The sequence below is a fragment of the Schistocerca gregaria genome, chromosome 1 (assembly GCF_023897955.1).
Source record: "Schistocerca gregaria isolate iqSchGreg1 chromosome 1, iqSchGreg1.2, whole genome shotgun sequence".
Taxonomy (NCBI): Eukaryota; Metazoa; Arthropoda; class Insecta; order Orthoptera; family Acrididae; genus Schistocerca; species Schistocerca gregaria.
The window spans coordinates 525,366,187-525,429,862 of NC_064920.1; the positions used below are offsets into that span (position 1 = coordinate 525,366,187).

General features: G+C 40.9%; 1 protein-coding gene and 1 pseudogene across 1 annotated transcript; one reads left to right on the top strand and one right to left on the bottom strand.

The window, feature by feature from the left end:
* The first annotated feature begins 17,755 nt into the window (after positions 1–17,755).
* LOC126357968 (odorant receptor 43a-like) lies at positions 17,756–57,806 on the top strand. Its single transcript, XM_050007510.1, is given in 8 exon segments — positions 17,756–18,073; positions 24,332–24,481; positions 26,028–26,235; positions 26,323–26,503; positions 47,312–47,411; positions 50,587–50,700; positions 55,315–55,470; positions 57,747–57,806. Coding segments are annotated over 8 exon segments (1,287 nt in total).
* LOC126290715 (5S ribosomal RNA) lies at positions 36,932–37,048 on the bottom strand (annotated as a pseudogene).
* Positions 57,807–63,676: the final 5,870 nt, after the last annotated feature.

The following is a 63,676-nucleotide window of genomic DNA, read 5'->3' on the forward strand; positions in this document are numbered from 1 at the left end:
ATCCTTCACTGTAGTGTAGAAAGTCAGACTGGGATGAATACAGTGGATTCCATTTTGTTGGAGTATTTAGAGAATTAGATGGAAGAAGTTTTCCCAACGTGGTACTGCTTAGCCATCAGGGCGTCTTACAGATTACAGAGACTCATTATGGGGCTGACGAGCAGTTCTGTCCATCTATCCATACACTGTTTCAATACAATAAAGTAAAATTTCTCCACAAAATGATGTAATTAGAAATATTTGAAACCAAATATGTATTTCGTAAAAACTGGCAGGTGACACCATTAGAAAAAAGAAAGAAAATCTAAACGTTACACAAACTCTCTTACAGACGGATGCTGAAAATTACATAGGATGACATGAAAATGAAAGTATCTGGGAGGAATTTACAATATTTAGAATACTGACCAGAAATAACGGCAGGATACACGAGATGTTTATGAGATTATAGAAAAGTCCATGTAAATATATGAAGTCGGAAAGGAAAAATACTGGAGACGAGATTGCAATACGTGGAAAAAATAAAACTGAAGGAAAGAAGGAACATAAAGATTTATCGACCGATCGACAAGTAGGTCGTTGGAGACGGAGCATAAGCTCAGATTATGGCATGATAGAAAAGGAAATCGGCCGTGTCTTTTTCAATGAAATCATTCCGAAATTTGGTTTAAGCGATTTAATGAAAAAAATGGAAATTCTCTTTACGATTGCACGCTGGCAGGGCCATCATCTTTCTGTAAGTGTCCAGAGTGTTACAACTGTGCCAGCTATATCACGCGTTCCTTCTTTTGTGCTACAGTTTTTCGGTGCCAACGATTATGTAATATCTACGTTCACTCACAGATGACGTTGCTGTCGGAGCATTTCAGAAAAAGAAACGCACAGACCTGTTATGAATTGGCTTGTACATTTAACGAATAAGCGTTACGCAAGCATCTTCCGTCGTTGTAGTCACTAGTACAGTCGGTCAACAAGCCGGAATCCCAGACGCTGTTTCCTCTCAAGTGCCTATTACGCAACAATAACAGCCCATCTTGGGGAACTAATATATGTTTGCACAGGAAACATTTTTAGGTGCCGAAATATGGCATTCATTATTCAGTACTGTCTGAAATATCAGACATTCCTAAGAAAGTGAAACCCATTATTTACTGATGTGCTAGTGTGTTGAATAGCTGTGTTTCGGTAGCGTCATCTGAAGTGAAGCAAAGAATTTCCGGTAAACACAGGGTACTCCAAGTAGCCAGGAACGATGCAACAACAAAGTGGAGGCATTTTCCTCGCATCTTCAAGGTCTCACGGAACACGCGATCCGGGACTAATACTTTAACCGAAGCAGGCGACGCCACAGTCTGCTCCATCGCCGCAATAGGACCGTAGACTGCTGCTGGTGGAACAGCATCACGCAATAACCCGAGGTTTGAATATGCTCAGCTTCTTTCAACCTCTTTAACTTAATTTCGCTTTAACAGTTTCTACAGTATTCTGTTCATTTCATTTATTCCAAAATACCGTCTTCCTTCTTAGTCACTGATGGAGCTGCATCAAAAGACTTAAGAGACAGTATACTTCCTGACCAGGTAACATCGGATTTTACTTTATTACATTGCCTATATCATCGTCATATTGTGAGGATTGTGCTACAACACAGTTGTACGGAAGCAGCGAGACATCGCCTTGTTCTGAATAATGCATGCTGCACTGACTACTAAAATTTTAAATCTTTCCTCTTATATGTAAGTCTTTTCAGATAATGAATAACAATGAATCCTATAAATTTCAACTATTCACATCCACCGTAATACGTTCTACGTGTATAGTTATCATGTGTTTTTTCTTTATTCCCTGGAATAAAGTTTCTTAATAATCTGATCATCAGCGATGAATAGTTACTTCACACATGTGCTTAGATAGTGCTTCCTCATTTCCCTTACATTGTCTGCATATATTCGGCACCTTGTTATTAAACTTTCTCTACCGATATTTTCTAATTCACAACGTTGGGCTTACGTTACACTGTTACGTGAAACGGTGGCGATATAAGACGTCTGTGGGCTACGGAAGAAGAGAAACGCTTTACATGCCAACAGTTGGTCTACAAATGGGAAGAATTGTATGCATCGGCATTCCTGCATAATGATGGCACAGAAACTAGCAAATGCCTGTAATTGTCCTTTAAGAGAGTCCATGGCATAGCTGGAGACTTGACATAATCATTTTTCTTCAGCAGCCACACCAAGAAACACATCAGTTGTCGGTTTTAGTTTGAAACACAAATGTAGGTATACTGCCGGCTTTAAAGTTGGTAACACCAGGAAGCATAGCAGCAAAAGAAATTTTCCTCCTGTTGCATAAAAGAATATATGATTAAGTTCACAGATGTATTCAGGGTTGAAATTTGATATAAAGAGCTTCCACATCAGGAAGCAAATTGGGCTGTAACTCTGCTGGGCATCAAGTCGAACTGTGCTTGGACCATACACTTGGGGACATATCCCACAAAGCTTAAATTCTGTGTTAGATACATGAAACTTAAGGGCTGCTGAATGTAAACGTAACAATGTCTCGGCAACGCTTTATCACATGCTTACAGCGAGTGTGGAGAACGGGATAACCAGGCAACACTCAATACCGACTCTATGATGTAGGCAAGAACAGCACAGACAACATGTAGCCTCGTGTTGTGACGTCCAGGAGACCTCTGAGGCAGAGCACAGCCTCCGGCCTTAGCTCGTCAGAAAAGTGACGCTTGCTATCGAAACTGTCGCCTACAAGAAACAGATGTGATCTGTTCTGTATCCAAAACATTCGCTCCTCTTAAAGTCCCCACACTCGGACACACCCACACTGATGCTATGCGCAGAGCCGGAATTCGTCCGAAATGATGACGTGGAGCCACCCTTGCGGTCACTGCTGTCGTTCTGTGGCCCAATGTCCATTCGCGTCTGCAGCAGTAACGGTCACCACACTGACAGTCCGTGGTGTTATAGACGTCTTCGAGGTACCTCTGTGGATACTTGTCTTGCTTCCAAAATATCCATTTCCTGACGTAAGGTACGTGATTTAGCGGTATGAAACCTCATAGCCGAGCGAGCAGTCACTACGACTCTTGTCTCGGGCGCTCGTCGCTTGGGAGTTTGAGATCCTTTCGAAACCCTTCGATTCCATATTCAAGCGACAGCCATGAAGTACCGACCAACGAGAGTGGCTATGTCGTAGAACGGTAAGCAGCAGTCGCGATGAGCTACCAGCTTTCTGTCTTCGGATTCCCACAAATGACGACGTTTCTTCTTCTTTTTTTGAGTCATCAGTCTTTTGACTGGCTTGACGCGGCCTGCAATGAATTCCTCTCCTGTGTCAACTGTTTCATCTCACAGTAGTACTAGCAACGTATGTCCTCAATTATTTGCTACATGTGTTCCAGTCTCTGTCGTCCTCTAGACTTTTTACCCTCTGCAGCCCCCTCTAGTACCACGCAATTATTCCTTGACGTCTTAAAAGATGTGTATTTCATATATTCCTGACCTCGGCGATTCTCCATAGAACCTCCTCATTCCTTACTCTATCTGTCCACCTAAGTTTCAACATTGCTCTGTACTACCTCGTCTTAAATGCTTCAGTCCTCTTCTATTCTGCTTTCTCACAGTCCCATATTCACTACCACACAATGGAGTGATGCAAACGTAAATTCTCAGAAATTTCTCGCCAAATTATGACATATGTTTGATACTAATAGACTTTTCTTGCCCGGAAATGCCCTTTTTACCAGGAATGGTTTGTTTTTTATGTTCTTCTTGACTCAGTTGTCATTGATTATTTTGATGACTGCAAGCGAAACTCCGTAACGTCATCTACTTCGTGATAACAATCCCGATGTTAAATTTGTCGTTGTTCTCAATTCTGCTACGTCTCATTAATTTCATCTTACTTCAATTTACCCTCAGTCTTTATTCTGTACACAATAGACTGTCCATTAGATTCAACGTATTCTGTAATTATTCTTCACTTTGACTGACGATTGTAATCTCATCAGTGAATCTTATCGTCCATACTCTTTCACATCGATTGTTAATCCCACTCTTGAATCTTTCTTTTATTCAGTCGGCGATTCTTCGATGTACAAATTGAACAGTAGCGGTGAAAGACCACATTCCCATCTTACACTTTTTTTATTCGCAGCACCGCTCTTGTCTTCCATTGCTATTATTCCCTCCAAGTTCTTCAACATATTGTGTATTACCCGTCACTTCCCGTAGCTCATCCCTATTTTCTTCAGAATTTTGGAGGTCTTGAACCATTCTGTACTGTCATCCCCAGCTTCCTTTCCCATTCTTCTGTATATTATTCTTGTCAACAGCTTGCAGGCAATATTTCTAGCACTTCTCTGGCCTTGCTATCTTCGAAACTGTGTGGACGATACGCTTTCGATCCCGACGGAGGTTCGAGCCCTCCCTCGGGCATGGGTGTGTATGTTTGTCCTTAGGATAATTTAGGTTAAGTAGTGTGTAAGAATAGGGACTTCTGATCTTAACAGTTAAGTTCCATAAGATTTCACACACGTTTCAACATTTGATACGTTTTCGGAACTCTAGAGGTTCGTCGCCAGTTTCATGCACCACTTTAGCGAGAATAGCCGATTTGTTGCCTCTACCTCCATCCCTTCAGCCTAACTTTATCTTCCGTCATTTTACGAGATTAATTTAATGTATTTCCCTGTTTCATACTTGTCGACTCCTGTTTCTCCTTCTACGCGAGACGTAAGACTATTTTCTCCCAAACGACAAACATCCAGATGCGGTTCCCACTGCGCAACCTTTCCTTTTAAGCAGAGTGTGAGGCTGCTATGCAATCCTAATCATTTGCTTGTTCCACTCCTGTTAGATTACTGCTGTAGATTAAGGGATCCTTAACAGACAGGACTGATGGAGGATGTCGTAAAAGTTCAAAGAAGGGCAACTAGTTTCCTGTACTATCGCGAAATAGGGGAGAAAATGTCTACGGTATGATAAGCGAGTTGGGATGGCATAAAGTAAAACAAAGGCGTTTTTCGTTGGGGCGAGATCTTTTCGCGAAATTTCTATTACCAACTTTCTCCTCTGAGTATGAAAATATTTTGCTGTCGCCAATTTACAAAATGGTTCAAATGGCTCTGAGGGCTATGGGACTTAACATCTGAAGTCATCAGTCCCCTAGAACTTAGAACTACTTAAACTTAACTATCCTAAGGACATCAGACACATCCATACACGAGGCAGGATTCGAACCTGTGACCGTAGTGCTCGGGCGGTTCCAGACTGAAGCGCCTAGAACCGCTCGGCCACACCGGCCGGCGCCAATTTACACACGGAGAAATGATCATCGTAATAAAAAAAGAGGAATCAGAGCTCATACAGAAATATTGCTATGTTCATGTTTCCCACGAGCTGTTAGGGTGTGGAACGGGGGAAAAATAGTGTGAACGAGACACTCGGCCTGGCACTTAAGTGTGAATTGCAGAGAAGTCTAGGTTTCCGATCCAGCATTTTGACACAGTATTTAAGTTCAGAATCTTTCACTGTAACCAAGAAACTCTAATAAGAATTCCAATAAAAAGTCAGTTTTGCAGTTTATCTTAATCATATCATTATGGTACAGATATCTGATTTCAGTTCGAGAAAGTATGAAAATTTTACGGAGAGTACTGTGCTTGTTCAGGTCGAAGGGCATCAGGCCACTGTCGATTACGAACAGGTAGGTAGATGAGCGAATTGAGTTAATAGTTTAGTTTGTTAAAAGCGAAAGGCAAGGTAGAAAATTACGGGAGAAGGGGAACGGACAGGGAAGAAATAAGAATTTTGATACTGACTGCGTACTGAACCGCACTCCTCTTATTGAATAATAATTTATATAATAGCGAAGTTATTAATTGCAGCTATTTTCGGATTTATAATTTTTAAGGAAAAGGGTAGAATCTGCTGCAAATTATTGTGAAGAAAACGCTATACATAGTGCAATATACAAAAATAATGGGGGAAATTGTACTAGTGTTGTCAACAGACATTATTAGCCACTACAGAGGAAGCTGGACGAGTTTCTGACCTGTTGAAAAGAATTTGGAAAGAATGGTTTAACGCATTGTGCCTTCTCTAGCGATGGATTTCTGATTTACAGTAAACATGGGACGTTGAGCAGCAGATACGTTATTTTCCCAGATCTTCCGCATTTTATCGACTGAGTATTAGAAAGCTGTCATGTAATGAACAAGTATATGGTTAGTGCTCAAATTTGTCTCTATATCGTGCGTCATTGAATATTCAGTACTGTTTCTTGTTCACTGTCGACATTTATTAGTATTACTGTTTTGTAACTGCCTTTACAGATGTCACTGTTACTTGACAACGTAATTACGAAACTAAAGGCTTATTACGGAGAGCTGGTATTTTAGGAAACCTTTCCGATCACTTGAAGGGTATAAATAAATGTCTTGGATGCTGGTGACATTAATTATTACGTTCCTATATGTTTCCGCAATGGGTAAAGATTACTGAGAAACGGTATAGCACAGAATTAAGGAGGTAAGTGGCGTTTACAACTGAGTGAACGATGTTTCACAACCGGTGTATGAGTGATCATTTACAGTCTTTCAGATTATTTTTTGTCGAACTTAAAACATTATCATCTACGTTTTGGGTTTAGTTAGATCAGGATAGAATATTTAGTTAGTTAGGTGATCCATAAATTATGTTTACAATAAAATACATGAAATGAAACGCGTTAACTGAGCAATATGGGCACGTATTTCATTGGAAAAGAACACTTTTGTGTATAGCTGTATACCCGTTGTATGCAGATTTGTATCCGATCATTTAGTTCTACAGGGTCAACTTCAGTCCCAGCGACAAAAATTCGTATCTCCCTCAAGGACATTTTGTATTTTTGTACAAGGGAACCGTGCCTTCCGGAGTTGCTCGTTATAGAGTAACAATGTAGTTATGATTTATTGGGATTGTTGACCCAGCTGTTTTTGTTTCTATAAAAATTCCTTCACAGCTCTGAAAAAGCTGTCAATAAGCACTCACTAAACAAAACTTAGGGCAATGCAAATCTTCTGTGATGCGGATGCCGTATTTATGGGACTAGCTCAGCTTGGTGTCGTTGTACCATTCTTCATTTGCAATCACTGAACCCGCAGACGACGTGGACATCAACCAACTCCCCGTTAGTAAACCCTCCGATACAGCGGTGTTTCACCGTAATGTAGAAATGACAGTGCCAGAAAAACAACCTCAGACAGGACCGAGAAATATTCAAGTTTGAGGAACGGGCATTCCTGGAAATAGATAATTTCGAAACAAGACACAGTGCAAACGTCAGCTTTTGCACTCGTTGTGGACATACTTTCAATGTAATACAGATACAAAGATAAACTGGGGAGAGAAATCAAACGAAATGCATCTCCTCAATATTGACCACTGGAGACCACTGTACCAACATACGTACTAAGAAAATATCCGTGAACAATCTTCTAAGTCTGTATGTGGAGTTCGAGGTCATTCTGTATTTGCATGTTTCCCTATGGCACGAAAAGATCTGTTAATGAGGAAGTCGGTAATGAAGGTAAACACGTGGAGCGGAGACAGGTTCCAAAACTTGTGATAGAGTAACCCGTCACAGCTTGAGCAACTACTTGCCCCACATGGGGTGGGGTTGCCTGTCAGTGGTAACATCAGACTTCATTCAGAGAAATTTATGAATATATAAACGTGATTTAAAAATATTAATAGATATTTAACTATGTAACTCACATGTGCTTAAATACAAATCTTTTATTGAGGTATTTTTAAAGATAAAAACAATATTTCCTTCTGATGTAAGCTTTAGGTGGCGAGTGTTTCTCTAGGAGAGTCATTTGAAAATGATATAGCAAAGGAAATAGGAGGGTGAGAACACACGAACAATTCCTTATAATAAATCCAAGAAATTGAGCGGTAGATGCTAATCCTGTAAATTTTGAAGCTTTGCTAGATCTCTGGAAGTATTGTATGGTCAGAGAGGGAGAAGGTGTTTGCAGCTTCGTTGGAATGGCGTTTACAGAGTGTATGGATGGGTCATTAAGGGAATGAGCCCTTTCAGTCGCAGCAGTGTTCGAATATCAGTAATAAGGGATGAAACGATTGGCTGGTAGGGTTCAAATGGAGAAGAGAAAGCGGAAGGGGAAGGAGCGGAATTAGTTTGTTCATGTAGGACTGTAGTTGCAGACAGTAGCCGGATGTCGAACATAAGTGGATTGCACAGTGTGCCCACAATGACTTCTAGCTTTAGTGAGGTGGCGCTGTGTGACCTGGAGACCACGTAAATCTCTGTTCCAAGCAATATCAGAAGCAACAAATCCTACAGTCCTCAACTAAGCTTGTTTCGCTACCGCTCTGGCCCTTAATAGACAGTTGTTTCACTTGTCTTTTATTTATCCACATCTTCATGCTGACATTCAAAGTAAATGCAATAGATACATAGTGAAACAATTCTTAATATCCATGAAAGACACTTCTTTCGGTCAGAAGGCATTTTGACGACCCACAGAATTTGTGATTCATCTTGCTTGGCACCAAAGGGTAATCAACTCAAGCTCAGTCTGTAAACACTGTAGACGTTTAATATCAGATGGTTCAAATGGCTCTGAGCACTATGGGACTTAACTTCTGAGATCATCACTCCCCTAGAACGTAGAACTACTTAAATCGAACTAACCTAAGGACATCACACACATCCACGCCCGAGGCAGGATTCGAACCTGTGACCGGATCGGTCGCGCGGTTCCAGACTGTAGCGCCCAGAACCGCTCGGCCACTCCGGCTGGCGGCTTCGAATCACACCTGATGATCGGCTCCTTTTAATTGTGGCAGTTTGCGTATTTGGAGATCCGTGTAAACGTTGGAAAGTCGGAAATGTAGGCACTGTACAAGGCAGTGCATACCAGAATTACCTGGATCACTCCTGTATGATTGTCCTGGTGAGAGGATTCAGTATTGACAACCATACTTCACGTGTGCGCCCAGTGAGGACGTTCTACAGCAGCTTCAAAGTTGAGCTTCGCATTTCATGACTCCTGACTACAGAGTCTCCGATCAGAAGCTGATACAGGCCGGAGTTACATCTAATAGGATCACGTCAAAGTGTTTTTTTGCTCTTGAGGACCAACACAGCATCCACAACAACTCTAAGTAGGTTCTGAAGCGTTAAGTATTCACACATAGAACCGAAACTGTTCATCTGTAAAGTTGGTTTTTTTCAATCAATCCTTAGTTGAGTCTCTATAAAGGAAGTCTTTCATATAATTGACTCACAGTTGATAGTAAGCTGACAGACTCTAGGTTGGAACGTAATTTCATTCAGAAATATCTGGCAGAGAATTATCTTTGTCCTCCGACAGATATACGTGGCCACCAAAAACTGTGTGTTGTGACAGTCTTTATTTTTTCTTAGTAAAGTTGCGCGCTACGTCTCACATTTTCTTAGAGTCATCTTTTGTGTCGTTATATGATAAAGGAAACTTTCGTTTCCCGCCTTACGTCATTTACTCTAGCGTTAGTTTCCAACAACCTTTTTCGGCTCCATCCCTTGCTAAATCTTATCCCTCATTTGAGACTTTCCTTGTACAATGGTTCTTCTCATCTGTTCTTTGGTATGGTATCCGTAGGGTCGTAATTTTTACATCATCTTTATTTATAGCAGTGAAATGATTGACTGCTTCGTGAATTATTTTACTGTCGGTGTCTGGCAGCTAAGTTATTCGACTGTTACTAACTATTATGTGCCTCAATTAGTCTGTCCTGTTACAGGAGACATGGATGGGATGAGTGTGTGTTCAAGGCGAACGCCACAGGTAGGTGGTTAGAAGAGAGTAGATGGATAATATTTGCTGAGAGAAATGGAAAGGTGTATCTGTTGATAACGATGCCTATCAAGTCGGGTGCACCACCAAGGATGCAGACAGTTGTTCCCCTCGTACACTAATTCGGGCACGTACTTTACTAAGGCAGGAGGGGACGGTCGCGTATTGTAATCGTTTTGGCTTCTCATCATATGTGACTTGAGTTGAAGTCATCAGCTACGATTCATTTTCCTCTGGTACTAAGCAGTCTAGACGTGCCTCCCTCCCGGAGATGTCCTCTCTAAATACTCTGAATACTGCATGTATAACAGATATTCAAACGTTGATCAGTCGGTTTTTGGTAACAATGTTATTTAGATAAATAATAATATGAATCTCCAGTTGCTGGGATGACGCACTTGTCTTTACTGTGGAAGAAATGCTTCCTCATAAACATACCTGTTTTTAATTGTGGTTTTCTTCACTATGACGTGGAAAACCTAGAAGACGTATTTAGTAACGAGATCATTAAAACATTATAGCTCCAGCGTGTGATCTTGAGCAGTAGTTCCCTCTCATTTTATACTGGAAATCGAACGTATAAAATACAATGCGTTCATAATCTTTCGTCTAAACACTCTTTAGATACTGACACTCTCATACAGTCTGGAACCGCGCGACCGCCATGGTCGCAGGTTCGAATCCTGCCTCGGGCATGGATGTGTGTGATGTCCTTAGGTTAGTTAGGCTTAAGTAGTTCTAAGTTCTAGGGGACTGATGACCTCAGAAATTAAGTCCCATAGCGCTCAGAACCATTTGAACCACCTTCATACGAAGGCAACTTGGCACAAACACACGCACACACACACACACACACACACACACACACACACACACACACACACACACACACACACACATATTTATGCCGTCACTCGGTCGACAAAATATGAAAATTAATCGACAGTATACGTAGAAGCTTCAGGAAGTTACACAGATTGTCACACGTTAACACCATTGTGCGAAAAGAGTGGAACAGAAACGAAAAAAGTAGATGCTCCGGGTTTCCTGCAGATATAGTAATGCTTCGGTGTAGATAACAGGCGCAAACAGTGAGCGACTGAAGTGACGCGCCAGCTGGAAACCTAGTCCAAGCTGATTATGCGGGAGAATGCGACACCTGCGGACGTGCACCAAGTGCAATGTCGCCTCCAGCCGTAGTGAAAAGGTACCAAAAATTTGACTAAGGCCGCACAGACATGGGTCATACTGATCGGGAATGGAGGCCATCGACGTTGACCACAGGCGACAGTAACTAGACAATATTTTATCACAGAACGTCGGGGGAAAAGAAACTTTGCAATGGTGAGGGTGTTCACGTATGGGTTCTCGAATAGTTCCATGACCATAGAGTAGATTTCTCTCATTGAGGAACTGAACGACTGATAGTGTGTTCCGACGATTGGTTAAGGAAAATAAGTGATCATGATGAAAAAGAGCGCCATTTATCGCGTCACTTTAGTGTGTAGTGCAGTATTGAATAAGATATTTGGCTTGCTATAGTTATGTGCAACTTAGTTTTCGAAGGTCCATCGTAGTAGTATATCAGAACAGAAAAACATTTTAAAAACTTTCAGCATGTACTGCTGCATGATGGAGCAATTAAATTACCTGTTACTCATTTAAATGGAACAACGACGTGTTTTAAATTAGTATTATTTTGGAAAATGCCATTTTGAATGATACTAAAATGGATCCCGGCTTGAAACTAGTCGTCAAGTAAATAAAACTGAAATTAGCGACTCTGGCTTTTTTTCGGTGTATTGAAATACATTAACTCACTGAAAACTAGCGCTATGAAGCTAACAGTGAATCTCATGCCAACATGCCGAAGGTATCTATACTTACAGATAATGTCGTAAGAGGTTTTTGGGTTAAAATGTTACTTGAAACAATACCTATCTGAGTACGATGTACATCATAACTTCAAGTTTATTATACTGGCCTGTCTACTTTTGTTGAAACTTCCGCTAATAACATGTAAAATTTGCGAATTCCTTTACAAGTTTGGATTAGATTAGATTAATTATTCATTCAAAAGACCCATAAAAGAGGGATTCTCCTGGGTGTGGAACATCTCAGATAAACACATTAATCCAAGTAATAAGAAAAACTTGAGTTTCATTAATTTTAATGATCCTCAGTCAATAAACAGTAAAATTATGAACATGAATTAAATTTAAACTTCTAATATTTAAAGTTTTAATACTTACATTTGATTGCATTAAATCCATCATTCAGACATTTGCTAGTTTCTTGGCTATTACAACCAAGTGTTGTCAAAAATTTAAGTAAATTATACATTTCAGTGATCCTCAGTTAAGAACAATCAGATTATGTACAAGATTTAAAATTAAACTTCCACTATTTACAGACTCAAGACTTGCATCTGCTTTCCATCCATCCATCATTCACTAGCCTGTTACAACCAAATATTGTCAAAAATTAAAGTATACTAAATTTTCATTAAAATGGTCTGCTGCACTTGTTGAGAAACTCATGGATGGAACAGAAGGAGATGGCCACCAACTTCTTTTCATAATGCAGGTGTTTAGATTTCTGGATTACCTTCTTCAATATTTTGCAGTAATTTTTATGACCTATAATGCTAGTATCAAAGGTGTCCGCACATATCAGAGTTTCCTTTTTGTCTCACATGATATCTATATCCCTTGTGTGATCCATGGTTTCTTATTATACTTCTGCTTAATTTGAGTTACCTTCAGTGGAAAACAATTTTCAAATGTGGTGCTAACTTTATTAATGAATGTTTTGTATTTCTCATTTGTGTCTTGGATGCTGTAAAGATCCATCCAATTAATTTCTTTGAGCAATCTCCTAAATTTCTCAGTTTTTAACTGTTTTATTGGCCTTCTGTACTCAGTTCTGATAGATGTTTTACCCTGAAAATTTTCAAACTTTAATGTTAGGTGTTGCATGTCATGGTCTGATAGCCCATTTATGTAATGTGTCTTAGTTGCCTAGAATTGTCTATAAATATATTACCAATGGCAGTCTTAGAACATTTGTGTATACTAGTTGGGAAATTTAGAGTAGAATTTAAATTGAACGTCAATGTAACTGATTTCAATAACTGTTCACTGACATTGTTTTTCAGGACATCTATATTAAAATCACCAGCAACAATTAGTTCTTTGCTTTTTTTTAATTTTAGATGAGATAATAAATCTTCAAGACCATTTACAAACAGATTGAAATTTCCTGAAGGTGCTCTGTATATGGCTAATATTATAAATAACCTACTATGAAATTGTATCTTTGTTTATTTACAATGTAGCATTACTGCAACCGTGCTTGAAACGATTAATGGCTTGCGTCATCCATTTTCCTAAAACACAGTTTTAAAAATCATAGCATATAGACGAACAACTTTGAATGATGCTGTATCACAGCTCACACATTTCAGCTGGTACTTCTACTGTTTGGTTTTCTTCCTCTGACATGGTCAATATTCACAATCAAAATCACCACTGTTCTCTTTTGAAATGGAATATACCGCCATCTGCTTTATGACGTATGGGACTGAAGCACCTTTAACCTGTCTCCAGATCGACTCTTTCATCAAAGGACTTCCCAACTATTCTGGTCCAAGACTCTTAAGATGGTTTATGTCTCGTATTATATCTTGACTTCAAATTCCCGCACAACCAGTTAAAAGTTCCCGATATTAACGCGCACCGTCTCAATTCCACGTTCATATATCAGTACGGCTATCCAGTCTCCTGTTTTTACGAAGTAGTCTGCTGTCCTAGCAAAATGCCGCAGATGTTATTAATGAGTCTGACAGGGCTCCCACGTTACATTAAAAACAAGTTTGAATCTTGGATTACATATGATCATAAGAGAAGTTTACACGAATACAAACAATATATAAACTTAAATTTATACATGTTATTGTCAATTTTATAACAACATAGATATATTCTGTGCAATGAAATGAGAAAACAAAATAATATTGAACACATGCAGCCAACACGTTAATTAAACACAATTTTACCTTACAATCCTCCTTCATAACATGTCTCGTCTCCATAGTGTCGTTTCTGCCTCTACATTTATGACAATTGTTGGCATATGATAATCCCGGAGCGGTTAGCTCTTTCACTGCCCACTGTCTGCCGTTGTGCCCCATTAAAAATATAGTTGGCGTCGTTTACTTGCAGAATGGCCACAAATAAGTTTCGGATACGAGACAGACTCTCGCACGAGGTGCGAACTCTAGGAGACATATGTGGAGGTCAGAAGCAAAGTAATATACGTGCAATTCAGGTATTTTTGAGCTAAATGGCTTTGAAGTTCACATGGATTTTAGAAAATCAGTTTCGATGCCACAACATTGTAACTTTGCAGAGATATACCATATAATTTACGTGTTCTGTAGACAAAAGATGACACAAATTATTACCACCATTCTGGGTGAACAAAGGGCGTAAAATCACTTATATTATTTTGATATGAAAAAGGTTTAGCGGAAAAGTAATACAGGTGCACGTGAACACATTAATAATTTCATTATGCAGTAACTGTTACACTTTTGAAAATTTAAAAAAAACATAGGGAAAGATTTTAGTTGTAGACACTGTCCAGAATGTCACTATCAACATAATTTAAATCTTCCGTTCCTGTTGTTACTTCCTTATGCCTACCAACACACTCTTGTTCATCACGACGACGTTCTGCCTCTCCATGTCACCCTGCCCCTCCTCGTCGTCCTCGACATCCTGAGCTGCTTTTACTGGAAGATTGTTGCTCATACATCACATTATCAATGAAAGCGTGGGGAATAAGCGGAATGAAGCATTTCAGCTCTTGCAGATTCTTCTACTTTACAAACGTTATGGGTACCTGACTACTGTCCAGTGAACTCGGTGTAAACTGTGGGGGTCTCCCACGAAGTGGTTTGGAGAAATCAGCTGTATAAAATTCAACATCCTCATTGAAAGAAATCTAAAAATGCATTATGAAAGGACATTCTTTTTTTACGTGAAACCATATAATTGATTGCCAGGCAAACGCATTCCCTTCGGTATCTCCTGGAATGGATGACTTGGTCAAGAGTTTCATGTTACCGATAGCTACAAAATCTTCCTTATTCATTTTGCTAACTGTGAATTGTTTGCTGGACCTTTTAACGACGTATACCAGATCCCGAGGCAGACACACATATGTTTCATTCGTCTTGCGTTTCTCAATAAGGCCATAATGTTGATCACCCTCGTGCCCAGGTTCTAAGAACCTGTGATGGACTGCTTCAGTGTGTGTGTGTGAGAAACGATATGCATCCAGTATTTGACATTATTTACATTGAGGTTTTGCCAAGAACTATAATCTGATTAAGATATGAAGTGCTTAGCATTACAATCCAAAGATTTTACAGATTTCAACAAACAAGAACCGATTTCCTGTGAAGGTCTGAAGCAGTGCTTTCATTCCACTTATACATTTGGCCTTGCCAGACACTATATTGTGAATGTCAATATTATAAGTCCACAATTGACGAAAATAGTAAACTTTGTTAGTAGAAAGGCGTCGACATGGCAAAGTTTTCTGTAAATCAAAACACGTCACCGCAACTTTATTCTGGTTTGATGCTCTTTCTTTGTCAGATTTCTATTCTTGTCGTGCACGTTCGGCCTTGCGGTGATGGAGCATCTGATCTCGCTGCACTTCTTTTGCTTCATCACTATAAAGGTCACAGTTGCGTAACAAATTGTTATACTTGTCACATTCGTTGCGTGTGTCAGCACTAGAACGATGAAAACCCAAACTGAAACGGGCGTTGAAAACATGCCGGTATGTCCATTGTTTCACAGGGTCTTGATTTCTCTCCACATACATCTATCCGTAAAGTTGGTATATTACGGAAATATTGAGGCATTCAGGCAGGTATTTTTGTTAGAGTTCTAAATCCTGCTGTAATGTGGGATGTATGTGGGATATGACTGAATATATTCGTCAACAACCTGTACTTGACTAGCAGGTATTTTGCTTGCTGGTGTACTCTTCCCCTCTTATCCTTTGGTGATACTCCGCTGAAGAATTTATTGGACATGACTCTAACATTTGATATATCAAATGTCTTTAGAAGAAACTGTTTACAAACGCATACACCATTAATTTTGATAACAGTAGTAAGTTTCATTTTTGTGACATTTCTGCTTCTTCGCTTTCCTTCTTTCTGTTCAACACAGCCTCCAAGAACAACAGTTTGTAAATTCTATGATCCAAGTGCCTAATATGCACTGAATAGCTCTTCATTCATTCTTTCAGAAAAATTGCTGTTACATTGCTATCGACGCTTGTGATTGAATGGCCTTACACATTTCGCTTGATGTTCTAATCCTCTATGTCCAACATAGGATTATCCAGCATTTCACAGCCGTTTTGTGACCCCTCGCCTATCGCTAGCTGGATTTCGTAAGCGTTTTCTTCCCCTTCTATTAGAACTCTCATCAGTTAGTGAAAGTACCATTAGCAGAAGATGAGGTTTCTTGTGACATAGAAGATTATGCTGACAAAATAGTTCTAGAACGCAACATATCTGAAGATTCAGATGATGCTGATTTTACTAGTGCTTCATCATCACTATCACTACGATCACAATCAGATGACCTGAAGTCGCTATCATCGGTAGATAGATGCGAAGAATAGTAACTGTACTTATCTACAATAAAACAAAAACCATGGCGTCATTTTCATCTGGTACTTAATAACACAGTAACGCATATAATATCACAATTTAGCGTACATCGCAAGCTGATGAAATTATCACTACTTGCTAGGAAAAGTACGCTTTTTCCGTATAACCGCACAGTACTTTGCTTCAGTCTGGAACCGCTCTGCATCTACGGTCGCAGGTTCGAATCCTTCCTCGGGTACTGATGAGTGTGATGTCATTAGGTTAGTTAGATTTACGTAGTTCTAAGTTCAAGGGGACTGATGTTAAGTCCCATAATGCTCAGAGACATTTTCGAAACGCACACTATTTAGGAGAAGTATGCGTTTCCTGCATTGAATGCGCAAATGTGCACAGTACATCACGAAACATTGTCCAAAATCGAATCATAAACTCACACATTACCACACCAAAGAAACTTGCATCACTGTACCGATTTTCCTAAATATTCACAATCTATCTACCAAATAACTTCACTCTATAAGACACTAGATTCGTATAATGAAATCAACAACAACTCACCTTCGTTCAAATATGGCAAATAAATCCACGAACAGGAAAAAGGAGCAACTCAACGAACGTAAACAATGCACTTGTATTACTTTTGTAAAACCTCAGAGCCGAAGTAGAAGATATATTCGGACACCAGAGTGCAGCTCTGAATGGAGCGTCACGTATATTACTTTTCCTCACAACATAATTAGTGTTCTGGAACATATATGGGCGATTATCTCATTTTCTTCAAAAATGTCACTTATATCGCTTTGCTTCTGACTCCCTCATATTGGCATTGCAAATAGAAATTCCACATAGTGATTTTAACTAGCAGGAGACATGAATGAGGTTCCTTACTTTGAAGTACTTTAGTTTATAAATAAAATTATACACAACCGACCAGTTACAATGGATAAAGAAGTCTTTACCTAGGTTTCGACAAATGTAAATTTGTCTTCTTCAGAAGATGTGCAGCTATGTTTAAAATATTTTAGTTTATGTTATTTTTCTGATTCTATGTCTCAGTATCACATCTCGTATACGGCCAAAATATTGATATACTCTGACATGTGGGCTACAGTAGTGAACTGTACGCCCTTGATCTGCAGCACTCAACTTTGCAGAACTGGGAGATTCCAGAAGTTAGATGAAGCATGGCTCATGTTGTAGGATCTTCTCACCGGGCAGTTGCAAGCTGTGGGGCTGTGACCATTGTAATGGCGCTGACAGAGAGCGGTATTCAGACGCTGCTGGGGCCTGGAGCGTTCATTCGCCGTCTGATGGGACTGTGGTGGCCCCATGGGCAGCGAGGACGCATGCGGTCGGCTGTGTGCGCCGCAATGACTTTGGTCTCAATGGCGATCCTGGTGGCTTTCTCGTGCCTCAAGCTCATCATCGACCCCCCACCAGAGCTCGAGGAGCTCGTCATGTGCTATTTGCTTATTTTTGGCTGTACTGGAGATCTGTCCAAGGTATGTACTAAAACAGTAATTCGAATCTTGTCACTTTTATCATTCTGTATCTAAATGCATGTGTTTCATGGCAATCGAGTTGTATCGTGAATAATAGCTAATTACTAATAACATACTGTATCTGGTTTATAAAACGAAATTTGTAACAATCGTGTACCAATGATGCATTTATGCAGCTATGAGTAGGAGGGTAGCGGGCACGTTAGCTCAAATCGCTGACATCAGCGTTTCTGGAATCGCTGACTTAAGCATCGACATTTCCGGAATTCTCTCCTCCTCCTGCCTTTCCCAGAATTCCCTTCCCTTTCCCACTTCTCCCCTCACCATGGCAAATGTCATTACGTATGTGTACCGACGTCATCACACCGTTGGACGAACGCCGTAGGGCCCCAGCCACTGACGTTTCAGCTAGTGGCATGCAAGCACATATTTCACCCCTCTAGCGATTTCAATTTTTATAATGGCGTTGTTTGAGCACCATCACTTGCTATCTGCTGTTTATAGTGTGATGACTACTGTGAAACGTCACCAGCAGCAGCAGTCAGCTGGGAAGAAAATGACTGTCGAAAAATATTTTCTCCTTCTGATAATAATTATTATTATATACGTGCGCACATCATTATACTTAGAGCTTTGTTATTACTCTTACAGGTGAGGACATGTTCACGTTCGTGCCAGAATCACCACACAACACCAGCAGCAGCAGCAGTCACTCTCCCTGAAATGGTTAAGGATGTGGGGATCGGGGAGTGATAAACTACTGAGCCCAGACTCGGCAGAAAAATTAAACAATTTTATGTCAATTCCATAAACACACATGAAGAATTCACTTGTAATCTGAGCATCTTTATTAAAACAATACAATTAGTGCATGCTAAAAGACCAAGTGAAAATATTATGAAGATGCCGAACAATATGAAGGAATTAGTGCGAAAAGTGGCAATTGACCCTGAATAACGAGAAGTGTGAAGTTATTCACTTGAATACTATAAGAAATCCGCTATATTTCGTTTACGCGATAAGTCACACAAATCCCAAGGCGGTAAATTCAACTAAATACATAGGGATTGCAGTTAAAAGTAACCTAAATTGGAACGATCACATAGATAACGTTGTGGGTAGAGCAAATTAAAGGCTGCGATTCATTGGCAGAACACTTAGAAGGTGCAACCGATCTACTAAAGAGACTGATTACACCACACTTGTCCCCCTATTCTGGAGTATTGCTGTGCATTGTAGAGCCGCATCCGGTGGGACTGCCGGATGAAATCTAAAAAGTTAAAATAAGGGCTGCTCGTTTTGTATTATCTACAAATAAGGGAGATAGTGCCACAGGCATGATAAATGAATTGGAGCGGTAATCATTAAGACAAAGGTGTTTTCGTTGCGACGGGATCTTCTCATCAAATTTCAATCACCAGATTTCTCTTCCGATTGCGAAAACATTCTATTGGCACCTACCTACATAGGGGAAAATGATCATCATGAGAAAATAAGAGTAATTTAAGAGCTCGGTAGAGACAACTTGAAGGTGGTTCATTGAACGCTCTGCCAGACACTTAATTGTGAATAGCGGATTAATGACGTAGATGCGTATTCAAATGTGCCCCAACGTTGCTCAGATCAATTATCTAAAATTATTTTGAAAACTGGATGTGTCTGTCTGCACAGCAAACAACGACTTAAAGTCTAGAATATCCAGCACTTCAACATTTCTCAGCGCATGTTTTGGAGCATCGAAGGCTGTCTGTTGAGAACTTCCCCATTTTTGTAACGCAGCTCTCTAAGTCGTGCAGCAAGTTGTACGTAATTGGGGATAAATTTTTTAAAAGATTGCACCATGCCTATGAATCATTCAATGCTCTTCTTGTCACTAGGTCACGGGAATCCGTAAACATCTTAGGTGCAAGCGTAACGTATATTATTTCCCCTCGCTGGCACTATATATCCAAAAAAGATTTCACTATGGGCTAGATTCACTTTAGACAATTTAATGATCAACCGACACTTGAATGGACACCCAGAAGAAGGCCGCTGCAACGGTGGCCGAAACGTTAGTTTTCTCCAGCAGTAGTAGTTTTATACATAAAACCCAGAAACTTTTAAGTCGACTGACTCTGGCCGTGGAAGCCTTCGCCATTAAACTTGTAGCTGAATTAGAAGCAAGCATCCCCATAGAAAGCTTCAAACCAGCAGGTAAAGGCCACTGATGATTTAACGAGTTAGTATATGGCTACCCATCACATTGCCACGACCAAACAGGGAAACCTATCTCTCTTACTAAGTAGCTCCCGCTCTTGTCATGGGCAATCGCGACGGCTAGCAGATTGCTCTAAATGTACCGCTCAGTCCTTCCTCTTCTCTCTTTCACTTGCGCAGCGTCTGCAGACCAACAATTCAGAAACAGCAGGCTCTCGCGGCGTGCCAAAGAATCCTACATTAAAGCGACGCCATTAGCATACGCAGAATATATTGACATGAGAGCACCAATGCCGCACACTTATATTAGAAACTGAGGCTGGTAGTCCACTTTTTTTTATTCTTTATGTATCAGCTTCTGCTTCAGCACTACTTAAGGTCATCTTTCTCAAATGAGCCCTGATTTCCTTACGAGTTTCAAAGTCTTGGAGCAAAAAGCTGGCATGAAACAAACTATTAAATTATCTTACAAGGATAGTAAAATTGGGATAGCTTTTTTCTCAGTCCCCTGCACATGTGAACAGTTTGAACATTAACTGATTGCAGTAGTGCATGAATGCTCGAATTCATTCAGTACCAAAATATGCATATGAAAACGCTATAAGCGTAAAATGGGGTAGTGGAATTTACGGGAAGATCGCATTATTTACCTTATTGGGATTCACGTTGCATTCAACGCACATACAAAACTATTATTGTGACACTACTGCAAAACTGAATGATTGTGCACATCTGTGTGAATAAAAAATCTTCTCCATGACTAAGATTTGTTTCCACCCTTCCCCAGCAACAATAACTATCATAATGATAGGATCAGGATCTTCAATAAATAATAACACTGAGAAAACTAATTAATTTATAGTTAATCTGCGTTAACAATACATCTTTTGTTTTTGAATGTTTTCTTACTTACAACAATGTTATTTCTCACAACATGGAATGTTTTACATGCAACATTTAGCTTGCTGGGGGACTAGCACCTGCGGGTGAAGAGGAAAGAACCACACACACAATCACACACACACACACACACGACACGCGCGTACAGGCCGCGCGGGATTAGCCGAGTGGTCTCAGGCGCTGCAGTCATGGACTGTGCGGCTGGTCCCGGCGGAGGTTCGAGTGCTCCCTCGGGCATGGGTGTGTGTGATTGTCCTTAGGATAATTTAGGTGAAGTAGTGTGTAAGCTTAGGGACTGATGTCATTAGCAGTTAAGTCCCATAAGATTTCACACATATTTGAACACGCGCGCACACACACACACACACACACACACACACACACACATGCGCGCGCGCGCGCGCGCGCGCCCTCAAATTTCGTGCAGCTCCCATAAAAGCGACGCTCGTAGCGGCACTATGGGGATGCAAATCATATTTCTTTTAAATACTTGCTGTAATGGCCGTAAACGTTAGTTACCTTTGAGTTTGGACGTGGTGAGGTAATGGTAGCCAAGAACATCTTTAAGGAGGTAATGAGGTTATTGTCAGAACCTCACTGAGTTTGAATGTCGTCGTGTAATACGGCTACGAGAAACTGGATGGTTTTTCTGCTGTAATGCAAAACGAATTGGCAGGAATGTAGCCACTTTACAGTACTGGTGACAGTGGTTATCATGAGAATGCACGGTCGCAAGAAGACCGGGCTCCGGACGGCCACGTAGCACTAACGAGAGGGAGGACCATCGTGTTTAGTATACGGCTCTGGTGCATCGTACTGCATCTGCAGCAGCTGTTTTCAGCAACAGTTGGCATAACAGTGGCACAACTGTTACAAATCAGTTACTGCAAGGGCATCTGCGAGAGAGACACACTGCAGGCTGTTGTAGAGTTGTATAGCACTGAGGGCTACGGTGTGGACGAAGCCTCTCCGTCGTTTCTAGGTCCCCAGTTCATATATATATATATATATATATATATATATATATATATATAAGCAACATGGTGTGCACTGTATTATTTGGTATATTTTGCAGTCAAACATAGTGTGCAGCCGCTGACGTGCATACACACACACACCGATCTCATTCGCACATATGGAGCGTGTCATCAAGGAGCGAAAGGCTGACTTTCAGCCACAATACAGTATACACCTCATGGTACAGCGACCAATAGATTCCTTCTCGCACCATATGCAGAAGGGCACCACCACCACGTAGACACTCCTTGTACTCCTCAGTTATCATAGACTGTGAACCCATCTGCTACGCACCCACAGAAAGCCTATGGGTGGCACCCGCCTCTATTTGGTGTGGATAGATTTTGGATCTAAGCACCATACATTCCACAGTTTGCGAGCTATTCACCTAGTCATTCATCAGGCTGTAACCATTTTTTTCTGAGGTGCTATGCGGTAACCATTACAGTATTTTACAAATTATAAGGTGCTGCTGACTATAAGAAGCACCTTCATTTTATGTAACTTTTTAAAAAAATATAATTTTTGCCTTTTGTATTATTAGACTGCAAAGTTCACTAAAAGAAATTCTTAGTCTATAAAACCTAACCGACATCTGAAGTCCCTGAAAATCGTAATCCAAAATTTCTTCTTCTTCTTCTTCCTCTTCGTCGTCATCGTTGTCCTCTTGATACATAAGATAGTCTTCGCTACCATCGAGAGCGTGGCTTATGACGCCCTTCTTGAAAGATGTAACAATAATGTCTTATTTCACTGTAGACCACGACTTCCTTATCCACCGACACACTTGTTGAATGTAAGTCGTTTTAAAGCCCCCTTCTCTCCGAAATTCTGATAATACGTAATTTCATACCAGCCTCGTCCACTCAGCCCTTGTCATGAAGGTGAACAACACCACCTTCCGATATTAAAGAAGGTTTTGGCATTGTTTTGCCGTTGAAAATGAACATTGGATTAAGTTAAGTGCCGTCAGCACAACATGAAAGGACAACACAGTAGTGCCTTTTTTCATGTCCACTTGCCTTTTAGTTGCAGTTTTAGCACCTTTCATGGAAACAGTTCTGCTACTCGGCACTTCAAAAGTTGCTGAATAATATAGCAGTTGAAAGATAATATTTTCGCTTCATTCTCTTGCGGCATTCTGTAATATATTTTTGTTTTGGTACGTATGCTAAGTCCATGGCGCTTCACATCGCGAAACCTGTAGCACCAACCAACTCCACCCTTAAAGTCTGTTAAGTTTCTCTTTTGTGGTGTGGTAGCTTACGAGCTTGTATTTGAATCATTTTTTGTATTAATTCCGGTGCTATTTTGACGGTGTCCTTGATTCCATTTCAGTACGTCATCTTCTAGTTTTGGCCAACTGCAGTCAGTACTCTTTTTGGTCTTGCTCAATTTTTTCAACTCTTCTTTACTAGACTGTCAATTATGAATGGTTTAGTCTGTTGCTGGTGGGCCGAAATGCCGCTTAGCGGCTCTGTTTCCATGTTCTTCTGAATATGAAATTACTTTCAACTTACAGCCCACATCATATGAGTACCTTTTAGTTTTTTCGATTACGAAGCTAACTACTAACAAAAATGTTGTACTTTTACCGATAACACAAATCACCTTTAGTTCGAGTTCACTGCCATGGCTCTATCGGTTCTGAGCACTATGGCTCTTAACATCTGAGGTCATCAGTCCCTAGAACTTAGAACTACTTAAACCTAACTAACCTAAAGACATCACACACATCCATACCCAAGGCAGGATTCGAACCTACGACCGTAGCGGTCATGCAGTTCCTAACTGAAGCACCTAGAACCGCTCGCCACATCGGTCGGCAGTTCACTGCCATCCTAGGCTTCAACGACACATAATAGGATAGACAGTATTCTGGGTTTGTGATGATGGGGTGGGCTGTTAGCAAACTTATGAAACCCCGCAACTCATGTTCATCGCATCGGTGCACTGCCGGTGCCAGCTGAATCGAATGTTGGCAGACAGAGATAGGTTTCCCGCAGCATCGCATATATGACCATTTTTAATCCTGGCAGGGATTTTAAATCAAACACTGGACACTTTTACATTAATTTCGAGTATAAGACGCACCTGAATTACAAGGGCAACTTTTCGAAGAAAAGTTTTATCTGTTTACAGGCAGCGTTCTTCATTTACAAAGGCGACACAATGAAACAACTGCTCGAGCTGCTGTCAGACACCAGGAGGCTCCACCGTAACGACGAAACTAACGACGTCGTCCGGAGCTCTTACGAAAAGCAGTCACACCGATTGTATCAATACATGCAGGTATGACTCACAAATGTGAAGCAAATGCACCAGTACAATCTAAGAAAAATACTATTGTTTTATATGCTGTGAAACAAGTGGAGCTTTTCAGTCAACGAAATTTATTAAGGTGAAGAATATCTATCATGGTGGAAACTGCATGGAACTGAATAGTACTGGTTGACATAAATACAATAATTGCTTTTATTCTCAAGAGGTCTCCGCAAAGCGCAAAGGAGATTTGGCACAATCCTTTAAAAGAGAAATTCAAGTTAATTTACTACAGTCTAATCACAGCAATCTGAACCAACAAGAAGTTGAATTTAAATAAATAATTTAGGGATCTTGATTATTAAGTATACAGCCTGAACAAAAAACTACAATTAACAAATTAGTGTTAAAATTAATGAAAGTAACTCACTTTAATCATAACCTTAAACACTTGTCTGCTGCCAAGATTGCTAGACAGGTTTCAAAAGAAATAACAATACATTATCCGCTGCTCTTTAGCAATCAACACACCAAGTAGTCCCAGCTCCGTACAGGTGGTGCTTGTGCCTTACAAGTTACGAAGGGCACTAGCGCCAATGAGTCACTTGAATACAACATGCAGAAATGCAAGTCACATGCGTGTCACACGCTTGAGTACATAATAAATATAGCCACTAAAGTACATTAAAACATGAAATATGTGCCAAGAATAGTTAATAATTAAGCTTGTCTTGGCCGTACACTTGCCATAATAATTCGAATGAACAAATAATACCAGGTTATGTAACATCAATGCCTATTTGGCTCGTACTTTAAGTAACAAGCTTCTTGAAATTAACGAGAATACAAACTGCTTTCACCATAAGAAGACAGACGTGAAACGATGTTCAACAGAAAAACTTCCAATATTCCCAAAGCGAATGTACAATAAAAACGTTTCTCCGACACAACAACATGTACTGACTCACATCAACGCACGAAGGCTGGAGATATCCAACACCGCTCATGCTGCACAGACGAGATGGCCGTAAATCACCAGTGAATATGCCTCAGAAACCTACAGCCACGTTTAAATCTTGTCTGTCAGAAATATTCAGTGCAATCGACGCTACACGCTGCCGAACGAAAGTACTCAATAACACTGGTCCTCCAGGTGCACAGCAACTCGACACGTAGGCGGTAGAACCTGTTCACTGCAATGCATGGCCCCCCAGCACTCTTGCACACCAGGCAGTGTAAGGATCAAGACCAGGTGAGCAAGATTCCCTCTCTCTGCCTCCGCCGTGTGGAGTAAACATTCTCCCCTTTATTTTCATGTGCCTGCTATCGGCTCGTGGCGAAAACCACTGCGGAGCGATGCAGCAACATGGTCTCTGACGGCTTTAATCAGATGTCGGTAGGAGCTGGCGCACGTTTCCAAGTTTTACAATACAGGTTAAATAATATCGATATCAGGTATGTCTCAAGTTTTACCTCCATCTGTTTCAGATCAGAGCTGATATATAATATTTCTTCTTATCATATGTCACATTGTACCTTTCTCAGACAAATACATACACCAAATGGGTTTTTGCAGGTAGCGTTTTGGCTAGCAGTCGTTTTTCTGGTCTCCTCACCGCTACTTGCTAATGCTTTCATCAGTTCCGATGATGGTTCGCCCGAATCACACCGCCTGTTCCCTATGCCCATCTGGTTTCCAGGAAACTTTTAACTGTCACCCACATACGAAATATTGTATGGTGTTCAATCTTTCAGCGTGCTAGTAGCCGCTCAGTCTTCGTTTTGCATAGACAGTTTCTTCGTCCATATGATGCTTATGGTTGCTGCTGAGCTGCAAGTTCTGAATCAGAACATCGCACTTCTGCAGAAAGTAAAAGTGAAGGATGAACAACACGAAGACCAAGAGTGGAGAATTAACGTTAAAGAAAATGCAGAACTGAACTATCAAAGAAAAGGGAATTCGACTAACATCACTACGTCAGAGGACGTCTCAGATGAGGAGATGTGTCTACTATTGGTGAAGAACATTCAGCATCATCAGGTAATTATCAGGTAAGCAATAATAGATTTGTGGATACTTCAAATACATTTTTTTTCATTCATTCACACATTCAGATTCCACTTTTGCACATAATCTCAGAATTATGTTGTAAAGTTAGAAAACTATATCTGATACAGCTTTTATAAATCATCCTTCAGGGTAAGGGTGCTCTATTGAGCACTCGTCATGAGTAGTATCGATATCGGTCGTTGACTGAAACATCAGTACATTCATCACTAAATCTGTAAATTGTAAACGCACATAACGGACTTCAGAAGGACGGAAAGTTAAACAACTTTGTTAAGGTCTGATTTCCTCCATCCCAATGTTTCTCTCAATGCCATAACCCAAAGTGTCAGTCTAATCGCTATTTTTCGTGCGACGCATATCGACTTCTACGTTTGTGAACTCGTTTTCACATTTCTGTTGCGGAAGCACAGAATTATGGTATAATTGTGCTACATTTCGTACAAATTCCCGCCCTGGCCATTGTAGTTAGATACGATATTTCAGCGGCTGTGTCGTTTCGAACTACGACGCTATGATCATTCAGACATGCATGCATGTCCGAAGGAACACGCTCTGTTACGACCACAGCCGTTATGAAATTATTCGCAGTTGTGAATATGGACAACCATCAGCTATATAACTGAACGAAGACAATGAAAACGTGTGCCGGATAGGGACTCGGAACCGGATTTCCTGCTTGTCGCTAGCGGGTGCCTTACCATTTGGCTACCGGTGCACAACTGACGGCCAGACCTAACCTTCTGTACGTACTCCACCATGTGTCTGCAGTCTCTACTCGTGCATCCATTATGTATGTCTGTGTACAGGGAAGACATTTTACTTGAAAGACGTTTGCCGGCGTCGGCGAATAAATACGACATGGCAGTGACTGTGTTACTGCGAGTAACGATGCTATGTTCCTTCGGACATGCTCGCACTCCCGAAGGAACGTAATTCGGAACACAAAGTAACTGCAGTACCGTATTTATCCGCCGACACCGCCGAGACATTCAAGTAAAATGTTTCTGCTCTACATGAATATACACGCCTGGAAATTGAAATAAGAACACCGTGAATTCATTGTCCCAGGAAGGGGAAACTTTATTGTCACATTCCTGGGGTCAGATACATCACATGATGACACTGACAGAACCACAGGCACATAGACACAGGCAACAGAGCATGCATGCACAATGTTGGATCTAGTACAGTGTATATCCACCTTTCGCAGCAATGAAGGCTGCTATTCTCCCATGGAGACGATCGTAGAGATGCTGGATGTAGTCCTGTGGAACGGCTTGCCATGCCATTTCCACCTGGCGCCTCAGTTGGACCAAAGTTCGTGCTGGACGTGCAGACCGCGTGAGACGACGCTTCATCCAGTCCCAAACATGCTCAATGGGGGACAGATCAGGAGATCTTGCTGGCCAGGGTAGTTGACTTACACCTTCTAGAGCACGTTGGGTGGCACGGGATACATGCGGACGTGCATTGTCCTGTTGGAACAGCAAGTTCCCTTGCGGGTCTAGGAATGGTAGAACGATGCGTTCGATGACGGTTTGGATGTACCGTGCACTATTCAGTGTCCCCTCGACGATCACCAGAGGTGTACGGCCAGTGTAGGAGATCGCTCCCCACACCATGATGCCGGGTGTTGGCCCTGTGTGCCTCGGTCGTATGCAGTCCTGATTGTGGCGCTCACCTGCATGGCGCCAAACACGCATGCGACCATCATTGGCACCAATGCAGAAGCGACTCTCATCGCTGAAGACGACACGTCTCCATTCGTCCCTCCATTCACGCCTGTCGCGACACCACTGGAGGCAGGCTGCACGATGTTGGGGCGTGAGCGGAAGACGGCCTAACGGTGTGCGGGACCGTAGCCCAGCTTCATGGAGACGGTTGCGAATGGTCCTCGCCGATACCCCAGGAGCAACAGTGTCCCTAATTTGCTGGGTAGTGGCGGTGCGGTCCCCTACGGCACTGCGTAGGATCCTACGGTCTTGGCGTGCATCCATGCGTCGCTGCGGTCCGGTCCCAGGTCGACGGGCACGTGCACTTTCCGCCGACCACTGGCGACAACATCGACGTACTGTGGAGACCTCACGCCCCACGTGTTGAGCAATTCGGCGGTACGTCCACCCGGCCTCCCGCATGCCCACTATACGCCCTCGCTCAAAGTCGGTCAACTGCACATACGGTTCACGTCCACGCTGTCGCGGCATGCTACCAGTGTTAAGGACTGCGATGGAGCTCCGTATGGCACGGCAAACTGGCTGACACTGGCGGCGGCGGTGCACAAATGCTGGGCAGCTAGCGCCATTCGACGGCCAACACCGCGGTTCCTGGTGTGTCCGCTGTGCCGTGCGTGTGATCATTGCTTGTACAGCCCTCTCGCAGTGTCCGGAGCAAGTATGGTGGGTCTGACACACCGGTGTCTATGTGTTCTTTTTTCCATTTAAAGGAGTGTATATAACGGGTGAACGAGTACAGGTGGATGATACATTGACAACATGTGGAAGTGTGAGTCTGGCCCGTGCCCTCAGTCGCCCTTCAGCCACTACACGGCACGGACGCACAGCGAGCCGAGTTGCGCTTCGCACAAGTTTTTGCTTCCAGAATGAGATTTTCACTCTGCAGCGGAGTGTGCGCGCTGATATGAAACTTCCTGGCAGATTAAAACTGTGTGCCCGACCGAGAGTGAAAATATCAATCTGGAAACATCCCACAGGCTGTGGATAAGCTATGTCTCCGCAATATCCTTGACGTTCTACGTTCTTAATGGCGTCTGACATGTACGTATCGAACTACGCAAACACAAGCCGTGGAACTTGTCCATCTGCAATTGCTCAGCCATCACTATTTATGGCGGACAACCGTGAACATGTTCCGGCTATGGACAGAAGACCAGTCGGAGCTGACCACCTACAGTGCCACCTTGCCCGGACGCCACCCATGGAACCGGCGCAGACAGAGCCGATGGCCCCGTTACTGCTCTAGTAAGTGGCCAATGCATATAGACTCCGCGCCCATGCTTGCAGCCTCACACAAACACGAGCTCAGCAGCCGACAACAAAAGACGCCCTTGAAGGACGCGGCGCTCTCCACCACAACTGTCTTCATACCAGGGGCATCAATTCCAGACATCAGTCTCACGACCGTAAGTTATGACCATAGCCCCTCGGCGGGGGTGGACACACGGTCCTGGAAACAACACTCGCTGAAGTGTCATACGAAACGTCTCCTGTCAACAGATGAAGTGGAGAAAGGAGTAAGCTGCCAATACCATCTCTGACTTGCCTCTGCCAACAGACTCTATCAGTACAGCACCAAGACAGGCATCCAACGGACTTGTTGCTTGGAGAGTGCCCTCAAATGCATTCTTAGGAATTCTGTTGCTTTCCGTTCTATCCATATGCCCAGGCAATTGCAGTCTCCTACCCTTTAATTTATGGACGGCAGTCGATTGCTTCACTACCTGATAAATTTTAGTGTTCAGGAATTGAGCTGTGGTTTGTGACATCTTGTGCAATCGCACACACAGTTCCAATGCTTAGCTCAATTCGCTAAACTCATAATTACAATTATGTGCAACAAATCTAGGATCTTGCTAAATCTTGCTGAAAGGAAAAGAATGGGATACTGTCACCGCCCCTCCATCCCCTGTTTATATTGACTTGCACACTGTGTCTCTTAGGAACATAACGAAGGTGCCCGAAATCTTTCAGACTGTACGTTACTTCACTATGCATCAGGACATAGTACAATAACGTTCCGAGATATATGGAGCTTTTCACATGGTATCATAAACCTGAAGTCTCTCATCCTCGAACTGAACATTTGAGCTCAGAAGTAATCCATCTACACGAAAAATGCAACACCAAATGAACCAAAACAAAACGCTCACATGCTTAATAGCATGTCGATGCGTCAATGGGATGCAATCCACAGCGATTCTGCCTGGCTGATAGGTTTTAATAGTTATGTGGCCCTACATGTTTACACATACGTCACGAAATTCTGGTAAATTATGGCCTCCCGTTAGTGGACGTGCCGTTCGCACCCAACAGCACACCAGTTGTTACAGCGTGTTCAAAGCAGGTGAAGCTTGTGGCTAAGACATCAATGTTATTTCACTGTCTTGGTCCTTAAAACCATTGTAACACCATTCTGGGCTTCTGACACGTATGGTTATACTGGTGGAAGATGTAACGCATGGGTGCAGGTAGTCCATATCGTCCACGTAGTTACCAGCAGTGATATTGTCATCAGTCACTACCTCAGGATCCATGGAAGCCTAGATGAGTATCTTCCATAGAATAAGTTCAGGTCTACACCTGATTACGGGGCAATCTGCGCAGAGTGCTGCCTGCACCTACTTCAGTATCAACTCACTCGTCAGGCACCAATACGATGGTATGACCACCATTTGGCAACAAGCTCTGTTTCAGCAATCCAGGATGCCACATCATCATTACGACAGGATCACTAACTGATCTGCACGACTCGCATAAAAACAGAATCTGGCCAGCCAGCGAGGTGCAACGAATTGTTGACTACTGTAAAGTGAGCGGCACAAAAGGTGTGAAAAACAAGGCTGTCATCAGCTGAAATGAACTTGAGTCTAGGTGAGAATCTTCAGAATTTTAGGATCCGTGGAAACTACGGCGACGTTAGAGGCGGACCTGTCAGTTTTCATGAACCGTCGTGTATTGCGATGTCGGAAGTGAATCAGTAACCGCAGAATGAATTTGTATGTAACACGGACTAGTTATTGAATGCCACTTGAGTAACAAATCCATCTGGGACATTTCAACCCTCTAAACCCCGACTGTCGCTGATGTGACTGTAAAATGGAAACCTGAAAGAACAATTGCAGCTAAACCAAGATCAGGCAGACTGCATGTCTGCTCGTCATACACTACACATTTCGGTAGTCATTGCCAAGCTGCGCGTGAGGTGGTGCAAAGAACGAAGGCGCTGGGCAGTCTATGACTGGAAACAAGTGATTTGGAGTGATAAAGCACGCTACAGCCTGTGGCAATCTGGATTTGGTGAAGGCTTGAAGAATGCTACCTCCCAGCGTAGAACGTCAGTACCGTGTCTCTGTGGATTCTCATTCACAACATTCTGTAGATACTTTCACATAGATGTAAAATAGATTTAACCTATTTTGTATTTCCAAATTTGCGCAGTACATAATATCACACGTTAGATATTTAAATGTATTAATTGGTTTTCTGGTCTACTTTTCAGTTTAGATCTTAACTTGCAAGAGCTGTTGTCCTAAAATTGCCACTGGTTTTGTCTTCGTAATTCTATTTGTATTTTGTTATTTATAAGCAAACCCTCTGAAGTTCTTAGAAGATACGTTTCCTCTGTTCCTTAAAATTCCTCAAAGTTTGTTATGATCTGCGTTATCAAATGCCTTTTCGCAGTCAATGAAAGCACTAAAGATGGTAAATTGATTTCACAAATGTTTATATTAGTAGCGTCATAATGCAGATAGAGTCGAAACACGATCTTCCTTTGTGAAATACATCTACGTACCTGACAGTGTGGTGCACCGATGTGTAGCACAAGTGTGAGGGAATGGAGAGGTACAGATGGCGCACCGCACGCCACCTGTGCCAGCTGCAGTTGTGTAGGGGACATTCGGAGAAGTATTTGTGCAAGTGACCTGCGTAAAATGCAGCGTCGTCGTAAAGTGATGCCTTTCGAACGGGGTATGGCCGTCGGTTCCCGACGGATGGGAATTTCGATTTCGGCATCACATGTTCAACCAAGCCCAGAGTGTATATTCAATGGCTGAATGAGGGTGTTAAAGTCAAAAACAGACGAACTACAACCGTCGAGCTATCTTCAGTGATCCGATGTCACCATCCGAGACAGATCGTCAGTAGTTACAGAAGGCCGGCAGTGCAACAAATCACGGCTCGATCTAACACAGGACGTAGGTTCCATATGGTATGAAAGCCGGCGCCGCACACGAATCCCAGAACTAACCCGAAGTCATCGGGCTTGGATTTGTCGCCAGTCAGCAGAATGGACGCTGAAACAATGGCACAAAGTGAGATGGTCGGACGAATAACGATTTCAACTGCACCACATCGATTAGATGTACCGTGAGTGGCGATGGATCCCACCTGCCACAGTCTGTGGTCCAAGGCGGTGGTTTCTCTGTTATGGTCTGAGGTACATTTTGCTGATATGGACTGCGTGCCCTAGTTGTTACGGAAGCCACTATGAATAGCCCACGGTATGTTGAGCTGCTCGGGAATCATCTCGACCCAGTATTAGCCGTGCAACACACTGACGTTTCAGCGGTGTAGCAGATAATAATGCGCCGCCACATCGCTCCCACGTCTCTCGGGGATGGTTCCAGGAACATGCAAGGGAGATTCAAAAATTGAGATGACCACCCTTGAACCCAGGTTTGAAACACGTCCAGCATAACTGGAATGTCATGGAATCTAGGCTCGTGTCATGGATCCTGCACCCACGAACAGGCCAGAACCGGCTGCCGTTCTGCAAGCAATTTGGTGTCATCCGCTTCCGCAGCCGTACCAGGGACTTGTAGACTCACTTCCATGGCGTCTCACTGCAGACAACATCGCCAGAGGGGGCCGCACGCAATATTAGGTGCCTATCCAATGACATTTGCTAAGTCAGTGTAGTATTAGCGGTTGGTGATAGCCGTTTTGTCATATTTGTAGTGTCTAGTTTATAACATGAGTTTAGAAGCTTAATAGTAGGTTTAACAATCATGTCTTTTCCATTCTTCTAAAATGAACATACCTGTGCGTATCCAATTCTTCAGCTATATAACCACTTTACCAGCCCATGTTCGTAAAAACAAGTATTCTTATTCTAGCAACATCTGGTGCGTACGTGATGAATTCTGTATTGCTTTTAACACAAGAGTGAGTTTCCCTATTCTTGGTAAACGTTGTTGCATCGTTCGTTGGTAAACCTACATTCCAATTAGCTTCAGATAGAACCATTCGGGTATCCCACACATCTGTCAGTGAGTTTCTTGTATTTATTCGTAGGTTATCTTAATTTCCTTTATTTAAATGCTTCATTATTTTATTATTTGTCTTGCCTTTCTCTTACATCATATTCAGTATCTGTTACATATTAGGATCGGCAAAAAAAGTTTCCATTTGAAGGCCATTCATTCCCGATTCGGTATGACAACCAGACAAAGTCGTCCTGAGCATTGAGACAATAATCCAACCGAAACACGACGTTCGAGATATCGGCTTGGCAAAACAGTGTTTAGCTGCGTGAAGAAATCCGTAACGGCCTGTAGCATGTCGACACTTCAACCCCTTTTTTAAAGGACAGAAGGCGTGGAATTCGTATAGGGTGCTATCAGGACTACAGGGTGTTTATTTTAAATGAAGACATTGAAATATCTTGCAAATTACGCATCGGATCACAAAATTTCATTCTGTTCGTGTCGAAAGGGGGGTTATGCAGCGATACAATCGACCCGCCATCCTATAACGTGCGTGGGTGGCGTGGGTGGGGTGCGGTGGAGGGGGAACCTCGAAATCTTCTATGGGAACGCTCGGTTTTTATTACAGCAGATCACGATTCTACGGCAAAATCTATATACACGTTGTCTGAAGCATTTTCTTCGTTTCGTTACAGATGGCACTGTAACCGGAGGAACAGAAATTGTGGCACTATCGCAATTTACCACTTGGTAATCAATGGCCCTTGAGCATGCAGTGGCACATGGGACCCCACATCCATGCTGCGAAGGTAGGACTGGTTAGTATTTCATAACTTCCAGTTGGAAACCCCGTTGCATCGTTGTATTCCGCCGACGTATCGAACAGGGGACTACTCGATGCGCCACAGTGGCCATGTAGCGAACTGCGACGTATCATAACAGACAGTTCACTGCGGTCGGAGCTCATGCTCATGCAGACGTATAACAGATAGCGGCTCTAAACATTACAATGGTTGAGCAGTGTTTATTGCGTGCATCCCTACCTCTCAATAAGAGAACACAAGCGCAAGTGGGCGATGAATGTGTCAACAACAGACGAAATACCTTAAATGATCCTGATTTACGGAGAATGTAGGAGAAATGCTGAGGTTGCTATTGCCTTGTATTCGAAGCGTTTTCCAGAAAAATTTCGCTTCCGTTCGTTCTTCTACAAGGTTGTGAACGCCTTTATGTCTGATGGCAGTACACAGACCGGCAAATGGAAACGAAGCAGGTGTGTTACAGAAGAAGCTAATGAAATAGCTCTGCTAGCGCCGGTGGACGACATCCCACGGATAAGCGCCTGGGAACTAAACCACAATTCCGGTATGTCCGTAGGTAGTATTTTGACAATACTGAATCGTCGTGAGTATGAATCATACAATGTGTCGCTGCATCAAGAACTTCATAGCGCCGATTTCCATACCTGGGTAGTTTTGTATGTGTGGGCACGTCAATAAATGCAGACTACCCGCTCGTTCTTTGACGAGGTACTGCTTCCGATGAATCTAAGCTCACAAACCGTGGTAGCGGTAACCGGCGTAACATGCGTTATTGGAATGTAGATAGTCCGCAAGGACCATCAGCGTCCTTGGTCGATTAACATATGCTGTGACATTATGAGAAACAAATTCGTTGGTCGTATTTCATCGCCGGTACGTTAAATGGACTCAAATATCGAACGTTTTTGGAGCAGGAACTACCAGTACTACTGCAGGATGCTGCATTGGACGTTCGACAACATACGTGGTTTCGGCATGACGGTTGCCTAGCGTATTACGGAGTTGAAGCACGGGAGATATTGGACCGTGTTTACAATGTCTGTGCGTCGGCTGAGATGGCCCTGTTAATTGGGTCGCTAGGTCGTCGAATTTGACATCGCTGTATTACATTCTGTGGGGATCTTTAATAGATAAGGTGTACCAGCAATTGCTAACAGGCTGTGAAGACGTAGTCGACCGCATCATAAACGCCGGTGCTGACATTCCCACAGATATACTTCTGTCCTGTGTACTGTCATTTGAAAAGCGGATCACTAAGTATGCTGAAGTTGAAGGTTCTTCGTTTGAACATTTACTCTAATTGGAAAAGTAGAGTAGCGTTCACCTCGAGCCACGGCCACTATGGCGTATCAAGTGTAGTCTCCTGATCGATACATTGGAGGAATACAAAGTTGCGAATGGGGTTTCCAATTGGAGGTATTGGCTTGTCCCAAAAAAAAATGGTTCAAATGGCTCTGAGCACTATGGGACTCAACTGCTGTGGTCATTAGTCCCCTAGAACTTAGAACTACTTAAACCTAACTAACCTAAGGACATCACAAACATCCATGCCCGAGGCAGGATTCGAACCTGCGACCGCAGCAGTCGCACGGTTCCGGACTGCGCGCCTAGAACCGCGAGACCACCGCGGCCGGCGGCTTGTCCCAAACTCGCAGCATGGACGTGGGGTCCCACACGAACCATTGGGTATTCAAGGGCCAGTGGGAATCTTGTCGTAAATTACGATCGTGTACTCAAATCTACGTCTTTTACAGCGTCATCTCTGCCGAGAAGAAGAAAATGCTTCAGGCAAAACTCATGTAGATTTTGCCTTCGAATCGCAAAGTACAATAAAAAACGGGGATTACAGCTGGAGATTTCAAAGTTGCCCCTCGCCACCCATGTGCAGGGTACGATTGTGGGTCGAGTGTAGGTGTCATTGGATGTCGCCCTCCGAGACAAACGTATTTGAATTATAACTTTATTTGAACCGATGTGCAGTTTTCGAGATATTTCAATGTCTTCTGTTAAAACGAACATCCTTTATATGGTGGGTGCTCGAGTGTCTGCCTCTTGGGTGTCCAAGTTGAGGCTAGCTGCCCAGATCGACCGGCACTATGTGTCGAATCGCCACCGGCATGTAATTTGGCGCACCATTCCACAGGGGTCATTTGACAGACATTCAGCTCCTTCTTTAAAAATTCTTTAATGTATGTCTACAACTGCTTCCCCTCCGTGAGCCAATGAAAGAATAATAGCGCTTTGTTCTTGCCTGGACACATTTGATAGTAATTTCGCCATACAATTTCGAACATGGCTGTTATTCATCAAGCGTATGTTTGTTTCAGTATACGATTAAACAGCCAACTGGTTGCATATAAACGTTAGGAACATTGACCTAGGTTTCGACACCTACTAGAGGTGTCTTCAACGGAATGTAAAACTAAACGAAACTAAACTCCGTCCGAACAGGCCACGAAGGCCCAACGGTACCGACCGGCCGTCGTATCCTACTCAGCCCACATTCGTCACGGGATGAGGATATGGAGAGGCATGTGGACAGCACAGAGCTATCTAGCCGGTATGTCAGTTTTCGTGACCGGAGCCGGTACGTCTCAGTCAAGTAGCTCCTCAGGTTGCCTCACAAGGGCTGAGTGCACCCCGCTTGCCAACAGCGCTAGGCAGACCGGATGGTCAGCCATCCAAATGCTAGCCCAGCCCGCAGCGCTTAACTTCGGTGATCTGACGGGAACCGGAGTTACCACTGTGGCAAGGCCGTTGGCCTCAACAGAATGAACAGTTGCTAAGTCCTATAAATCAGTACGTAGAAACAAAAACACATTAACCAAGATGACAATTTTCATGACGCAAAAAGGTTACCTACGTAAAATTACATTGCTAAGAAGCAATAATCAGAATTCAAAAGTAAAACAAAACGTTGTAGACTTTGCACCTGTACTCAGCTGGGAACATCAGACTGATCGGCCGAGTGGCTTACATTGTTGCCACGAATACCATAAGCCTCTCAGCCGCGGGCAGTAGCATAAGCCCATTTGAAGCACTTTACAAAAATAACTGAAAGAAAGAAGTTAATTTTAAAAACCTATATATAAAGAGAGCTTAATGTCTTTTTGAAATTACACGGTAGTCACGAAGATTAAGTGTAATAGAGCCCTCTGTTAGGCCTACAGAAATTACTGTTACGTAGAGGATATAATGTTTACACGCAGTTGTACAAACCAAAAAATATTTTAATGAACGTAACTTTAGCACCAGTTATCAATGAGAGTAGAAGAAAATAATTTTTCGAAACCAGAAGCAGAAGAAATGTAGTAAGAAACAGAGGAAACGAAATTCTGTGAGTAGGAAATTGAAACCATTGCAAAAAATTTGTTAGGTAGTTGTAAATGTTCACTTAGGATCAGACCACCGTTATTAGACATACGCTTGAAAATCTCTAGCTCTTCGAGTATATGAGCCTATTCCCTTTCCTTTCTCTGTGTCAAATGCAAATTTCGTCAACGCGTTTGCTTTGTGTCCGAAAATTAGCAAATGATTAGCGAAAGCAAAACTGTAAATTAGTGTCTCTTTTACCAAGAAGTGTTCTTTGTACCTGACACCAATAGACCTTTCAGTTTGACCTGTACAATAGACGGCACACATATCACAAGTGTTTTTATACACTCCTGAATTTTATATCAGATCAACTGTGGACTTAAGGTTGAGGATGAGATTCTTTTGTAAGTTATTGTTCATGATGAAGGGAACAATGAACCCGTATTTTTTTAAATCAGAAGACGACTAATTTTATACGAAATAGGGCCTAAAAATGGAATCGAGAAAACGTTTTTATACTCGTTACACTCAGGAACAGCACTGCTGCCTAAAGTGCTCACCTTAGCGTCAGCTTTAACTTTGAAGATCTTCTCAACTAACGTGGGATCATAGCCATGCTTAACTGCAATCATTTTTATAATGCTTATCTCTTCATTAAGCTTGTCAGGTGATAAATGTATAGAAACCGCACAATGAATGTCTGAACGGAAAAATGCTTTCTCATGGAAATGAGGATGCTCTGAACCAGCGGGCACAATTTGATCTTTATTAGTGGCTTCTCGAGAAGTACTGAAAGGTAATCTGTCGTCGTCAACAGCAATATTGAGGTCCATGCAATTAAGCTGACGGTCGGTATTTTCTAGTTCACAAGTTAAGCTTATTGTTCATGAATACTATTTAAAATTTCAATCAAATGCTGAATTCCTTCCAGGGAACCACTGTATATGATAGAAATGTCATCTGCGTACGGAGCGTAAGACAAAACACCACGATCAGCAGCTGAAAAATTATTCAAGAATTGCTCTTTCAGCGAATTAATGAAATTATCGGCCGAGATGCCCGCCATTGCCAGGCAGTCAGGCTGATGGCATAATAACTAAAAACAAAATAGTTGTATTTTACTACTACTCTTAGCAAACGAATTACGTCAGTTATTTGCTCATCAGAAATACCTTTTTTAAACGTATGTAAGCGTTTTTCGACGATGTCAATGGTTGTTTGAACAGGTGCGTTAAATATATGTTTCTAGAGTCTAATGAAAACAATTCAGTACCCCCGTCGGACTGCGGATCTCAGATTTTGCTGACTAGGTTTTGACTGTCGACGACAGAATAATAATTTCAAAAAACAAAGGATTACTTTATTTTATCCTGAAGAAACCTTGTTAACTTTAATATGCCCTCTTCATACTGTTCACAATTCGACGATGGTGACTTTCATGTACTTTAAACTAGGAACGGAATTTAGAGGTCTGTGGATTATATTAAAGCTGTTTTCTTTAAATGGTTTCAGAACATGCGTAGCGTTGTTAATGGCTAGCTTAATTTCTTTTTGTATCATGACGTTCGGATCCTCATCTAGCTCTGAAACATTACTCTCCTCAAAAAATTGTAATGTCTTAGACACATATTCGTTTTGAGCAATGACTACAGCAATTCCTTTGATCAGGCTTCGTTATAAAACATTGTTTTCTTTTAGGTTGACTTTAATATTTTTAATCAATTCCTTATCACAAACACATTGACAGGCGTTTTTAGCTGCAAGTTTCTCAAAAATAGTTCATAAATCATGATATTCTCTCGTTTGTCGAGAAGCGTCTACTTTAACGCTGTCGAGGACTATGTTAAGATCTAAAATCACATTTTCTACTACATTTTATCTGACAAGTTAGGAATTACATTGTGTATAAGTCCTTTTTTCCAAAAAGGCAGTTTTTCTGGTGTAACAGTTATTTCATTCTTATTCAGAATTCTGTTTAAAAATCAGTGCTCAGACATTTAAAGACTACTAATAACAGGCTTCTTTACAGGTAAAATGTTCTTAAGATTAGCTGGTTTCTTCTCATTACTTTTTACAATACGTTTCTTACAGTTATCATGTGCTTTTTATTTTTGAATGGGACAATTCCATGGTCCCCTTTCAGTGGGTCTTCGGTTTCCATTTGACTGACGCTTATAAAACTGTACTGTCTATCGAAATACACAGAGTATTGTTCTACAACAGTACAAACACATGAATCGCTAATGATCTAACATACAGTTATGTTACCTTTGGTGACGACAGGCTGTCACACAATGGAAACTACAGGTCACCCTGATGAAATAACTTGCTTAATAGCAGTTACGTTACCTTTGGTGACGACAGGCTGTCACACAATGGAAACTACAGGTCACGCTGATGAAAAAACTTACTTATTAGCAGTTTTAAATTATCAATTTTATAAAAATATCATAGACACGAAATAAGGATCTCCACAGTTTCAACTACCCAATTTTAACTGCTTTTTAATATAGTGACTCCATGGACTGGCGTAGCTGCTATGCTTTCATCTACACTCATTCGCCCACTTTTTCAAAATCAGCAAATCATCATAGTTACTTCAGAAGTTGACCTATGAAATATCTCGGTGCACAATAGTTTTTAACATCTGAATTCAATAGATATTCGGTACCGTGGGGCATTTTGTTGCACTGTCGCAACTACCTCCACTAAACTGCAACAAACCGCCCCATGCGTCCGCGGCTACAGATCATCATCAACCGAAGGTGTAGCAAATTGCCTCATATGTCACCAGTTAAAGATAAACATCAAAGAAACTGGCAACAAACTGCCCCTTATGTCTCCAATTACAAGTAAGCATCAATCGAAATTGTAGCAAATTGCCCCAAACAATGAACTTGTATATTCTGTTACACATAGGCATCTAACTAAACTGTATCAAACTGAACAGTACGTCTACATTTAGTGTTCGATTACAGATACCCAAACATTACAGTGTACAGAGACCCTAAGGCTTGGTACAGAAAAGAATTAATCATCTGCTTCTCTGCTTCTGATAAAATACTTATTATAATGCATAAATTTAAGCCGTCCTTTGTATCACACAGTATTTTATTAAGGAGTTTAAGCACATTATTTTTCAGTTGTTGAATAATACCACAATACAGGGTTGGTTGGATGGTTAGTTTGGGGGAATAACCAAACAGTTAGGTCACTAGTCCCACCAGATTAGGGAAGGGTGGGTAAGGAAGTTGTGCATGCCCTTTCAAAGAAACCATCCTGGCACTTACCTGAAGAAATTTAGGGAAATCAAGGAAACCCTAAATTAGGATGGCCAGACACAAGTTTGAACTCTCAACCTCCCAAATGCGAGTCCATTGTGCTAACCATTGCGCCACCTCGTTTGGTGCATGCAGGTTAATGGTAATCATTATGATCAGTGTAATGGGAGTCACAATGCCAGCTAACACCAACTGCCCTCAGTACCATCTGCGATGTTTTAGCAGTAATCATTGTGTTATTGGGATAGAGAAAATCACTATGTCAACTGAACCTAAATCCCCAAAAGCACTCACTATGCATTCCAGTTAATTATTGAGACATTGGCTGGGACAATGTCAGTCATTGTGTCATTTGACACCAATTTCAACAACAATATGCGATAGGGCTTAGGGTGATGGCAATAACGATTTCATTTCTTTGATAGTAGCCACCATATCTTTGTAGGATGGTGATAACCATGACCTGACAATGGAAATCACCTTGTCAACTGACCCTTATTAGCCACAGTAATATTCATATTTATATTATCGAAAATTTTCTGAGGTATCATGCAATCCACTTGAGAAAAACTGCTTTTGAATATGCTGTTTATCTGTAATTTGAGATGCACATCACAATTTGATACAATTTCATTATCTGAAACTTGAAATTTATCTGACTATGTATTATAAGTTCGTTTGATCCTTATCTGCAAATGGTGTTGAATTTGTTTCAGGCTTATCTGTAACAAGTTACATTAGCCTCATTAGCAGAAGATGAAAAAGTTTTGTTCTACAACATAACATTTTTACCATAGTCTGGATCTGTTTTAATGTTTGGCTCACTTTGAAAGACTGAATGAAAGTGTTTAGGTGAAATAATGACAACAATCGTTTTTCATCAGTATGGTTGTGTATTTAATTAAAACATTAAATTAATGTTCATTATGTTACTTCATCATAGGACATGTAATTTCTGTTATGTGACAGCGCAAGTCAGTCTTTCCCCTGTGTACCATAACCTATAAGTTAGATCAGTAGTTGCACTTGTGTTTGTACTTTTATAGAACAAAGTATTATGTACTTAAGTAAATTTTTGGTTCATATAAAACATGGTACAATGATAAAACAATTTTCTTTCAGAAGAGCACTTATCCTTTAAGACCAGCATCGTCATGAGTATTTAGTGAAGGCGAAGAACAAAGTTTTACCTATTTTTATAAATAATACAACTTTTGGTTGCTGTAAAGATAGTAGTCCAATGATTAAAATTCTCTCATTGCAAAGTTCAGCTTCACCTGTAAATAAGATCAGGGGTGTCAAAATATATGCGTTATGTATTTTTTCAGTTATAAAACAAATCACCCTTCAACTGCAGGTGAAGCTCATATCTTCTTTTCGCCATTTCCCATGGTTCTTGATGTTATCATGTCAGATACAGTTTGCTGACGGTTTGTACTCTGGAAGTAGTTAATTTTCTGTCGAATCTTTCTCTACTGGTCTGGAACACTAGAAGTCGCTATTTTTCTGTAGAGCCTTTTCTGTTGCTGTGAAACATCTTGAATCACATTTTACGTGTTTTCAAGTCTCACCTACACATAGCGCCTTACACATATCTCTTCACTTGCTAGCAATGTTGCTGTCATTTTCAGGAGCTTGTGAGATAATCTTACTTCAACAAAAAATGATCACTAAATGTCTCCTATGTTTATAATATTGAAGTAACTTATCAGATTTCCCACATTATGTATGTTGAATGACAAAAATCACTTATAAATTCCCTTTCTTGTTACATTTATTTCTTATAATTTTTAAAGAAGTATCGGAAAAAAATTGTCTGTGACTTTATATAGAGAAACTAGAAAGAGGAAATGCTGTTTGAGGATTAAGATATAGAGGTAGTGTCACTAGTGCTCTGTACAATTTTAGAAGAAATGTTTACATATTCTTGATAAATAATACAGACAATTCTAATTTGATGCGAACATCGAATTTTCGCTTGCAGTCAGATATCTGTGTGGAATATTGCCCGTAATTACCTTTTTATCATTGATGTAAGCAGGGTTTTTATGTCATATGGGATATATTTTGATGTGAAACTTGCATATTACAAAAATATGCACTTTAGTGATACAAGAAACTAATGGTTTCCTCATAATACACAAATTTTAGTACGGTTTGTTCAGGTAAATTGTCATAAAATGTGACTTCAGAGTATAAATGTACTACTATTCAGTAGTCGATTATGGACATTAGATGTAATTCGTTTAGACTGGCTTGGCACTATAGTTTCGATCAGGTGTTGCAGCCTTGAAAGTTAGTGTTTTTGTACACCAGTGGAACATAACAACAGGTCGGTTCAAGATCAAAACCAATAACAAAAGCCAATAAACCTAATTCACATTGTAGTTTATGTATTTTCGTCTCACCCCTACAATCGTTCTTGGTAAGTTCCTTTTGTTCCACCATTTATGGTCAACTAATACTGCAGTGCATGCTTAGCATGTTATTTTTGGACATGCGTATTTTTTGCTGTTACAAAAAGGCATTGTGGTACAGAATTTGAGGGGCCACTGTCATGTTTCAGGTGCCAGGTGTAGCTTAACCTGTACGTAGAACAGTAATAGCACTCGTCCAGTTATTTTATCTAACATATGTTGTCTAGAGTCGTAGAATAATATCACAAATAATTTACAAGTGAAAAAAATTTCATATGGCGCTCTCTTGAGCCTCGCATCGGTGTGGTAAAAATATTGAAATTTGTTCATTTTGCGGTGCATTTTAACCTGTAAGTTACATCAGAGGTTGTTGTTGTTGTGGTCTTCAGTTCTGAGACTGGTTTGATGCAGCTCTCCACATTAATCTATCCCGTGCAAACTCCTTCCTCTCCGAGTACCTACTGCAACCTGCATCTTTCTGAATCTGCTTAGTGTATTCATTTCTTGGTGTCCTTCTACGATTTTTACCCTCCACACTGCCCTCCAATGCTAAATTTGTAATCCCTTGATGCCTCAGAACATGTCCTACCAACCGATCCGTCCTTCTAGTCAAGTTGTCCCACAATCTTCTCCCTTCCCCAATCCTATTCAATACTTCCTCATTAGCTATGTGATCTACCCATCTAATCTTCAGCATTCTTCTGTAGCACCACATTTCGAAAGTTCTATTCTCTTCTTGTCCAAACTATTTATCGTCCATGTTTCACTTCGATACATGGCTACACTCCATACAAATACTTTCAGAAACGACTTCCTGACACTTAAACCTATACTCGGTGTTAAAAAATTTCTCTTCTTCAGAAACGCTTTCCTTGCCACTGCCAGTCTACATTTTATATCCTCTCTACTTCTACCGTCATCAGTTATTTTGCTCCCCAAATAGCAAACCTCCTTTACTACTTTAAGTGTCTCATTTCCTAATCTAATTCCCTCACAATCACCCGATTTAATTGGACTACATTCCATTATTTTCGTTTTGCTTTTGTTGATGTTCATCTTATATCCTGTTTTCAAGACACTATCCATTCCGTTGAACTCCTCTTCCAAGTTCTTTGCTGTCTCTGACAGAATTACAATTCATTCTTCTCCATGGATCTTAACACCTACTCCGAATATTTCTTTTCTTTCCTTCACTGCTTGATCAATATAGAGATTGGATAACATTGGGGAGAGGCTACAACCCTGTCTCACTCCCTTCCCAACCACTGCTTCCCTTTCATGCCCCTCGACTCTTATACCTGCCATTTGGTATCTGTACAAATTGTAAATAGCTTTTCGCTCCCTGTATTTTACCCCTGCCACCTTCAGAAGTTGAAAGAGAGTATTCCAGTCAACATTGTCAAAAGCTTTCTCTAAGTCTACAAATGCTAGAAAAGTAGGTTTGCCCTTCCTTAATCTAGCTTCTAAGATAAGTCGTAGGGTCAGTATTGCCTCACGTGTTCCAGTGTTTCTACGGAATCCAAACTGATCTTCCCCGAGGTCGGCTTCTACCAGTTTTTCCATTCGTCTGTAAAGAATTCGCGTTAGTATTTTGCAGCCGTCAGTTATTAAACTGATAGTTCGGTAATTTTCACATCTGTCAACACCTGCTTTCTTCGGGATTAGAATTATTATATTCTTCTTGAAGTCTGAGGGTATTTCGCCTCTCTCATACATCTTGCTCGCCAGATGGTAGAGTTTTGTCAGGACAGGCTCTCCCATGGCTGTCAGTAGTTCTAATGGAATGTTGTCTACTCCTGGAGCTTTGTTTCGACTCAGGTCTTTCAGTGCTCTGTCAAACTCTTGACGCATTTCACCTTCATCTACATCCTCTTCCATTTCCATAGTATTGTCCTCAAGTACATCGTCCTTGTATATACCCTCTATATACTCCTTCCATCTTTCTGCTTTCCCTTCTTTGTTTAGAACTGCTTGATATTCATACAAGTGGTTCTCTTTTCTCCAAAGGTCTCTTTAATTTTCCTGTAGGCAGTATCTATCTTACCTCTAGTGAGATAAGCCTCTACATCCTTACATTTGTCCTCTAGCTATCCCTGCTTAACCATTTTGCACATCCTTTCGATCTCATTTTTGAGACGTTTGTATTCCTTTTGGCCTGCTTCATTTACTGCATTTTTATATTTTCTCCTTTCATTAATTAAATTCAATATTTCTTCTGTTACCCAAGGATTTCTACTAGCCCTCGTCTTTTTACCTACTTGATTCTCTGCTGCCTTCACTACTTCATCCCTCAAAGCTACCCATTCTTCTTCTATTGTATTTCTTTCCCCCATTCCTGTCAATTGTTCCCTTATGCTCTCCCTGAAACTCTATACAACCTCTGGTTCAGTCAGTTTATCCAGGTCCCATCTCCTTAAATTCCCACCTTTTTCAGTTTCTTCAGTTTTAATCTACAGTTCATAAGCAACAGATTGTGGTCAGAGTCCACATCTGCCCCTGGAAATGTCTTACAATTTAAAACCTAGTTCCTAAATCTCTATCTTACCATTATATAATGTCTGAAACCTGTCAGTATGTCCAGGCTTCTTCCATGTATGCATCAGAGGTATCACATAATTATATTTCAACATATATCTTGTATTTGGAAATAATGTTAGTTACACAAGTGTTGGCAATATAATTACATATTTTTCGTTAGTCCGTGAAATAACATTGACTTAAACATTGTGCTAACGAAGCTTGATAAACAATACAGATGTTTTAAAGCTGAAAATACCGAATACTGAAAAGTAATACAGACATTGTACATGTAAAAAAACTGTTAGTTACACCAGTACTGTCAATATTTTTAATTGTTTGTAAAAGTCATACACTTCATTCTTATACTTTCGTGCTTGGTGTTAATTTACACAATTCAGGTTGACTGGATGCTGTGACTGGGAGATATAAACGCTCTCGCGCGCGCGCGCTCGTGTGTGTGTGTGTGTGTGTGTGTGTGTGTGTGTGTGTGTGTGTGTGTGTGTGTGGCCCCGTGGTCCCTCTGACTTGTTTGAGGGCGTGGATTTGGAGAGAACATTGACATGACGACGTGACGGAACGGGGCATGACTTGTGATGTCACAGATACACCTAAATATACGTGCACCGTATGTATATATGAACCACGAAGTGGACCAGATGGTACATTGCAACACTGCTGATAGTAATTAAAACACTTGAATCCATAGTGTGTTCAGTAAGTTGGTATGTGGCTCACAGCACATTACCCATAATCAGATAGCATCAATCGGTACGGCGCTTTAGTAGTATAAAGTCATCCATATTCTCCATAAAATCTGTATAATCAGTTATCTGCTACAACTATGTGTACTAAGATAAGTCCTGAAAAATTGTGAACGTTAATCTACACTTATGCGCAATTGAATTGTACCCTTTACGAATCGCATGTATGGAATGTAGTCAGGGCTCACATTAGCAGTTAACTTGAGTGGCAGATCACTAGTATTCGGTACGAGTAAGAACTTATGTCTAAAATGTCGTGATGACCCCGTCCTCTTAAGTGCAAAATGTAAAAACCGAATTTCGTTTACCTCGCCTGCACTGCTAAATGCTAAATATTTCAATAAATTTTACATAAGAAATATTTGTTGGTTATAACTGTGGGTTAAATTATAGATCCTTGCACTTTTTCACCTCCGACTGTAGCATTCACTTTGGCCTGAAATATGTCAAGGTTTTAATAAACATAACTTGTGAGCAGTGGTGAGCTGTTTGGAAGAAACTACAGTCAATAAAAAGCACACATGCTATTACAGCCATCACAGTTGTAGCCATTAGTAGTAGGACTTTCATTGTTTACAGCACACTGTCACATCACATATGTATAGAAACTAACATACCAAGCTCTTATTTTTATTTCATTGTATGTAAAATTCATGCATCCGACGGAAGCAGAAGTGTAACTGCTGTGTTTGTATTAATACAGAATGAAGCTATTTCATATATTGTTGCAGGTCTGTACTGCTCTTGCAGAACATAATGAGTGAGTCAATTTCCATCCTCCTTTTCGTCAATATGGTTGATCTGTGTGCCTGCATATTCGTCAGTGCTGTGGTGAGTAACTTTCATAGTCTTTGTTACTAGTACTAGTTATATATCTCTCATCAGTGACTGTTATTATAGATAAGCCATGCTTTTCCACTGCGTCTCCGTCAGGTGTTAACTGCTCGCTATTGTGTAACGAAAGGACACCAAATAACTACATGAATAAACATCTTTCAAGAATTCTGTTTTAGTTAAAAGGTATAATTCGTCGACTATAACATCAAGTAGTGTGCAAGCGGAGTATATAAAACGACTAGTGGATTTTTCATTCGATCTCACACATTTTGGCAAGGACTTAATAGTGAGGAAGCTTATAAAACCTTCGTTCGATCGATATTTGAGTATCGGTCGTCAGTGTAGGACCGTTACCACAGAGCTTTGGTAGAAGAAATACAGAATATCCCAAAAAACACCACTCGCTCTTACAGGTTCGTTTACGTAGCGCGGAAACGCCACGAAATGCTTGCCCAACACCACTGGCCGACACTACATGGAAGGCAATGTGCATTACGTTATAGTCTATTTTTAAAATTCTGTTAGCTTACTTTCCAAGAACAGTCAATCGGTAGATTGCTTACTCTCAAGTATATCTTTGCAAAAGACCCTAAAGGTAAAATTAGAGAGATTCTATCTCAAACTTAGCCGTACGTAGTTTCACGTCCCATTTACAGCCGGAACGGGAAGAAAAGGGAAGTGACAGTACACTTAGGTTTTGTACAGGCACTTGTCGTTGGGAGCCTAAATGTGCTGTTTTCATCAGTCGTGAAAACTGCGTAAGATTTATTTCCTACGATGCAAATCACAGTAGTGTAATATCGAGACATCCTGCTGAAGTAACCACGTTCGAAGAGACAAGTGTTACCCACCGGCTGGAGTTAATTAAGGGACGACGACCACTAGCGGATTTGCTTAAGCGTAACGTTGAGTAAGGGAATTAATGAGCAAATGCGCGATAGCCTAGAGTGAATCCTAGCAATACAATTCACATTCCTGATACCAGACAGGAACCAGCATAGGCAACTCTCGTGTAGTTGACTGTGAGGTAAGAGAGAACGCATCATACATGGAAACATCGATCATCGTTCTGTATTGAGCTTTTTACTGGCGCATGGTAGACTTAAATAATCATTGTGTAGTGATCGTAATGGATTTGTTTAACCTCCTTCATTCTAAACTCATGAGAGCTGGACGGGCTGTTGAGAGGTAAAGGGAAAAGCGAAGTATTCGCTTGTGAAATTTATCTAACAAGCACAAAACTATTTTTCAGTTGTTTTCTACATACGTGGTTGTCATTGAACCTTACTTTCGCTGAAATAAGTTGGTTTTAGACAGAACTCCTAGTTGCAAATATCTTTGGTTAGTAGTAGAGGTTATCTAAAACCTCTGCCGTCGGACTTCGCGCTGTTCATGCTGTTCATGCTGTCTTACGTCAGTGTAAGCACCTTATCAAAACGTTTATCGTTATTATTCTTTTTCATATGAAGCAATAGGTACTGAAATAACGGAACTTAATTTTATACTCTATTCAGTTACTCACGTGATGAATTTGCTCAGAGTGGTTCTTTGCGTAACATAATTAAATGTATTTTGTCAACTCACTTAAAAAGTAATTAAAACATTATTAATAATTTACTGATTCATAACATTATTATCAGAAACTTTCAAAAAAATTCGACATGTTTATGTACATCGCACCTTGTAAACATTTAGTGCAGAAAGTTACTCTCATATTTCCAAAATGTGGACCTAAACTCTATATTTCTGATAGCTGATTATCATTAGGTCCGTCAACAGAGATTACTGCCATCGGCTATATTTTGTAACTTAATATGGAATTTGCTTGTGTGAACGATGATTCGTTCATACAAAAGTTACGTTAGTATAGAATAGGAAATGATTTTCACCTTGTCAGAAAGAGAAAAGTAAAACATATCATCTTGTTGTTCCCATAGTATTGCGAGAGATATTACTTTGACATTAGTTTTCTGGTGTAAGACCATGTTCTACGTCGTATTTCACTGCCTAACGTTTTTCACATTAACTGCAAAAAGTGTTTTACATTATTTTACTATCAACATTGGCACTGTAAAACAATGTAATCTTGTCATTTCACTGCATCCCAATGAAATAAAATCTAAATCTTGAACAGTTTCTTACAGTGAACGACTCTGTTGTGTTGTTGTGATCTTCGTCTGAAGACTGGTTCTGCACAGTGCTCTATGCCACTCTATCCAATGAAAACCTCTAAATCGCCATATGACTGCTGCGTCCTACACCAATACACACATTCTTACTCTATTTGTCTCTTGGACTCTCACTACAATCCCCCCCCCTCCACCCAACATTTAACGCCAGTTGTGTTTCTTGATTTCTTGGTGTCTCAGAATGTGTCCTAACAACCGATCCCTTCCTTTAGAAAAGTTTATCACAAATTTCTTTCCTCCACAGTTCTATTCACCGATTCCTCATCAGTGACGGCATAAACCAGACTCATTGTAAGCATTCATATATACACCACATTTCAGAAGCCTCTATTCCGTTTTTTTGTGAACTGTTAATCGTTCACATTTCACTTACGTACAAGGAACACTTCAGAAAAATACTTTCAGAAAAGACTATCTAACACTCAAATTAAATTTATACTGGATGTTAAAAAATTTCTCTTCTTTAGATACGTTTTTCTTGCCATTCTTGCTATACGATTAATGTAATACAATCTAACAATGCAGCTACCTGTTAAAGAAATTCCTGTTAATTCTTGGGGCTTGGAGGTCTACAGTACCAGGTCGAAGTTTTCACTTTTGAAACCATTCTCAGAAATTTAATCAAGCATGTTTCATCACGCTTAATTACGCTTAACATTAAAATTTCCTTTTATCTACCAATCGGAGCGAACAAATTTCTCTTCAGTTTACTGACGCTCAGACTTTCTTGATAAATTTATCTTTTCTCCGTGCCCTTCGCCTCGAATTTCTTTAGCCTCACTTATGTGACAGCAGGTTTTGTTATTTGAAGACTTATAAGGAATTTTATACCCGCATACTATATTTGTGGAAGTCAGGACTGCTTCACTTGAATTGGAACAATTAATCATTTGCATCTAATACCAGCGCTTTTATTTTCTGTATTTTTTATGATGTGAAGTCGTTCCTGGGGAGATAAATGAATATCATGAACTTTGTAGCTGTTGCAGAGAGACGGGAACGTGACAAAGGCGCTGAAGACACTGTCGGTGATACCACCTCTCTTGTTCGAAACAGGCATCTACTGTATCTTCGGTCAGATATTAACTGATCAGGTAAGTGTACATTTAATTATCGGGTACTAAATCGAAGGAAGGTCCGCGATGGGTTGCGTTAACATACATGGCTATATTGGCTTAAACACATTACGTGAAATAGATGTTTTTGTTTGATAGCAGAAACAATAAAACAAGAATATGTGATGACTTACGAAACATGATACTTACTTAGAAACAAAGCAATTAATACTTAACAAAAGTGCTACTGATCAGTCTGCAAATGATTAAAAGCTGTCGGTCTTACTAATGATAACAACGCAGCACAGTGTGGTGCTTGGATCTTATAAAAGAGGAACAATTATCAAACACCTGCTAAACATTTTGTAGCACTTATGCCAACAGCAAATACGATTTGTGTAAGATGCATTAATGAGAGCTTTCGGTCGTGAAATAGATAATGCCACAGTTGATCAAGTTCTTAGGAATAGTAATGTTACAATTATAATTAGTTTTACTATAGTAGTAAGAGTTTTCTGTGATATGACAGAGAAGACCACCATAGCGGTTCATAAAATGCGTATGCGCTATAGATGGAAGTTTATTTTCCTCCGTCATCGTTCATGAAATGTATGATTCCAAAAGAAAAAAAATTAGGATCTTGGAAACATGTTAAATGCTTGTGCATTAGAATTAATTTTCCCTTTTGGTGCTAATTGGAAAGAAACGCATTGATTTGAACAGAGAAAAAATTATTAGAAAACTCTAAGTGACAACTTACTGCGGAACAAACTGCCTTCACTACGAAGTAGAAGCTTAGCATCAGTGGGTGGCAGAGGTGTAACACAGATCTACCTTCTCGTACTACATCCTCGAAGTCCATCAGCACATACTCGACCTGTTAACCTTACCTGCCTTTCTCTTTATTGCATTTGTGAATAAACTGCTCCACAAGAAGTGAAAACCGGTGCCGAGTTTTCAGAACACAGCAACACTCTAAGCAAGGTTGATAAAACAGCACACGAAGAGCAAACAAGTATGATAAAATCGTAGTATATTGTTGTGACCCAGTGACCTCTAAGTTGGTAGGTGTAAATTCATTACAGCAGTTACTCAAACTTCTAGTGCGGTAACAGGTATTCACATAGCTCACAGGACCGAAACTAGCTCTGATCAACGAGCCACAATCAACATGACACCACAAACGAAACAATTAGGTGCGTGTGAATTTACAATTGCAAACTTTCACAACACTGCTATACTGTGAGGTATGCGAAATATGTTTTGTGCCACGTGGGACTTAAAAAACCGCAACGAAAGGCCAGTTTTGAATCTATTGGCAACAAGTAATATGAAATTCTCCACGACACGAACCGATTTAAACCCTCTGTCGTGAACAAGATGGGCATCAGTGACAACAAGGTCACAATACTGAGATAGTAAACAACTAGGTAATCCATGTCGCCCCACTTAACTGGCGTGTGGTGGAGTGATGACATAGTACACCACGTAAGCTTCGCTCATTGTCTGTCATTCTGTAAGTCTGTGAAGAACGCCACAGTCAAAATATGCTTTACCGAAACCAACTGTCTAGGTGATTACTTGATTGGGTGTTGGTAGCTCGACAAAGGAAGAAACGAAACTTATTATGCCACTGAAGTGGTGCTGCTATTCGATGCACGTACGACCTGGTATAGCAGCCAGAACGATTTTTTTTAAACAGTGGCTCGTCATCGCTACTATTAACTTTCCTGGCTGCAGTGACGCCATACATTACACTTTAGGAATATCAATCCTTTCCATAATGTAATGCCGTAACTCAATTACACCAGAGGAGGCACTCTCAGAATTCCACGCGAAATAATTTCCCCTACCTACTAACTACGGCAATACATAATGTTATGATGGATTATTCTTCGTTTCTGTGCTGCACTGCCTTGGACTGTTCCACATGGTCGTAACTGGGAGGGTATCCTCCCGCACACACTACGTAATATCTATTATTATGCCCCTGCTGGTATTCTTACACGCTGCAGTCGGGAACTCTCGCCACGATGGCTCGCGTTTTTTCTCCACTCTTTCTCCCTAGGGCGCGACAACGGAATCTAATGGCTGATACCAGGTACCATCATTTCTAATCATTATGCACAGTCCAGAAACAGATATCTCGTGATCCCAAGCTCGGATCACGATGCAGTTTTCACCAATCTCACATTTAAAAAATTCCATATCCATCAATGTGGGTTTCCATCTACTTGTTTATATTATTCAACTCAGGGAAAAAGTGGGGGAGACAAACTAAAGGCTGCATTTTACTAGTATAACACTCAGAAAATGAAACAGTTCTACTAAAGAGACTGCCTACCCTACTCTTGACCGTCCTCTTTTTGAGTACTGTTGCGCAGCTATAAATACAAAAATAGATGCAGATGAATTTTTCTATAAATAACGACTATTTACCTGGTAGTTCTGTGAATAGTTTATTAAAGGCTGCGTAACCTTCTAGAAATTTTGCGAACAAAGATATTTTCTGTATAGATAGCCCACAAGTAAAGAAGAACTCAGTGGTCCTAATTAAAGTGCAGATACTAATGGAGGTCCAGTTCGGGCTGGAATTATCGTATGGCAGCGAAACTTGTTAAATATGATAATGTGTTAATGAGAAACCGATACGCTGGAAAAAATTACCAGGTGCAAAAATTATCGGGTGGAAATCTGGTGATGTACTCTGTTTGGCCGGCCGTTGTAGCCGAGCGGATCTAGACTCTTCACTCCGGAACCGTGCCACTGCTACGGTCGCAGGTTAAAATCCTGCTTCGGGCATGGATGTGTGTGATGTCCATAGGTTAGCTAGGTTTAAGTAGTTCTAAGTTCTAGGCGACTGATGACCTCTCATGTTAAGTCCCATAGTGCTCAGAGCCATTTGACCCCTTTGAATACTCTGTTTTTATGACGTTGCAACATCCACCCCGTCATTTGACAACCGTGACGCGAATGAGCAGCATGACGATCGAGACAAGATACCGTGTTTTTAGTAAAACCTTTTTATTTGAACGCTAGGAAATTCAGAGATGCATTAAGAGAGTATCGCCGACTGTAATGTCTGAGGAGAGATCCGATGTCTTTGAATGGTTTAAAGAAGACAATAAGGAAACACTGAAACACGAGTGAGCTGGGTATGGATCCTGCTAGAGGAAGGGGTCCTATCCCCGTGAGAGTTGTTGACGAGGTTGCTGTTGCAGCAACTGACCATGCAGCACGTGCCCCTGAGTAGTACTGGTGCTCATGCAGTGTCACGAGAATTGTCCATCCCAAAGCCAACAGTATGGCAAATTTTGCGATCTATTTTACACCCGTACCCGTACAAGATCTCGACGGTACAGCAGCTGAAACCTCGTGCACGTGCATTATTCTGTGGATTGACAAGGTACATTTTACACAATGGGGTGCAGCGAATACAAAGAAATGCCGAATACGGGGTACTGTCGAGCACTGTGTTGTGTGCGGAGAGTAACCGCACTCGCCGTTTGTGGCTGTGTGCTGTGGATTCAGAAGCACCTTCATTCTCGGTCGCTAAATCTTTGAAGAGAATACAGCCAATGGCCTGCCAGGTGTACAGTGAGATGAGCACATTAATGACACCTCCTTGTACAGCATGTGATTCCTGCTTCGGAGGAGCGCAGCTGTGTGGCCACCACTGTTTCCATGCGAGTTGTTTAATAACAAATTCATTATGAGGGTCGGGTTGTTTTGGGGAAGGAGACCAGACAGCGAGGTCATCGGTCTCATCGGATTAGTGAAGGACGGATAAGGCAGTCGGCCGTGCCCTTTGAAAGGAACCATCCCGGCATTTGCCTGGAGAGATTTAGGGAAATTACGGAAAACCTAAATCAGGATGGCCGGACATGGGATTGAACCTTCCGAATGAGAGTCCAGTGTCTAACCAGTGCGCCACCTCGCTCGGTCAAATCATTATGATTTCCTCACCTCTTTGACCTATTGTGCCCACTCCCCTTTCGTACTTCGTTATGTAAAAACATTTCTGTACTTCGTTCTTGCGTTCACAGAGCTAATTCCGCACCTAGTGGCTAAAATTGGGAGTAATTTCTTTTCAGTGTAAATCGGTTCCGCTATAGCGCATTAGGATAAATACAGCCTACATTGGACCTCCATGAGGGGCTGCACTAATTATAAGCACTCGGTGTTTCAAACAAATGTGTACAATTGTAGTGCAGAAGTAATTATGAGCTAATCAGATATTACGGCGATGTGTACTGCATGCAGTATGGAGTAACGGGTAGCGTCAGTGGATAGCGTGCTGCCGGTTGCTTGTTCAAACTCCACCACCAGCAATGGTTTCCTATTTAATATTTACCATTTCTGGTAAGTTCTTGTACTCGTAATTCTTGGTGTTTGTAATCTTTCTATATTTTAGAATACCTGATGTTCATAGACGTAGCAGCACTCTCCCTCTCCAAAAGTTGAGTTACTTTCTAGCAGTCCGTTGCTGCTGATAGTAAACGTGCCTTGTACTTCGTTAACGACCCTGCTTCCGGATTTGGACTTTATTGGGGTACGATATAGCAATATTAAAGGGAAGAAACTGTAAATGATAGCTAACAGTACGAATATTTCCAGACTTGCCTTTAAGACAGCTGTTGATTTGTGTTTCAGAGTGAAAAACTGTCCGACTCTGCCATCAGCTGTGGATGGGTCGACTGCAATGAGCGATTCAAGCGTGATTTCCTGGTTTTCCTCGTATCCACTAGGAGGCCTTTGGAAATCACGGTGGGCAAGATGAGCAAGTTATCTAAGCAAATGTTTGTGCAGGTCAGTTGACGAGGTGTTCACCAAATATAGCGTTGTAGCCTTCATTCAATGAGTTAGCCCCGAGTGTGACACAATGTAGCCTAGTACAGAGTGCACAGCAAGGAGATCAACAAGTATACACCATAAATTCCCAACACGTCCCCTGTCTAATAGTGAGAATTATTTTCTTCTGGTAATTTAGTTGGTATTCAGGGTCCGCGGCTATGGATATGTCTTACTGTCGTTATCTTAATGCCACTAAATACAGTGTGAAGTTTATGGAAGACTATATACACAATCTGACAAACTGAGAGTTGACCAACTAAAAAAATCCTATTTCTAACGTCACTACCAACATGATTTTCTAACAGCGTCAAACGCTTGACATGGCTTGAAAGTTCATGTTGGTATTTCATCTCAGGTTTTATAAGGAAACTACTGTCATGATCCATGAATCTCGCACGGACTATTTCGATCTATTTCTTACCAGAGAAAATATTTCCCGTTTGAGATCTAAATCTGTAAATTTTGCATGAAAAGGTACGCACTGTGGTATCTACTTGTTCTTCAGTTATAATGTGGGCCTCCTTTGCTACTAACCGTATTAATTTTTGCTGGGAGTCAGAGTAGAGGAGGCAAACCAACAACGTTTAGATCTATAGGACTGTCAATAGACTACATGAAGAATTTAACAGCGAACCACACACATTAAAACAGATAAATGTCACTGATTTATATTTTCAGTTACAAAAAATGTAGGAATTGTTTGCTCTAAGTTATATGAAAAACAACATTTCAGCTACTGTTGACATTTAAGTCGATGTGGAGGTAAAATTTTCAAAGTTCTCAGGCTGCTTCGTGTTCCTCTTCAGTTTCGTCTCACACGACCGAAGTTTCGACTCCTCTTCTGGTATCTTCTTCAGGATCTTCATGTGTTCTGATTAACTGCACACTGTCAAAGACCAGTGTAGCGATCAAGCTTATATGGATCTTCTTGAGTTCCTAGTTTGCTGAAAATTGTCGAAGACAATGTGCCACACTTATTTTTATAAATTAATGGGTCATTCATCTTTCATAGTGTCCAGCCTTTCGGGAACACCAAAGTAAGCCGAGGAAAATCTCAGCTAAGAGAACGAAACGTCGACTACTTAAGCAGAAATAGCGGAGGAAAATGATGTGCCTAACAACCTACAGGACTATTTTCAGTGCCAACTTGTAGGAAAGCTTGCAGACTTACATATAATGATTATGGAGCAGTTACTTTTTTTTAAACTCTCCAAGAAATCTTCGTTCTTCTCATACCCAAACTGTGCCGTAAAGTTCTAACTTGAGAGAGTTATCGTCTTCTACATCGTTGTAAAATCCTGCTCCCACGCCTACATGACAATTTCTTTGATGTACTGTTAGCACATGCATTGAAAACACTGTAGCACTAATGTTTTGGGCCACTTCTTCACTAAGCAATACAAATTTTTCTACAAAAACCTTTTTGATTATCTCTGACGTTGAATCAGTTATTTCTACTAGCGCAGTTTCTTCTAGTACGTTATTATCTGTGTATGGTGCGGTCACAACCTTTAGTAATAGTCTACATCTAATTATTATTGATGGGATAAATTCTCTTTCACAATAAAATTCACATTGTATCCTATCATCACACGTACTAGCTCTCAAAAATTATTTCTTATTCGTCTGAACGGGTACCTGTTTGTCAAGCTTCCTTCGCCTCACAACAAATGCAAAAACCAATTTTATTCCCTGAACTGGCATTACTACCATTTTTATGTTGTCTACACTTATTTTATTGTGGATGTGACAATTCTGTCACTTCGAACACTGTGTCAAGATGTGCCATCATCTCAATACGATGAACTTGGACCATGATATAGGGAACTTAGCAGTTGCTTTGGCCTCTTGGACGGCATCATCTACGTTCATATCAATCTTATCATTCACCATTCTACTGAGTCTGTAGACATGTTGGTCAGTGAGCTGCAGTAAACGTTCGATGATTTCGCTCACAACGTGGGATAGATTTATTCTGTACACTTTAAAAATCAACCTAGAAGATATTCGTCTCTTCTGTGAAATTATATCCGTAAAATTTACTCAAAGTTGTATTCATTGTGGAGATCCACAATTATTTATTTTCATAAACAAAGTACTTTATGTCAGAGTACTATTCGTACTTTTTCTAATTCTAGTTTTAATATAAAAACAAAATATACAATAATAGCTTTGAGTCTAATTGTAAGGTAAATATCTATAAGTGGCTTAAAACATTTTTGTGTCTGCAGGTGCTGAATGGATCATATGGACTGCTGAATTTGCTCTATCATTTTCAAAGCACTGAGTAACTTGTTAGTACACGTAATGTAAAAGAAAACACAGACCAGAGTTTATTTACTGCTATAATATTTTTTTCTGATTAGAAAATCGTTTCATTTTGATTACGTGCGCAATCCATGATAGATTTGTTGAACCAAATCTAGCACACACTTTAGAATAATAAAGTAACTTCAAGATAATAAAAGGCTTTTTGTTCACGAAAAAACTTCACCAAAACTCAGAAGACTGCTATTTTATATTTCGCTATATATATTTCGCCTTTTGAATAAATCATTAAAATAGATTACTGAGAAATGAAACAAGAAGCTGAAAAAATATTAGATAATTCATATAGGATTATACAAATCGAAATAAGTGGTACATTACACCTAAGTGAATTACGAAAATATCTTATTGACTTCTTGCAGCAGAACAATTTTTATCATACATTGAGAGAAATAATACTGAACTACAAAAATATGGACTTTTACATATCTTATCAGGCACCAATAGTTGTCCATTCATTCAATCTCGTATAGTAGGCTTTCGTTGTAATTTGAGATCTGCAAGATATCGTGCAGGAAGGTTCTTTAAAATATCAGAAGACCGACTGAGTAACGGTCTGCAGCAATTTGTGTATAGTGAATGGTGGCAGTCCGAGTCAGCCGAAAGCCATAGTCAGCAAAGTCTGTATCTGTAACCATGATGACAGTGCAGCAGCGCAGCTGATACCATGGAGGCGGCCGCCACATCCCTCCAGTGAGCGGAGGGCTCTGTGCCCCAACAGCAGCTGCTCTCTTGCCTCAGGGCAGGCTGCCCCGTCCTGTGGTCGAACAGCAGACCCCGTTCTGCATTCCGGGATTGGGTGTCAGAGGCTCGTGGTTCAGGCTGTTATTTTGAGACGAGAATATTTTAATACACAAATTGCTCACCATTTACATGCTCCTGTCTATGTTTGTTTAGGGCTTAAGGCACGTGCTCGAAACACTTCCTTGGTGGCAACAGAGGAAAACTTCCGTCTTTCCTGAACGCACTGCTGTGTCAGCTGTTGCTTTACTCCACCAAGCTGGCTCTGCTTCGCAAGTCCTGTTACTCGTAGTAGTGTTTTGCTTCACAAAGCATATCACTTTTGACTGCTGTGGCTGGCTCTGTTGCAACTCACTTCTGCTCTGATGTACTATCTGACTTAATATGGTCAATACACCACACTGCATTCCTTTTTCTCAAGACCTGGTCCTTCAGGTCGACCAAACTAAGCTACCCTTTACGCTACAGTTGCTGGAGACTGACACTTAAGGCCCTGTTTCGCTTCTTAAGACGTATGCTAACAGTTGGTTTCCTTAACCCTAGCATCTAATCTTGCACCTTTTTATAGGACCCCTTGCTCTGCTCCTTAACTCAAACATCATGGAACTTATTTCATTACTGGGCTTATTCCGCAGTACAACAGTTTGTGGCACTATTTCATTTCGTATATCTCTGAATTAACAATTTTTTAAATTCTTCGAATGTTGTAGCTCCCTTAAGAGCTTCTGGATACTCTGTATAAGTTTTAGCTTCCCCTGCTTGTCTGAGTTTTCCAATCGGACCAGACACTTCAATCTCAGCCAGATCTCCAAGGTCTCCCACAAAGGTCTGCACATCCTAATTTACCTTACCAGAAAAAGGAGCAATTAAACTTGCGATTGAGAAAACTATATCCCACCGTAATTACTCCGATTCTACTGAACCACGGAGTTCTGTGTTATTGGCTGTTAACTGTGTTACCTTTCTAACAATATGCGTACTGCTTCTGGCTCTGATTATGTCGAAGCTTTATCCTTGTCAACACTTATTGTGAGGACTAACGTTCATAATCTAAGAAAACAAAATACATGAACTCAATTCTTAGTTCTAATTACGGGCCAGCTCGACTCCCCATATTGCCTAGCAATATGAACATAGCTTTATTTGTATAAGATTTTACTGGAACAGATTCCATACATCGTGCTGAGTGGCCCTCGTGGTTACACTGTTCATATCTAATAAGCACTAACCAGTCGTGACTTCCATTTCCTCTAAAACTAGACAAATCCACTGGTTCTCTACTCACAATAAAATCTACTTTACAAAATGCATGATCGTCAAACCTTTTCTCCATTACCAAAATACAATCAAAATATTTTTCACTCACTTTACCATATGCTGTAGGTTCAGACATTGCTCTAAGAAGACAGTCTCTATGCTATGACATGTTTGCCAGATGAGGTAAAGATTGTCACCTGCGGAGAATGAAACCAGATGTCAGAACGACGGTAGGTTTGTTTAATTAACTTCTTTATTCTGGTCCTTGGCTGTGGTAACTCACGAACAGCTTGGTGAAGGCGTCTAATAGCCTCTCATGCTAAAAAATGGACATCCGGCATTGCCGACAGCGCAAGGAGAGGGGCAACGAGTGACGTCATTCATGTGCTGCTGTCAGCGATGTCTCCAGCTGCGACCGTAGTGACAGTGTGGCAGGTCAGCTGACAATACTGGAGAGGCTGCCATGCCAACCCTCCAGAGAGCAGGGGGCTCTCTACTCCAGCAGAAGGGCAGGGTGCACCATACTGTGGTCCAACAGCGGATCCTGTAATGTTTTCTGGGACGTCTCTCCAGGTGTCACAGGTCTGTCGATAAGATCAGATTTTAGTTGTGGAAGGTTATAGAATGAACGCCACTAATAATAAGACAACTGTACTTATGTCACGTAATGCTTGGAAATTAGATAAGGAAATCAGAGGTTAAAATTAGCAAATAAGTTCTGATACTTCAACAACAAAATGTCTGATGGCGGAAGGTATAGAAATATCTATTCTAGCTAAACCTGATACACTACGTCGGACGACCATTGGATCGTCCAGAGTGAATCGTTATCCCTAACAGATCTTCACCACATAATACTCGTTGACAGCCGCATTGTACCCAGAAGCTTGGATACTCAAGAAAAATAAAGAGGTAGAATGTTTTTTCTATGGACTTGAGTAAACTGTCGTAAGAAAGATAGAAATAGGTTCCAAAAACTGTAAGTATCCACACATCATCTTGTGTCAGTCTCTATAACAATTTAAACAGTGACGACAACACCCCGCCTACAATACATAGTACTCCAAACCCTAGCGAATAAAGAATACACCTGCGTCTTACTGATGTGGCATTTAACATAGGTAGTGTTATGAATAACACCTTCATGCTAAGGTTGTCACATCACGCAAGCGGTACGGGAAAATCGTGTTAACGCTGACCGGACGCAGACCATAGAGGCCTATTGTATAAATCTCTGCAGACGAATCTTCATCTTTATTTAGAAAATAAACCAAGATAAAAATTGGCTATACTGTATGAGATCAATCTTTGACCAAGTAAACGGGGTTTAGTATTGATCTCAATCAGCTTAGTTCACACGTGGTAATACGACTGTATAAGCTGTCACACTTCTACCACCGAAATTAATTATACAGGGTTGTTGTGCAGTATTTGATGTTAAATATTTGCTGTTACAATGATGCTCGATACTAAGAAAAATAAACTTTTCAAAATGTAGATGACCATATCGTCGCATCAGGTAGTCAGGCGTTTACTGAGTATGACGAATACAAATACGGTACACATCGTTGGCCATGGAATCTGCGTTTTTAGCGTGGATGAAAGTTTCACAGGCTTTGAAGCCATTGTTAGTCAACGCTAAGTAAACTACTGAAGCAGAGAACGGCAATGGTAAACAATTGTGTTGTCTACTTAATATGAACCGCCATCAAGCCGAATGTAGGCTTAACTAACAAAATGAGTTAGTGGGCACAGTCCTTTTTGACATAATATATCTTTGTCTTCCTTAGACCTCTGTACACATCCATTCAGATATACGGTAACATAGAGCCTAACTGAACTAAAATCCATGACGCAGCTTGGCATATTAATGGCATGTGCAACAATAACGACAAATGGAACTGACCTCAGATTGAACCTCAGACCTGCGGCAAGGAATAGTTACAGGCCCTCTGCTCTTCCTAATCTGTACAAACGATTTAAGAGATAAACTAAGCAGCCGTCTTAAATTGCTTGCTGATGGAGCTGAATGTTCCCCACTACATGTTACCGTATGAAATGTAGCCCAAACTTACATCCCACTCTATAAAATGTCTGTGTATTACCGAAACTGTAACTGATCTGAACACAGCTTATTTTTATATTAAATCAACTGAAGTTAAAAAATTATCTGGCCACAGTCAGAATTTCCGCTTACTTCGCACACTGAAACATCGTTGCCGATGTCTCCAAAACACAAGCCCAAACAGCAAGTAGACAGCGGCTAATCTAGATTTCTATTTTTAAGTAAAATTTCCGAACAATAGTGAAACTGTTGCATATTACATGGTGGCTTTTGGTAATGCGTAGATACTGATAAACCTTCTTCAATGAGTGAAATGAGGGCAGTAAGTATTCGCATGAAATGAACTTCCTAGACAACGATTTTAGAATGAAGTATGTATTTGAAAACAAAGAGCAAAACTTCGCACGATCTTCACACACAACGTTGGTCTGAAAAATACTACGCTTGACAAAGTGAACATTAATTCTGAAATGGTATAACGCTAGCGGAGAATTTCTATAAAATCCAAACAGCTTAATCAGTTGATATGTTAATGCATGTCTCAGGTCTGAGCCTTTCGATATACATCATATTCATCCTTTCTGTCCTTTACAATAATTCTTACTTCAACTAAAAGGTACAATAGTAAGTTAACACAGCACTACTGAATACCTCCATCACGTACCACAATGCGCAGAGGCAAAGACTGTGGCACAAGACCAAAAACTGTTTAACAGTAACACAACTTCTCTCTCTCTCTGATGTGCACATCGATGACACACAGAAGTCAGACGACATGCCCATCTTACACTACTGTAATTTACCGTCTCATGAAGCCATCAAACGATCAAAACAAATAGCCAAATGATTTAGACTCGATATCTGTATGGTGCAAAAAGTGGCATTTGATTCTACATAATAAATAGTTTGAGGTCACCCACATGAGTACTTTAAGGAACCTGTTACATTTCCGTAACGCGATGAGTGAAACAAATCTAAAAGCTGTGAGTTCAACTAAACATTTAGGGATTACAATTATGAATAACTTAAATTGGAGCGATTACATAGATAATGTTGTTGAGAAAGTGAAACAAAGACCTGCAATTTATTGGCAAAACACTTAGAAGATGCAACAGTTTTACTAAAGGAGCTGCTTACAATATACTTGTCTGTCCTCGTCTGGAAAACTGTTGCACAATGTGGGGCCCCTTCAGATAGGAATGACAGAAGACACCGAAAAAGTTCGAAGAAATCATAAAATACAGGAGAGAGTGTCATCGATGTGCTACGCGAGTTAGGTGGCAATAATTAAAATAACAGCGTTCCTCGTTGTGCCTGGATATTTTCAGAACATTCAATCACCAACCTTCTCCTCCAAATGCGAATACATTTTTTGGCGCTGACCTACACTGGGAGAAACGATCATTGTAATAAGCTAAGATAAATCAGAGCTTGCATGGAAAGGCTTGTGTTCTTCTTTCCCGCTGCTGTTAGAGAGTGGAACGATAGAGAAAAGAGAAATAGCTTCAAGGTGGTTTAATGAACGCTCCGCCAAGCACTTAACTGGGAGATGCATAGTAGTTATGGAGATGTAGATGTTTGTTGCAGTGGCGAGACGTAGGATCGGCTAGACGAAAGTTTCTCAAACGACTGCAGCTGATTTCCTCACACTTACTGGCTAGCGTCACAGAGACTAGTTCTGTGATGCTCATGAGAAATGCAAAAAATTCATTCTCCATACACCTCTGCAAGTTGGCGCTGTGTCCTCCACCCGCAATGAGGACAGACGTC